Below are 56,342 nucleotides of genomic sequence, written 5' to 3'. Positions count from 1 at the left end.
TCTCATGTAGCTGTTCCAGTAAAGCGCTTGTTTTGCAAAAAGCAAGCACTAAAGCTTCTTCTGGGCACATTCTTGTTCAAGGTCAAAGTCTAGTCTCACGATCTTTAATCTTTGCAGCTGCAGAATTCCCCAGATCGGCTCTAACAACAGTTTCACAAGCTCCCTCTAGAGGAAGCAATTTCTAATTGTATCCGTCTTTTTAAAAGCATATCTAGCAACAAAGTTTCCATCATTTTTCAGATATTTTGATCCTTTTGAGTGCAAAAGGGGACATTGGAATCAATATGTTTCTTTTTTTTAACTGTCAAAAACATTTTGTCCACAGTTGGTGAACTACCCCAAAGCGTCTGTCTCTGACACCCTGCTCCCAGGTTCAAGACGGTGGAAATTTATCTTTCTTTACTCTATCTTCTGCAGGTTTGAACAGTCTAAAGAGATTCCCCCCTCTTCTCCTGCTTCCAAGGGGAGTTTAGTAATTTTAAACTGATGGAAATTTGGTCTTTTACAAACGACTTTCCAGACTCTAGCTTGCAATGTCTTTGCTTCAATCTATTTACAAAAGTGGAAGGCGGACTTACTGTTTAGACCTTCCCGCTTTGGTGCCAAATTAAGAAGTTTCATAATCCAATTTTCCGTTCTACTCATGGGCAGTTGTTTAAAATCCAATTGTCCACAGGAAAAAGTCAGCGCTCTCCGGCAACAGCAATGCGGCTTCACTCCGTGAAAAAAGCAATCGATTCGAAGCACCGCGCCATTCACCCCACGTCGCTCCGGATCCCTGAAACCGGGTTTCCCCGCGAGTAGGGGAGGCGCAAAAGGTGCCAGCCGAATCCCACGTCCACAGGCTTCTCCCGCCTGTGGTTTTTAATGGGTCTCCGCCTCACCGTGGCGGTCCAGACCCTAGTTCTCACGAAGCGGATTCCTCCCGATCAGAGGAAATCCGCCATTGCCGGAGGCACTAACCCGGAAGTCTGAGAGGCGGGAAAGCTTTGGTTGCTCTCAGCAGCCTGGATGTGTCAATGTTTTATTTAATTATATTTTATGCTCTTCTGCTGAGTCCAGACATCTGTGGGTGTTGCTTGTAGGAATGAAAAATCACGGGAGACGAGAGAGGCAGGTGCAACATGAGGCGTCTGTCTGGGCGGACCCTGAGAGCCTCTTTTATTGAATATTACAAGCATTGCCAAAGTGTGCCTGTGGCTGATTGGTTGATACATACACACAGAAACTTGTGATTGGTTAACATAAGTACTAAGGCGGGAATTACATGTGAAAGGTGGGGATTACATGTGATCATTTATCATTGATGGAGAGAAGGCTGAGAAATGAAGCCTCCTAATTGAATTGTAACTAGGGATTAATTGGCACAAACAATATAACAATCAGGTTCTGTAGATATGGTCAGCTAGGCATGGAGAGCAAGTACAGTTTGTTTTCCATGAGCTTGGGATGTCTGTTACTTAATGATTGATCATAGCATGTTAACAATGTAATCAGGTTCTGTAGTCAGCTAGGCGTGAAGAGCAGGTTCGCACAGTGTATGCAAAAGCCGGGAAAAACCTAGAGCAAGACTTCTCAGAAAGCAAGAGAAAAAGAGGAGCAAAACTTCCCCAAAATGGAGCAGTTTTATGCAGAAAGAGACTAACAGTTATGTGTAGAAAGAAGACTTCCCTTTAGTTGCTATTGAATGTCATGTTGGCTCGGGGGGCCACTAGGGGGCGCATTGGAAGGTGGCCGACAATACCATCTCTCCGACCCACACGGGGTAATTATGAGGCTGTTATGGGAGTAGGCAGCCTCCCTTGTTGCCCCAAGGAAATGGGGAACACTGCCCTTGCCTGCTGTGCCCATAAATCACCCCCTAATTCGAAATAAGGGGGTGAGGGCCCTAGGCAGAATGCCCCCGTGTGGACCTTGGCTCTCCTGGACGCTGTCTCTGATCGCGCACTAGTTGCAGCAATTTGGAATAATTAATTACAAAAGAAGCAAATGCACATATTTCAAGTGAAGAAGGGGAGTGAAGTCTGCTAATTTAAGTGACCTCTGCAAAAGAAGGCGACGGGTTGGAGAAACAAGAATATTTTACGATGAAGGTACACCAAAGGCTGGGTATGTCGACAACTTGACTGAATGGGGGGACGGACCTTTTTTACTTTCCTTCTATGTGATTTACAAGAACCCCTCCTCATTAGAATCGTCGGTTGAACTGACCTAAGCAGGATGATTAAGGTCTGTGTGGAGATAAACTTTAACCAAAAGTATGCTTTATGGAGATCGAGAAGCAATAAGAGCTTTTGGGAATAGCGTAGCAATTAATTCAGAGTCGCCATCTTGCCAAAGGATTTATAGCCGGGAGGAAGAACGGACTTGTTTTCAGACTGCATTCCTAGTGAATCTCCTCAGAGGTTTTCAAAAAGGAGGCAGATTGGTGAAGATTAATGACGCTAAGACTGTTTTGATGTATGGAAGTGATGTTATATAGAAAACGTCTGGTTATGGCTACTGGATAAAATAATAATATCCACGCAGGATTACAAACTGTTCTAACCAGCTTGCGGAGATTATCAGAGGTCACAAAGAGAAAGGAAAAATATGTGAAAATAACAACAAGAGATGTGGAAAAACAATAAGAAAGGACTGGATAGTACTGTGAACATCATAAGCTTAGATTTATGGACATTAAAACAGCAGTAAGAAGCAAGAAGTTGATTGGATCCCCTTCGAAACTTGAAATATGGGTACCCCCAACAAAAATTTAAAATTCGGCTGTGTAATTTGGAATTTATGTAATTTGGTTTGATTTGATGTGATTGGTCGGTTAATAAAAAATTATTCTTAAACGAATGTCATGTTGGCTCACAACAAGACCTTCCTCACCCACGACCTGATTATGGATGAGGAGGCTTATCTGGTCTATATAAATGAGACTTGGGCTGGTGAGCAGGGTGCAGTTGGTGTCACTCAGTTGTACCCACCAGGTACTTGACCCACCAGGCACACTTGAGGATTGGGGAGCCGGAGTTGCTGTGGTCTATAGAGATTTGAGGGAGCGGGTGGCACTGAGGTCTAAACCACTGAGCCTCTTGGGTTTGCCGATCAGAAGGTCAGCAGTTCAAATCTGTGCAACAGGGTGAGTTCCTGTTGCTCTGTCCCAGCTCCTGCCAACCTAGCAGTTCGAAAGTGTACCAGTGCAAGTAGATAAATAGGTACTGCTGCTGCGGGAAGCTTAACAGCATTTCCATGCGCTCTGGCTTCCGTCACAGTGTTCCGTTGCACCAGAAGCGGTTTAGTCATTCTGGCCACATGACCCGGAAAGCTGTCTGTGGAAAAACGTCGGCTGAAAAGTGAGATGAGCACCGCAACCCCATAGTTGCCTTTGACTGGACTTAACTGCATAGGGGACTTTGACATTTATCTTTTTAAAAATAGAGACTCTCTCTCTCCAGGCTCTTTGTCCAGCTGGCAGGGATCTAGTGTGTGTTGGGACAGATTTGGGATTCTGTTGGTTTACCACCCACCTCGCTGTCCAGCAGTCTGCCTGCCTGAGCTCAGAGGCGGAGCTAGCTGCTCTGGCACCCGGAGTGGCACACATGCTGTGTATCTGGGGGCAGGGCCATGGGGGAGGGGCACGCGTCCCAGGGGGGCGGAGTGAGACGCCCATGGGGTGTGTGTGGAGCAAGATGCTCATGGCAGGCTGCTTCCGGGGGGGGGGGGGGTAGGGAGCTGCGCCCCTTTGCCAGCAGCCTTCCTCCCTTCCCTCTTCCTTTTGACAGCTCTGGGGAGGCTTCCCCTCCCCCAGGAAGCAGTCCGGGAGCATGGGGCAATGGTGCGCCGCTCACCCGTGACTTCCAAGCCTCCCCGAGCTGTCAAAACGAAGGGGGAAGGGGCAAAGGCCACTGGCAAGGCGGCGCAGCTCCATCCCTTCCCCGACGGCTTGGGGTAGGCTTGGGAGTCACAGGCGGGCTCACAATTTCATGACTGCCTCTTAACACTGGCGGAGGAACAGTATTGAGGAGGGAGTAGGGTGCCATCGCTGCACCCCCCTGGATATGTGCCGCACACCACCCCACGTGTGACCGGGCGACAGGCCCCCACAGGTGGCACGTCATGCCCCCAGAACGCACGCCACACCCCTGCAGGTGGCATGCCACGTCTCTGGGGGCACCAGCCACGCCGGCTCTCCGCCCCCGATATCGGAGCATGCAGCTTTGCCATGGCCTCTTAAGATAGTTCAGAAATTTCAGCTGGTGCAGAATTTGGTGACTTGAATGCTCACTGGGGCAAGATGGTTGAGCATATTGTACCAATCTGGGCCCGACTGCACTGGCTGCCAATTATTTTCTGAGGCAGACGTGTGGCTCATCATTACATGCTGAAGGCTAAGGTGAAACTGACTTTGGTTTGACTCTCTTCTTGTTGTCTGAATTGATCAAAAATATTTTCAGAGGTTTAGGAATGGGAAGTCCTTCACTGTGCAGAACTGGTTATGCTACTGTCCAATTCTTTCGCCCTGTGATCCCTGCGAGGCTTTGCTTTACACTAATGAGCACATCATCTTACGTCAGAGATAATAAAGCCAAGATGTCCCGACTCAACTGCATGCCATCGGTCCTGGGGTTGGTGTGTATGATGCGATATGGCACCATATGGTGCAATCAGGAGTTTGAAATGCAACGTTGCCAAATGAAATCATGTACACAATGTGGACTGGGTCGTTTATACATGACCATCTTTGTATCTCCTCAACAGGAGCCAGTCAACAAATTTTATTATGATTATTGGGTTCAGCACCTTGAAATTAGAAAAAGAGAGAGGCTGTTTTCATTTCAGAGGCATTTTGTGTCTTGTGAAATTTAGGAAGTTCCACTACTTTCTAACTAAGACAGGTTTTACTGCCTATGCAATTTTCTGAAGTCCATGAACATGACCTTTAGTGAGTTTATAAGTAAACTATGTTTTATTTTCCAAGCTTGTGGTCTGCTTGGGGAAGAAGGAAACTTTAGAAAGGTTTTTTCCCCCCAATGGGGACATTTTGGAATTCACTTTAGAGAGCATATTTTAAAGGTCCAACAACCTATATTTCCATGCTTTACTTTGCTGCGCATTTTGTGATCTCGACTGGAGTTCTCTCACCAAAGAGTGCTTGCCCCAAGCCTGGATCTCAGAATCCAGGAATTTTCCTTTTTATATAGTGCTATGAATTTGTGGTGTACACATAATAGTTTTCTTTCTCTTAAGGCCAACTGACAAGAAAACAGTACCACTTATGTGATTAGAATACCATTTTTATATATATCTGATCCAAATGATTCAAGTTTTCTTTCCAAATGGAATGGTTCACAATGGTGGTTGGTATTTGCAATGCAGGAGGCAGAATCCAGGACGATTCCTCCATCCCCATCCTCACGCAGACATCTTTCCCATGTTATTTTTGGCTTTCTGCATGGAATTGCAAAAGACAAGAGATCCCGTTATCACAGCAAGAGGTGGGGGCCTTGGCCCATGGAGAAAACCCACAAAAGGTTGCAGTTGTATTCCTCTGGACCCTGCTCCTGGTCATTTAACAAAAGCCTGATTTGCCGATGTTTTCAAATGATAATGTTCCTACTCTCCAGGCCATAGGTGATAACTGCCCTGGGACCTCTGGGTAGAGGGTAGTACATAAAATCCTTATAATCTTAGTAATAATATCAGCAAATCAGCAGGAAGATGTCAATGTCAGATTCAGTTGGATGCTGGAGGGGTCTCAGGTCTGAACTAGCTAAAATTATCAGTGTTCATGGAGACTTCTGCCTGAGGCCTGGGGCTACCTTTGAAGGTGTCCCAGAAACTACAACTAATCCAGAATGTGGCAGCTAGAATGGTGACTGGGAGTGGCCGCTGAGACCATATAACACTGGTCCTGAAAATCTTCATTGGCTCCCAGTATGTTTCCGAGCACAATTCAAAGTGTTGGTGCTGACCTTTAAAGCCCCTGGGACACGAGCCAGCCCCACCCCTGCCTGCTCTCTGTCCCCTGAAGCTGGAGCGTGAAGCTCCGCCACTGCCTTAGATGTGTCTACTCATGAGTAAACACCACTGAATTCAATAAAGCTTATGACCTCCCAGGTAAGTGTGCAGAGGACTAATTATCTTACCTTTTCCATATCTTCTTATATACAGAGATCTGTGGATGAAAAGAAATGCTGTCAGTGAATGAGCAAGATGTGGGATTGGGTCCAGGGAACAGAACAAGTTAAGGATGTTGATGATGATGATGATTATGTTCCTTATGGGCCATGCTCCATAGCCAACAATAGACTGGCTCTCAGATATCAGTAGGGTTTCTCTTTTTTAAAGGATCCATAATGCTTATCTACATGTGGAGAAAACCTTCTCTTGATAAAACCTCAAGGGCCGCTTTTCTCCACATGAACCAACCTGGATCCTGCAATCATCATGTGAGGCCTTTCTTCATGTGCTTCTTCCACAAAAGGTCTGGAAGGTGGCAACACAAGAACGGACCTTTTCTGCAGTGGCTCCCCATTTTGCGGGCATTCTCCCCAGGGAGGATTGGCTGAAACCACCCTTATATCTATTTAGGCACTGGGCAAAAAACGTTCCCCTTCAGCCAGGCCTTGGCCTGATGAACAGTCTATGATGCCCTTTTACATGTGTTTGTGGGAGGGATGGCTTATGGCAGGGGTCAGCAAGGTTTATCTTGCCTGGGCCGGATCGGTCCCATGGAGATCTATCTGTGGGTTGGATTCTGCATGCACGTGAGCGGGCACACCCATGATTTTCAGCGTCTTTCAGATGTGATTTCCGGCATCTATGTCCTTTTACATGTGTTTGTGGGAGGGGTGGCTTATGGGTGGGTTTGTTTTGTTATTTTTCTCCTTTTCATTATGTATTTCTGTGTTTTTATATTGTATTTTTATACTGTGAACTGTCCCGAGATCTTCAAATTTAATAAATCCTAATAATGTAAGAAAGTACTTCCTGATGTTTAGTTGGAATCCCCTGTCTTGTAATTGGAATCCACTAGTTCAAAAGCTAGCCTCCAGAGTAGGAGAAATAATAATAATAATAATAATAATAATAATAATAATAATAATCATAATCATAATCATAATCATAATAATAATTTATTTGTAACCTCGCCCATCTGGTGGCTTCAACAAATACCAAAAATACACTAATATGTCATACATTAAAATCTTTCCTGAACAGGGAAGAAAAGAAGCTAACTCCATCTTCTGTGTGACAGCCCAGGAGACATTTGAAGAGGACTATCCCATCCTCTCTCAATCTCCTCTGCTCCAGGCTAAACACCACCCAATTCCCTCAACTGTTCCTTATCAGGATTCATATCCAAATTCTAATAATACCTGGTGATCTCTAGAGTCCAAGCGGCTAGCATCATCATCACCATACCTTCAAACCAGGACGAAGAAAATCTTAAGCATTAATTGCCCTTACTATTTTCGGATACATAGGCGATTGCTTCTGGATCGAATTGCAAATCTGTGGCCAAAGTTTTGAATTTTTCTTTCACTTCATCTGACACAGTCTGTTCCCTGCCTTAAGACACAAACAAGGAGTTGGTATTGAGAATCAGCATCATAGTGCAGGAGGATAGATCATAGAATGGTACAGTGGGGGTCATCTAGTCCCCTGCAATGCAGGAATCTCAGATAAAGGATCCATGACAGGTGGCCATCCAACCTCTGCTTAAGAACTTCTAAGGAAGTAGAGTCCACAACCTCCTGAGGGAGTCCATTCCACTGCCGAACAGCTCTCACTGTCAGAAAATACTTCCGGATGTTTAGTCCGAATCTCCTTCCTTGTAACTTGAATCTATTGGATTGAGTCCTACCCAAAGGAGAAAACAAGCTTGCTCCCTCTTCCATGTGACAGTCCTTTCAATATTTGAATATGACTATCATATATTCTCTCAGTCTCTTTTGCAAGCAAAAATAAACACTCCCTCAACCATTCCTCATAAGGCTTGGTTTTCAAACCCTTGGCTTGGTTTTCAAACCCTTGATCATCTTGTTTGCCCTCCTCTGCACACATTCCAGCTTGTCAACATCCTCCTTAAATTGTGGCACCCAGAACTGGACGCTGTATTCCAGGTGTGGTTGGACCAAGGCAGAATAAAAAACCAGAAGTGTAGGGCAAAGTTCCTTCTCCATTCTGAATTGTCCCCTCCTGATGCAACCCTCAGGGGCTTGTGAGGCACATTTGCACAGAGCATGCCAACCAGCGCCTGAAGCTCCACTGCCTCGCAGGGTTGGCGTGGGGACGAAAATTTGAATTGCCAGTAGAATACGGCAAATTTGTTGTTGACGTTTTATCGTGATGCTCCAATTTTTCTGACAAATCTAGCTGTGGGGTGGTGGTGGATTACTCTATTGGCAATTAGTGGTGGTGTTTACATATCCCTAGACCAGGCATAGGAAACCTTCGGCCCTCCAGATGTTTAGGCCTACAACTCCCACGATCCCTAGCTAACAGGACCTGTGGTCAGGGATGATGGGAACTGTAGTCCAAAACATCTGGAGGGCAGAAGGTTGCCTATGCCTACCTTATACAAACTGGGAGGATGGGTGAGATTTTCAAAAGCTGACAGGTGTGCCCATTGTAGCCAAGGGCACCCAAAGAAGCTCCAGACATACCATAGAGCTGTAGCATGCCCATATGCTCCATTAGGAAGTGGATGATATGGTAAGTCTCATAATCTGTATCCACAATGTGTACTGTAGTTTTCTCATCTGTTGAAAAAAGAGCCGCCAAAGATCCATTAACAGTCATGAGAGTCACTTACACAGATGCAAAAGAAATGCCGTGCATGTGTTGATGGAGATAATGGAGAAATCTATTAAACTTACCTTCAGTATCAAATTCGGCCCGCTTTATAGGGTACAGAACAACTCTTTTACGCTTACAATCTCCTTTTCTGGAAAGAAAAGCAGGGTTGTCAAGTTGCTTCCCCACCCAATCAGCACTCCCCCCTCCCCCAATCTTTGCACGAGATTTCACAGGGGTTCCAGGTGCTCAGCCAGGGTCATGTTTCCTCTGAGAATCAAGTTGTAGTGCCTTTAGGAAATATGGTTTCCTCTGTCCCAGCCTGCCAAGATGGTCCTGACCTTTGCACCCCTTCCCTGCACCCCCCCAAAAAAGAACAAATTTTGCTGTGACATCATCTCCATCAGCAGCTTGGAGCTGGCCAGTCCTGGAGTTCTGTGAGGGCCATTGCCCAGTTTCAGAAGAAGAAGGAGCAACTGGAAGCTGCCCAATAGACATTCAGAATCTCAGCTGATGTAATTGACTTTTGGGGATCAGGGATGCAGTTTAGGTGGACCCCTGGGTGTACGACCTAGCCTCCCTGCTGAAAGAGGCAGGGGTAGGTAGGCAACAGGCCAAGCCTCAGGACCCTTCCCTTTATACTGTGAAGGTAGATAATGATCATAGCAGTGGATGCAGACTTACTTAGGAACATCAATTTTGAGGACCAGTTCTCCATTCTTTTGGGGCTCCATTAAATAGCCATAGACTTCTCTCGTCTGTCTGTCATACTGTACTGTTGCAATAGGAAACCACTTACCAGTGAGCTACAAAGAAGAGGTTTGTTTGTGTGTTATTGAGAAAGACATTTTAATATATATTGTAGACTGGTAGCTAAAGTAGCATAGTGGTCTCAGACTTCCCACTCTGGGCCCCTCTTTCAGAATGGAATTTTTTTAAAGCCACATCAAGTTGTTTATTATTATTATTATTATTATTATTGATAAGAAATACATTGCAAAATGAAAAGAAGCAACTCCTAGCAGTGCTTGATTAATAACACAGAACACAACTACTTTATAAGTACAGTAGCACCTTGGTTCTCAAACTTAATCAGTTCCTGGAGTCCGTTCGCCTCCCGAAACTGATTGAAAACCAAGGAGCGGCTTCTGATTGGCTGCAGGAGCTTCCTGCAGTCGAGCAGAAGCTGCATCAGATGTTCGGCTTCCGAAAAACGTTCGCAAACTGGAACACTTATTTCCGGGTTTGCAGCGTTCAGGAGCCAAAACGTATGAGTACCAAGGCGTTCGAGAACTAAGGTACAGCTGTATAAAACAATGCTATATATACATACTACACTGAAATGTTTAAATGTTTCTTTATTGGTCCTTGATTCTTCCTGCTAAATTTGCCATCCTCTCCTGCCACACCAGTGTAGCACAACACAGCCTTGGAGAACCACTGGGTTAGGGCATGGGAGAGACCAGGATTCGAATTCCTGTTCAGCCATGAAGCTCACAGTCACTGCCTCTCAGCCCAATCTACCTCATAGGGTTGTTGTGGGGATTAAATGAGGAAGGGGAGAACCAGGTACATCACCTTGCGCTCCGTGGAGAAACAGGTGGGTTATAAAGAGTGCACAGTCAGCTTGCAAAGTCTGTAAGCAGGTGAACAAGGCTGTGCAAGCTCAATTATTGATAAATTTGTCACCATCCCTAGTTATAAGTGAGGGAGAAAAATGTTGCTGTTTACCTTCATTAGATCCAAGTCTGGCATCATCGGAATGGGTACAGGAACCTCGTACTTAGGAACTGCTGAGCAGGTGCCAGCAAACACAATAAGAATCAGCACAATGTGCATCCTTGCAAGGCTTTGCAGCAGTTCAGGAACGTTTGAGACTTCTGCAGAGACCTTGGCTCTTCAAGCGATGCCTGGATTTATATCCCTCTGCTTATGTCCCCAAATTTCATCTAATGCAGTACAGCCCTGCCATTAAAAGAGGTCGTGGGGTGTTTGAGAGAGGGAACCAGGTGATTTTCAGAACTAATTGTTATCCGTGGTGAGCACATTTTCTAAAAACCCGGGAACACTCTGCCCCTCAATGCTTGTTCTGAAGGACTCCAAGGCCTGTGGCCTCCCCTGTTAGTTGTGGGTGGTGGTTTATGGTGAACTTCACCACCAACGGAGGCCTGGGCTGTGATCAAAAGGAGCTGAGAGCCAGTTGTAACTAATGTTAGAATAAGGTTTGCACCTGCAGACCACATTCCTCACCTGGAACATCCCTGGGGCAGGTGTTGTGGGAACAATGGAAATTCAAGTTGCGTTGGCCTCTCCTTTTGGAGATAGCAGGGGTCCATCTGCTCCAAACCCCCAGGACTAATCTTTTGTTGTTGAAATCATGTCTTGTTATGGGCATAGAGACCCATCCAAGTTAAAATACAGTACAGTGGTACCTTGTTTCTCAAACGCCTTGGTACTCAAACAACTTGGAACCCAAACACTGCAAATCCGGAAGTAAGTGTCCCATTTTGCAAACTTTCTTCGGAAGGCAAACGTGCTCCATTTTGAGTGTTATGCTTCTGATTTGAGTGCCACACTTCCGTTTTGAGTGTTATGCTGAGGTCTGTCTGTCTTTGTTATTTATTTTGTGTTTTTGTTTTTGCGACTCTTTTTTTGTTTTTGTGACTGTGTGGAACCCAGTTCAGCTACTGATTGATTGATTGTGTGACTGCAGTACATTGTTTATTGCTTTCATTTTATGGATCAGTGGTCTCGTTAGACAGTAAAATCCATGTTAAATTGCTGTTTTAGGGCTTGTTTTTAAAAGTCTGGAATGGATTAATCCATTTTGCATTACTTTCTATGGGAAAGTGTGCCTTGGTTTTGGAACGTTTTGGTTTTGGAACGGACTTCCGGAACGGATTAAGTTTGAGAACCAAGGTACCACTGTATGGAGTAAAAATTACAGTACCTGAAACTATAGTGTTTTTCTAATTTTACTATTACAGTCAAGCCAGTTGATCTCTTACATTCAAGGAAATTAGGAAACAGCTAGATTCCTGCTCAGTGGTCCTCACAGTGCACCCTGAGTCATGTGGGGAAGGGGAGCGATGTGGAATTTAGGTTGGTCACATTACCAGTGGGACATCAATCTGGTAAGAGCCGGTTAAGGAGGAACCTAACGACTCTCCAGTTGGTAGAGCATGAGACTCTTAATCTCAAATTAGCAAAAATGTATTAATTTAAATCAAATACATGTTGGAAATATCAAGAGAAGGAAGGTTCTTTTTATCATATGTAGTGGTCTTGTAGTAAGGTTAAAGCTTATTGGGAAATGATATATACTGAATTGGAAAAGATGTTTAAAATAACGTTTGTAAACAACAACAACAACAACCCAGAAGCTTTCCTTTTGGGAATTACAAGGACAGAACTACCTAAATTGTATAGAAATGTATTTATGTATGCTATTACAGCAGCAAGAACGTTACTTGCCCAAACGTGGAAAGAAGCAGAAGTCCGAGTAAAGGAAGAATGGATACAAAAACTCATGGAATATGCACAAATGGCAAAACTTACCAGGAAAATAAGAAATCAAGATAACAGACTTTTTATAAAAGAATGGAAAGGGTTTATTGAATATTTCCAGATAAATTATAAACAGATAAAAACATTAGCGGGATTAATGTAATAACCTGCAATTTTATAAGAGTATATATCTACAGTAGATGAAGAAATGAGTAAGTTAAATGAATTTGGATATGCAGAAGACAGAAAAAATGAATTTAAGGAACTGCAGAAAGAGGGGGAAGGAAGTCAAATTTTGAAATGTTAAATTGATTGTAAAACTAATCAAATGTATAAATTTGAAAATATAACTAAAAAAATAAATAAAAATAGACTTTTAATCTCAGGGTTGTGGGTTCGAGCCTCATGTTGGGCAAGTTTCCTGCACTGCAGGGGATTAGATTAGATGACCCTTGCGGTCCCTTCCAACTCTAAACCTCTATGATTTTATGACTGTATGCTAAAACAAAGAACAGCCCCATATTAGCTACAAGGAGGGTTCTAGTATGCACAGTGAAAAATGGGTAGTGAAAGTCTTTCCAAGGACTATGGTTGGATGAGAGATGTCAAGGTGCTGGACAGCAGGTGGTTGGGTAAACCATGAACAGCTAGGATGATGTACATTTGGCCATATAGGTATGCAACCCTGGAGGTTTGGCAGGGCAGAGGCCCATTCCTCTGGGCGGTCTTGTCTGAATTGCTCCCCTATGTCAGTCACTACTCCTGGCCAACGTTTGTTATTGCTGCTGATCTGTGCACCAGTCAGGGTCAGTCTTCTTCTTCAAGCAGGTCTGACAGACCGTTTTTGTTTATTTTCTGAGAGCATTTGTTCCAGGCTTTGCAACAAGAACAACAAAAATGGTTCCCAGAGCAGCTTGCATACTGCACTGGCTGCCAATTATTTTCTGAGGCAGACGTGTGACTCATCCTTACATGCTGAAGGCTGAGAAGAACCTGACTTCGGTTTGCCTCCCTTCTCGTTGTCTGAATTCATCAAAAATACAGTGCTACTTCTGGATGCAAACGGGATCCGTTCCGGAGCCCCGTTCGCATCCTGAAGAGAACTCAATCCGTGTCTGCGTGTGCGCAGGTCGCAATTTGCCACTTCTGCGCATGACGTCATTTTGAGTGTCTGCACATGTGCGAGTGGCAAAACCCAGAAGTAACACGTTCCGTTACTTCCAGGTAGCCGTGGACCACAACCTGAAAATGCTCAACCTGAAGCAATTTTAACCCAAGGTATGACTATACTTTCAGAGGTTTGGGAATGGGCAGGGGTGGAGAAAGGGGGGTGGTGGGGGCAGGACAACCCGGGTGTCACTACTGGGGGGTGACAAAATGGCAGGCAGCACTCATTGTAGGGCCTGCAGCGTGCCTGAGCCGCGCGTCTCTCTTGGGAGGGATGGATTGGCTTGACTGCCCGCAGGTTCCTCACTGCCCCAAACAGTCTGCCATCTGCCTCCCCCTCAGCTGTAGATAACTGAGTGGGAGGAGGCAGGCAGGCTTCTTGGAGGCCCAGCGGAGCGTCCTGCCCTGGCTGGCCCCGCCCTGCCCTGTGGGTGAATGGCCCCAGCACTGGGCGCAGGGCATGTACGCTGCCCCAGGTGCCCGATCGGCTTGCTCCGCCACTGGGAATGGGAAGTCCTTCACTGTGCAGAACTGGTTATACTACTGTCCAATTCTTTCACCCTGTGATCCCTTCGAGGCTTTGCTTTACACTAATGAGCACATCATCTTACGTCAGAGATAATAAAACCGGGATGTCACGACTCAACTGCATGCCATCGGTCCTGGGGTTGGTGCGTATGATGCGATATGGCACCATATGGTGCAATCAGGAGTATGAAATGCAACGTTGCCAAATGAAATCATGTACACAATGTGTACTGGGTCATTTATACATGACCATCTTTGTATCTCCTCAACAGGAGCCAGTCAACAAATTTTATTATCATTATTGGGTTCAGCACCTTGAAATTAGAAAAAGAGAGAGGCTGTTTCATTTCAGAGGCATTTTGTGAATTGTGAAATTTAGGAAGTTCCACTAGTTTCTAACTAAGACAGGTTTTACTGCCTATGCAATTTTCTGAAGTCCATGAACCTGGCCTTTGAAGAGTTTATAAGTAAACTATGTTTTATTTTCCAAGCTTGTGGTCTCCTTGGGGAAGAAGGAAACTTTAGAAAGGTTTCCCTCCCCCCCAATGGGGACATTTTGGCAATCACTGTAGAGAGCATATTTTAAAGGTCCAACAACCTATATTTCCATGCTTTACTTTGCTGCATATTTTTTGATCTCAACTGGAGTTCTCTCACCAAAGAGTGCTTGCCCCAAGCCTGGATCTCAGAATCCAGGAATTTTCCTTTTTATATAGTGCTATGAATTTGGGGTGTACACATAATAGTTTTTTTCCTCTTAGGCCAACAGAAGAGAAAACAGTACCACTTATGTGATTAGAATACCATTTATGAATATGTATCTAATCCACATGATTCAATTTTTCTTTCTAAATGGAATGGTTCACGATGGTGGTTGGTATTTGCAATGCAGGAGGCAGATTCCAGGACGATTCCTCCATCCCCATCCTCATGCAGACATGTTTCCCATGTTATTTTTGGCTTTCTGCATGGAATTGCAAAAGACAAGAGATCCCGTTATCACAGCAAGAGGTGTGGGCCTCGGCCCATGGAGAAAACCCACAAAAGTTTGCAGTTGTATTCCTCTGGACCCTGCTCCTGGTCATTTATCAAAAGCCTGATCTGCCAATGTTTTCAAATGATAATGTACCTACTCTCCAGGCCATAGGTGATAACCGCCCTGTGACCTCCGGGTATAGGGTGGTATATAAAATATAATAATAATAATAATAATAATAATAATATCAGCAAATCAGCAGGAAGGTGTCAATATTGGAATCACTTGGATGCTGGAGGGGTCTCAGGTCTGAACTAGCTAAAATTATCTGTGTTTATGGAGCCTTCTGGAGCTACCTTTGAAGGTGTCCCAGAAACTACAACTAATCCAGAAAGCGGCAGCTAGACTGGTGACTGGGAGTGACCATGGAGACCATATAACGCCGGTCCTGAAAATCTTCATTGGCTCCCAGTGCATTTCTGAGCACAATTCAAAGTGTTGGTGCTGACCTTTAAAGCCCTAAATGGCCTCAGTCCAGTATACCTGAAGGAGCATCTCCACCTCCATCGTTCAGCCTGGACACTGAGGTCCAGCGCCAAGGGCTGGTTTCCTAACCACAAGAAGCGAGATTACAGGGAACCAGGCAGAGGGCCTTCTTGGTAGTGGCACCCTCCCTGTGGAACACCCTCCCATCAGATGTGCCGGCTTCCATTCCCCTGTGGAAACACAAGCAAGCTTGCTGAGAGGTGATGATGGGCAGAACCGGTGCTTTTTTTCTGGGGGGACACAGGGGTATGCACACCCCTAAACATTTTGTGAATCTAACGGGACAAGCGACTAAACATTTTAAGGAAGCACCAGGGCTCTGGCAGGATGCTGGAGCCATCCTGCCTCCCTCGGAAACCCAGGTGGTGTTTGGGAAGGTGGCAGGAGGGCTCTTGGACCTACCAGAGCACCATAACGCCTCCCTCCCTAAGCTGGGCAGAGGTTTCCTGGGCTTTGGGAAGGAGGTGCCAGGGGAACATTTAGGGGACCAACCTTGTTCCCCTAATCCACTGCCCATACACCACGGCCAAGATCATTTCGTATGAAGCAAACACCCTTTCTTGGACACTCGCCAGGGTGGGGTGGGTGGTTTATCTCCCTGGCAGAGAACACGTTCAGCATATACAAGGTCCCAGGTCTGAACCAGCTAAAATGATCAGTGTTCATGGAGGCTTCTGCCTGAGGCCTGGGGCTACCTTTGAAGATGACCTGGAAACTACAACTAATGCAGAACCAAAGAGTGCTTGCCCCAAGCCTGGATCTCAGAATCCAGGAATTTTCCTTTTTATATAGTGCTATGAATTTGGGGTGTACACATAATAGTTTTCTTTGTCTTAGGCCAACAGAAGAGAAAACAGTACCACTTATGTGATTAGAATACCATTTATGAATATATATCTGATCCAAATGATTCAATTTTTCTTTCCAAATGGAATGGTTCACGATGGTGGTTGGTATTTGCAATGCAGGAGGCAGATTCCAGGACGATTCCTCCGTCCCCATCCTCATGCAGACATCTTTCCCATGTTATTTTTGGCTTTCTGTATGGAATTGCAAAAGACAAGAGATCCCGTTATCACAGCAAGAGGTGGGGACCTTGGCCCATGGAGAAAACCCACACAAGGTTGCAGTTGTATTGCTCTGGACCCTGCTCCTGGTCATTTAACAAAAGCCTGATCTGCCAATGTTTTCAAATGATAATGTTCCTACTCTCCAGGCCATAGGTGACAACTGCCCTGGGACCTCTGGGTAGAGGGTAGTACATAAAATCCTTATAATCTTAATAATGATATCAGCAAATCAGCAGGAAGATGTCAGTGTCAGATTCAGTTGGATGCTGGAGGGGTCTCAGGTCTGAACTAGCTAAAATTATCAGTGTTCTTGGAGACTTCTGCCTGAGGCCTGGGGCTACCTTTGAAGGTGTCCCAGAAACTACAACTAATCCAGAATGTGGCAGCTAGACTGGTGACTGGGAGTGGCCGCTGAGACCATACAACACTGGTCCTGAAAATCTTCCTTGGCTCCCAGTATGTTTCTGAGCACAATTCAAAGTGTTGGTGCTGACCTTTAAAGCCCCTGGGACACAAGCCAGCCCCATCCCTGCCTGCTCTCTGTCCCCCGGAGCTGGAGCATGAAGCTCCGCCACTGCCTTAGATGTGGCTACTCATGAGTAAACACCACTGAGTTCAATAAAGCTTATGACCTCCCAGGTAAGTGTGCAGAGGACTAATTATCTTACCTTTTCCATATCTTCTTATATACAGAGATCTGTGGATGAAAAGAAATGCTGTCAGTGAATGAGCAAGATGTGGGATTGGGTCCAGGGAACAGAACAAGTTAAAGATGATGATGATGATGATGATGATGATGATTATGTTCCTTATGGGCCATGCTCCAGAGCCAACAATAGACTGGCTCTCAGATATCAGTAGGGTTTCTCTTTTTTAAAGGATCCATAATGCTTATCTACATGTGGAGAAAACCTTCTCTTGATAAAACCTCAAGGGCCGCTTTTCTCCACATGAACCAACCTGGATCCTGCAATCATCATGCGAGGCCTTTCTTCATGTGCTTCTTCCACAAAAGGTCAGGAAGGTGGCAACACAAGAACGGACTTTTTCTGCAGTGGCTCCCCATTTTGCGGGCATTCTCCCCAGGGAGGATTGGCTGGAACCACAGTTAGATCTATTTAGGCACTGGGCAAAAACATTCCCCTTCAGCCAGGCCTTGGGCTGATGAACAGTCTATGTCCTTTTACATGTGTTTGTGGGAGGGATGGCTTATGGGTGGGTTTTTTTGGTTATTTTTCTCCTTTTTATTATGTATTTTATTATGTGTTATGTATTTTTGTGTTTTTATACTGTGAACTGTCCCCAAGATCTTCAAATTTAATAAATCCTAATAATGTAAGAAAGTACTTCCTGATGTTTAGTTGGAATCCCCTTTCTTGTAATTGGAATCCACTAGTTCAAAAGCTAGCCTCCAGAGGAGAAATAATAATAATAATAATAATAATAATAATAATAATAATAATAATAATAATAATAATTTATTATTTGTAACCTCGCCCATCTGGCGGCTTCAACAAATACCAAAAATACACTAATATGTCATACATTAAAAACTTCCCTGAACAGGGAAGAAAAGAAGCTAACTCCATCTTCTGTGTGACAGCCCAGGAGACATTTGAAGAGGACTATCCCATCCTCTCTCAATCTCCTCTGCTCCAGGCTAAACACCACCCAATTCCCTCAACTGTTCCTTATCAGGATTCATATCCAAATTCTAATAATACCTGGTGATCTCTAGAGTCCAAGCGGCTAGCATCATCATCACCATACCTTCAAACCAGGACGAAGAAAATCTTAAGCATTAATTGCCCTTACTATTTTCGGATACATAGGCGATTGCTTCTGGATCGAATTGCAAATCTGTGGCCAAAGTTTTGAATTTTTCTTTCACTTCATCTGACACAGTCAGTTCCCTGCCTTAAGACACAAACAAGGAGTTGGCATTGAGAATCAGCATCATAGTGCAGGAGGATAGATCATAGAATGGTACAGTTGGGGTCATCTAGTCCCCTGCAATGCAGGAATCTCAGATAAAGGATCCATGACAGAGGGCCATCCAATCTCTGCTTAAGAACTTCTAAGGAAGGAGAGTCCACAACCTCCTGAGGGAGTCCATTCCACTGTTGGACAGTCAGAAAATACTTCCGGATGTTTAGTCCGCATCTCCTTCCTTGTAACTTGAATCTATTGGATTGAGTCCTACCCTCCGGAGGAGAAAACAAGCTTGCTCCCTCTTCCATGTGACAGTCCTTTCGATATTTGAATATGACTATCATATATTCTCTCAGTCTCTTTTGCAAGCAAAAATAAACACTCCCTCAACCATTCCTCATAAGGCTTGGTTTGCATTCCTTTGATCACCTTGGTTGCCCACCTCTGCACACATTCCAGCTTGTCAATATCCTCCTTAAATTGTGGCACCCAGAACTGGACGCTGTATTCCAGGTGTGGTTGGACCAAGGCAGAATAGAGTGGTCCTGTGACTTCTTTGGATCTGGACACAATACTTCTGCTGATGCAGCTTAGATTAGCATTAGATCTTTTTTGCTGCTTCATCACGCTGTTAAGTATCTTAACAAATACCTCTTGTGTGACTTCTTCCCTCCCCGCCCACTGTTTAAGAACAGTTTCAGAAGGAGGAGGTTTGAAATCAAAAACCAGAAGCCTGGGCAGTGTTCCTTCTCCATTCTGAATTGTCCCATCCTGATGCAACCCTCAGGGGCTTGTGAGGCACATTTGTTGTTGACGTTTTATCGTGATGGTCCAATTATTCTGACAAATCTAGCTGTGGGGTGGTGGTGGATTACTCTATTGGCAATTAGTGGTGGTGTTTACATATCCCTAGACCAGGCATAGGAAACCTTCGACCCTCCAGATGTTTTGGCCTACAACTCCCACGATCCCTAGCTAACAGGACCTGTGGTCAGGGATGATGGGAACTGTAGTCCAAAACATCTGGAGGGCAGAAGGTTGCCTATGCCTACCTTATACAAACTGGGAGGATGGGTGAGATTTTCAAAAGCTGACAGGTGCGCCCATTGTAGCCAAGGGCACCCAAAGAAGCTCCAGACATACCATAGAGCTGTAGCATGCCCATATGCTCCATTAGGAAGTGGATGATATGGTAAGTCTCATAATCTGTATCCACAATGTGTACTGTAGTTTTCTCATCTGTTGAAAAAAGAGCCACAAAAGATCCATTAACAGTCATGAGAGTCACACAGATGCAAAATGAAGGATGTGTGTGTTTTGATGGAGATAATGGAGAAATCTATTAAACTTACCTTCAGTATCAAATTTGGCCTGGTTTATAGGGTATAGAACAACTCTTCTACGCCGACAATCTCCATTTCTGGAAAGAAAGGCAGGGTTGTCAAGTTGCTTCCCCACCCAGCCAGCATGCCCCCTCCCCCAATCTCTGCACAAGATTTCACTGGGGTTCCAGGTTCTCAGCCAGGGCCATGTTTCCTCTGAGAATCAAGTTGTAGTGCCTTTAGGAAATATGGTTTCCTCTGTCCCAGCCTGCCAAGATGGCCCTGACTTTTCCACTCCTTCTCCTTCCCAGCACCCCCCCCCCAAAAGAACAAATTTTCCTGTGACATCATCTCCATCAGCAGCTTGTAGTTCTGTGGGGCCCATTGCCCAGTTTCAGAAGAAGAGGGAGTAATGGGAAGCTGCCCAATAGACATTCAGAATCTCAGCTGATGTAATTGTCAGGGATCAGGGAGGCAGCTAAGGCTGGACCCCTGGGTGTACGACCTAGCCTCCCTGCTGAAAGAGACAGGGGTAGGTAGGCAACAGGCCAAGCCTCGGGACCCTTCCCTTTATACTGTGAAGGTAGATAATGATCATAGCAGTGGATGCAGACTTACTTAGGAACATCAATTTTGAGGACCAGTTCTCCATTCTTTTGGGGCGCCATTAAATAGCCATAGACTTCTCTCGTCTGTTTGTCATACTGTACTGTTGCAATAGGAAACCACTTACCAGTGAGCTACAAAGAAGAGGTTTGTTTGTGTGTTATTGAGAAAGACATTTTAATATATATTGTAGACTGGTAGCTAAAGTAGCATAGTGGTCTCTGACTTCCCACTCTGGGCCCCTCTTTCAGAATGGAATTTTTTTCAAGCCACATCAAGTTGTTTATTATTATTATTATTATTATTATTATTATTATTATTAATAAGGAGAAGGAGAAGAAATACATTGCAAAATGAAAAGAAGCAACTCCTAGCAGTGCTTAATTAATAACACAGAACACAGCTACTTTATAAGTACAGTAGCACTTTGGTTCTCAAACTTAATCAGTTCCTGGAGTCCGTTCGCCTCCCGAAACTGTTTGAAAACCAAGGAGCGGCTTCTGATTGGCTGCAGGAGCTTCCTGCAGTCGAGCAGAAGCTGCATGAGATGTTCGGCTTCCGAAAAATGTTCGCAAACTGGAACACTTATTTCCGGGTTTGCAGCGTTCAGGAGCCAAAACGTATGAGTACCAAGGTGTTTGAGAACTAAGGTACAGCTGTATAAAACAATGCTATATATACATACTACACTGAAATGTTTAAATGTTTCTTTATTGGTCCTTGATTCTTCCTGCTAAACTTGCCATCCTCTCCTGCCCCACCAGTGTAGCACAACACAGCCTTGGAGAACCACTGGGTTAGGGCATGGGAGAGACCAGGATTCGAATTCCTGTTCAGCCATGAAGCTCACAGTCACTGCCTCTCAGCCCAATCTACCTCATAGGGTTGTTGTGGGGATTAAATGAGGAAGGGGAGAACCAGGTACATCACCTTGCGCTCCATGGAGAAACAGGTGGGTTATAAAGGGGGCACAGTCAGCTTGCAAAGTCTGTAATCAGGTGAACAAGGCTGTGCAAGCTCGATTATTGCTAAATTTGTCACCATCCCTAGTTATAAGTGAAGGAGAAAAATGTTGCTGTTTACCTTCTTTATATTCAAGTCTGGCACCATCGGAATGGGTACAGGAACCTTGTACTTAGGAACTGCTGAGCAGGTGCCAGCAAACACAATAAGTATCAGCACAATGTTCATCCTTGCAAGGCTTTGCAGCAGTTCAGGCACGTTTGAGACTTCTGCAGAGACCTTGGCTCTTCAAGCGATGCCTGGATTTATATCCCTCTGCTTATGTCCCCAAATTTCATCTAATGCAGTACAGCCCTGCCATTAAAAGAGGTCGTGGGGTGTTTGAGAGAGAGAACCAGGTGATTTTCAGAACTAATTGTTATCCGTGGTGAGCACATTTTCTAAAAACCCTGGAACACTCTGCCCATCGATGCTTGTCCTGAAGGACTCCAAGGCCTGTGGCCTCCCCTGTTAGTTGTGGGTGGTGGTTTATGGTGAACTTCACCACCAACAGAGGCCTGGGCTGTGATCAAAAGGAGCCGAGATCCAGTTTTAACTAATGTTAGAATAAGGTTTGCATCACCAGACCACATTCCTCACCTGGAACATCCCTGGGGCAGGTGTTGTGGGAACAAAGGAAATTCAAGTTGCGTTGGCTTCTCCTTTTGGAGATAGCAGGGGTCCATCTGCTCCAAACCCCCAGGACTAATCTTTTGTTGTTGAAATCATGTCTTGTTATGGGCATAGAGACCCATCCAAGTCAAAATACAGTACAGTGGTACCTTGTTTCTCAGACGCCTTGGTACTCAAACAACTTGGAACCCGGGGGGCCACCAGGTGGCGCGTTGGAAGATGGCCGACAATAACATCTCTCTGACCCATACGAGGTAATTAAGGGGCTGCTATGGGAAGTATGCAGTCTTCCTACCCCCCCCCCCAGGAGACGGGGGGCACTGCCTTTGCCAGCAGTGTTCACAATGCACCCCCTGATCCGAGAGATGGGGGTGCCGAACACTTGGCACGAGCCCTCGGTGAAGTCAGATCTTCCTGACGCCGATTCCAATTAGCACATGCTGGTTAGCTTCAGCTCGGAATTATAATTGGAAACATATGATTGGAATGAAGCTGAAGCACATACATCAAGTAATGTTCGAGGATAAGACTGCTGATTTATGGATCTCTGTGACCGGGAGTGACGGATGGATAAGTAAATCTTCTGATGAATCACCACTGGGAGACTGTATGTTTGGAATGAAGGGGGGGGTGGAGGAAAAAACTTTTTTTTTCTTTGCACGATGTGATATTAATAACCCTTCACCCCAGATAGAAGATTGTTGCGTTTTTATTAATCACAATCAGGATTTCAAGAACTGTGTGGGATGGATTATAACAGGAGAGAGGATTGGTGAACGGTGAGAAAGAAGAAAATCTTTATGACGCAGTTAAAAAATGGCGTCTCGCCAAGACAGGCTTGCCGGAGAAAGAAGGACAGGGGGAGGAGAATCAGGATCGTTCGAAAGAGAAGGAATGTTGGAACGCAAGCTTGATCTGACAGAGCCTCCTGATTCATTTGATTTATTTGGCAAGCCTGAGAAAAGTAAAGGACAGACCGAAGATTAACTTTTTTATGGAAGCATTGAACAGAGGCTGTCCCTGAGCGATATGATCTTTGAAGAGTACAAAACCCACACAGAGGATGCCTGTTTTCAATCTGCTTGTGAAAATTATCAGAGATCGCAAAGAAAGGAATATACGATAACAACAAGAAGAGAAAGAAAGTAATAAAGAACTATCTGGATTGAACTGGATAGAACTGTCTAATTAAAGCAGTAATATAAGTGATGTTTGGACTCGTTCGGAGTTTTGGACTCGCGCGGAGCTTGATGTATGGGCACCCCCAACAAAATTTAAAATTTGGCTGTATAATTTGGAACTAATGTGATTTGGATAATGTGATGTGATTGGCCTGTTAATAAAAATTATTTTAAAAAAACAAAACAAACAACTTGGAACCCAAACACCGCAAACCTGGAAGTAAGTGTCCCAGTTTGCAAACTTTTTTCAGAAGGCGAACGTGCTCCATTTTGAGTGTTATGCTTCTGTTTTGAGTGCCACACTTCCGTTTTGAGTGTTATGCTGAGGTCTGTTTGTCTTTGTTATTTATTTTGCTTTTTTGTTTTTTTAGGCTCTTTTTTGGTTTTTGTGACTGTGTGGAACCCAGTTCAGCTACTGATTGATTGATTGATTGATTGATTGTGTGACTGCAGTACATTGTTTATTGCTTTCATTTTATGGATCAATGGTCTCGTTAGATAGTAAAATCCATGTTAAATTGCTGTTTTAGGGCTTGTTTTTAAAAGTCTGGAACGGATTAATCCATTTTGCATTACTTTCTATGGGAAAGTGTGCCTTGGTTTTGGAACGTTTTGGTTTTGGAACGGACTTCCGGAACGGATTAAGTTTGAGAACCAAGGTACCACTGTATGGAGTAAAAATTACAGTACCTGAAACGATAGTGTTTTTCTAATTTTACTATTACAGTCAAGCCAGTTGATCTCTTACATGCAAGGCAATTAGGAAACAGTGAGATTCCTGCTCAGTGGTCCTCACAGCACACCTTGAGTCTGAATTGCTCCCCTATGTCAGTCACCACTCCTGGCCAACTTTTGTTATTGCTGCTGATCTGTGCACCAGTCAGGGTCAGTCTTCTTCTTCAAGCAGGTCTGACAGACTGTTTTTGTTTATTTTCTGAGAGCATTTGTTCCAGGCTTTTCAACAAGAACAACAAAAATGGTTCCCAGAGCAGCTTGCATACTATCAGTTAAGATAAGGCAGCCCTGGTCCCTGCAGGCTTACAATCTAAAAAAAAGAATGTGATGCACAAGAGGAAAGGCGCAGGGGCAGAAAAGGAGGGTAGTAATACTTTGGCACCAATTTGGAGGCCTTCTGCCTGGTTCCCTGTAAACTCGCTTTTCGCAATTAGGGAACCAGCAGAAGACCCTCAGAGGGGGACCTCAGTGTCCGGTCTGAACAATGGAGGTGGAGACGCTCCTTCAGGTATCCTGAGCCAAGGCATTTAGGGCTTTAAAAATCAGCACCAACACTTTGAATTGTGCTCGGAAAGGTACTGGGAACCAATGAAGATGCTTTATGACCGGTTTTATATAGTCTCGGCTGTCACTCCCGGCCACCAGTCTAGCTGCAGCATTCTGGATTAGTTGTAGTTTCCGGGTCACCTTCAAAGGTAGTCCCATGTCAAGAGCATTGCAGTAGTCCAAGTGGGAGATAACCAGAGCATGTACCACTTCTGGTGAAACAGTGTGCAGGCAGGGAGGGTCTCAGCCAGCATACCAGGTGGAGCTGGTAGACAGTTGCCCTGGACACAGAATTGACCTGCACTTCCATGGACAGCTGTGAGTCCAAAATTACTCCCAGGTTGTAAACCTGGTCCTTCAGGGGCACAGTTACCCCATTCAGGACCAGGGAGTCCCCCACACCCCTGTCCCCCCAAAACAGTACTTCTGTCTTATCTTGTCAGGATTCAACCTCAATATGGCTTGGGGTAGGCTTTCCGTTACTTCCAGGTAGGCGTGGACCACAACCTGAAAATGCTCAACCTGAAGCAATTTCAACCCGAGGTATGACTATACTTTCAGAGGTTTGGGAATGGGCAGGGGCGGAGAAAGGGGGGCAGTGGGGGCAGGACACCCAGGGTGTCACTACTGGCGGGTGACAAAATGGCAGGCAGCACTCATTGTGGGGCCTGCAGCGTGCCTGAGCCGCGCGTCTCTCTTGGGAGTGATGGATTGGCTTGACTGCCCGCAGGTTCCTCACTGCCCCAAACAGTCTGCCATCTGCCTCCCCCTCAGCTGTAGATCGCTGAGTGGGAGGAGGCAGGCAGGCAGGCTTCTCGGAGGCCCAGTGGAGCGTCCTGCCCTGGCTGGCCCCGCCCTGCCCTGTGGGTGACTGGCCCCACCACTGGGCGCAGGGCATGTACGCTGCCCCAGGTGCCTGATTGGCTTGCTCCGCCGCTGGGAATGGGAAGTCCTTCACTGTGCAGAACTGGTTATGCTACTGTCCATTTCTTTTGCCCTGTCTTTTGCCCTATCTCTTATGTCAGAGATAATAAAGCCAAGATGTCATGACTCAACTGCATGCCATCGGTCCTGGGGTTGGTGTGTATGATGCGATATGGCACCATATGGTGCAATCAGGAGTTTGAAATGCAACGTTGCCAAATGAAATCATGTACACAATGTGGACTGGGTCGTTTATACATGACCATCTTTGTATCTCCTCAACAGGAGCCAGTCAACAAAGTTTATTATCATTATTGGGTTCAGCATCTTGAAATTAGAAAAAGAGAGAGGCTGTTTCATTTCAGAGGCATTTTGTGAATTGTGAAATTTAGGAAGTTCCACTACTTTCTAACTAAGACAGGTTTTACTGCCTATGCAATTTTCTGAAGTCCATGAACCTGGCCTTTGAAGAGTTTATAAGTAAACTATGTTTTATTTTCCAAGCTTGTGGTTTCCTTGGGGAAGAAGGAAACTTTAGAAAGGTTCCCCCCCAATGGGGACATTTTGGCAATCACTGTAGAGAGCATATTTTAAAGGTCCAACAACCTATATTTCCATGATTTACTTTGCTGCGCATTTTGTGATCTCGACTGGAGTTCTCTCACCAAAGAGTGCTTGCCCCAAGCCTGGATCTCAGAATCCAGGAATTTTCCTTTTTATATAGTGCTATGAATTTGGGGTGTACACATAATAGTTTTTTTCCTCTTAGGCCAACAGACAAGAAAACAGTACCACTTATGTGATTAGAATACCATTTATGAATATTTATCTGATGCAAATGATTCAAGTTTTCTTTCCAAATGGAGTGGTTCACAATGGTAGTTGGTATTTGCAATGCAGGAGGCAGATTCCAGGACGATTCCTCCATCCCCATCCTCACGCAGACATCTTTCCCATGTTATTTTTGGCTTTCTGCATGGAATTGCAAAAGACAAGAGATCCCGTTATCACAGCAAGAGGTGGGGGCCTCGGCCCATGGAGAAAACCCACAAAGGTTGCAGTTGTATTCCTCTGGACCCTCCGGGTATAGGGTGGTATATAAAATCAATTAATAATAATAATATCAGCAAATCAGCAGGAAGGTGTCAATGTCGGAATGAGTTGGATGCTGGAGGGGTCTGTGCCGCCTTCCATTCCCCTGTAGAAGCACAAACAAGCATGCTGAGAGGTGATGATGGGCAAAGCCAGTGCTTTTTTCTGGGGGGATGCACAGCTCTAAACATTTTGTGAATCTAACGGGACAAGCGACTAAACATTTTAAGGAAGCACCAGGGCTCTGGCAAGATGCTGGAGCCTTCCTCGGAAACCCAGGTGGTGTTTGGGAAGGTGGCAGGATGGCTCTTGGACCTACCAGAGCACCATAACGCCTCCCTCCCTAAGCTGGGCAGAGGTTTCCTGGGCTTTGGGAAGGAGGCGCCAGGGGAACATTTAGGGGACCAACCTTGTTCCCCTAATCCATTGCCCATACACCACAGCCAAGATCATTTCGTATGAAGCAAACACCCTTTCTTGGACACTCGCCAGGGTGGGGTGGGTGGTTTAGCTCCAAGGCAGAGAACACGTTCTGCATATACAAGGTACCAGGTCTAAACCAGCTAAAATTATCAGTGTTCATGGAGACTTCTGCCTGAGGCCTGGGGCTACCTTTGAAGGTGACCCGGAAATTACAACTAATCCAGAATGCGGCAGCTAGACTGATGACTGGAAGTGGCTGCCAAGACCATATAACACCGGTCCTGAAATACCTACATTGGATCCCAGTACGTTTCCGAGCACAATTCAAAGTGTTGGTGCTGACCTTTAAAGCCCTAAATGGCCTCGGCCCAGTATTCCTGAAGGAGACGTCTCCACCTCCATCATTCTGCCTGGACACTGAGGCCCAGCTCTGAGGGCCTTCTGGCAGTTCCCTCACTGCGAGAAGTGAAGTTACAGGGAACCAGGCAGAGGGCCTTCTCAGTAGTGGTGCCCGCCCTGTGGAACGCCCTCCCTTCAGATGTCAAGGAAATAAACAACTAACTAACTTTTAGAAGACATCTGAAGGCAGCCCTGTTTAGGAAACTTTCTAATGTCTGATTTTTTATCATTTTTTATCATTTTTATCATCATTTTTTAATATTCTGTTGGGAGCTGCCCAGAGTGGCTAGGGAGACCTGGCCAGACGGGCGGGGTATAAGTACTATTATTATTATTATTATTATTATTATTATTATTATTATTATTATTACTACACATCTTGTATTTCAAGGATATTTAAAGCACGCTAAAGAATCCTGGGAACTGAGGTTTGTTCAGAGTGCGTGGAGTTGTAGCTCTGAGAGGAGACCACAATTCCCAGGATCCTTTGGGGTGGGTTACGCAGCTGGGATTTCCCCAAGGGAGGGGTATCGCCTTTCAGTTGTGACCTGAAACCCTTTTAAATGTGCTTTAAGGTATGGTGTCCTGTATATGATCCTGCAGAGCTGGAGTCAAATCAGAGTAGGGTGCTTCTTCCTTGGGGACTCACAGCACAACCTTAGATGTGTCTACTCATGAGTAAACACCACCAAATTCAATAAAGCTTATGACCTCCCAGGTAAGTGTGCAGAGGACTAATTATCATACCTTTTTCAGATCTTCTTATGCACAGAGCTCTGTGGATGAAAAGAAATGTGGTTAATGAGTGAGCAAGATGTGGGATTGGGTCCAGCGCACAGAACAAGATCAGGATTATTATTATTTTGTTCCATAGCCAACAATAGACTGGCTGTCAGATATCAGTAGGGTTTTCTCTTTTTTAAAGTCTCCATAATGCTTATCTACATTTGGGGAAAACCTTCTCTTGATAAAACCTCAAGGGCCGCTTTTCTCCACATGAACCAACCTGGATCCTGCAATCATCATGTGAGGCCTTTCTTCATGTGCTTCTTCCACAAAAGGTCTGGAAGGTGGCAACACAAGAACGGACCTTTTCTGCAGTGGCTCCCCATTCTGTGGGCATTCTCCCCAGGGAGGATTGGCTGGAACCACCCTTATATCTATTTAGGCACTGGGCAAAAATGTTCCCCTTCAGCCAGGCCTTGGGCTGATGAACAGTCTATGTCCTTTTACATGTGTTTGTGGGAGGGATGGCTTATGGCAGGGGTCAGCAAGGTTTATCTTGCCTGGGCCGGATCGGTCCCATGGAGATCTATCTGTGGGTTGGATTCTGCATGCACGTGAGCGGGCACACCCATGATTTTCAGCGTCTTTCAGATGTGATTTCCGGCATCTGTACATGCGCAGACGCGATTTACAGCACCCTGGAAGTGAGTCCCTGCGCTGCGCCGGTTTAGTGAGCGGGCAGCTTGGTTCGGGGGTGGGTCGTGGGCCGGTCAAACAACCTCCACGGGCTGCTTCTGGCCCATGGGCCTTAGGTTTCTTAGGGTATGTTTTGTTATTGTTCTCCTTTTTATTATGTATTTTTATCTTTTTATATTGTATTTTTATACAGTGGTACCTTGGGTTAAGAACTTAATTCGTTCTGGAGGTCCATTCTTAACCTGAAACTGTTCTTAACCTGAAGCACCACTTTAGCTAATGCGGCCTCCCGCTGCTGCCGTGTGATTTCTGTTCTCATCCTGAAGCAAAGTTCTTAACCCGAGGTACTATTTCTGGGTTAGCGGAGTCTGTAACCTGAAGCGTCTATAACCTTAGGTACCACTGTACTGCGAACTGTCCCGAGATCTTCAAATTTAATAAATCATAATAATGTAAGAAAGTAGTTCCTGATGTTTAGCTGGAACCCCCTGTCTTGTAATTGAAATCCACTGGTTCAGAAGCTAGCCTCCAGAGCAGGAGAAAACAAGCTAGCTCCATCTTCCATGTGACAGCCCAGGAGACATTTGAAGAGGACTATCCCATCCTCTCTCGATCTCTTCTGCTCCAGGCTAAACACACCCAACTCCCTCAACTGTTCCTTATCAGGCTTCATATCCAGATTCTAATAATACCTGCTGATCTCTAGAGTCCAAGCGGCTAGCATCATCATCACCATACCTTCAAACCAGGGCGGAGAAAATCTTAAGCATTAATTGCCCTTACCAGTTTCGGATACATAGATGATTGCATCTGGATCGAATTGCATATCTTTGGCCAAAGTTTTAAATTTTTCTTTCACTTCATCTGACACAGTCAGTTCCCTGCCTTAAGACACAAACAAGGAGTTGGCATTGAGAATCAGCATCATAGTGCAGGAGGATAGATCATAGAATGGTACAGTTGGGGTCATCTAGTCCCCTGCAATGCAGGAATCTCAGATAAAGGATCCATGACAGAGGGCCATCCTACCTCTGCTTAAAAACCTCTAAGGAAGGAGAGTCCACAACCTCCTGAGGGAGTCTGTTCCACTGCCGAACAGCTCTCACTGCCAGAAAATACCGTATTTTTCGCTCTATAAGACGCACCAGACCACAAGATGCACCTAGTTTTGGGAGGAGGAAAACAAGAAAAAAAATAGTCTGAATCTCTGAAGCCAGAACAGCAAGAGGGATCGCTGCGCAGTGAAAGCAGCAATCCCTCTTGCTGTTCTGGTTTCTGGGATAGCTGCGCAGCCTGCATTCGCTCCATAAGCCCCAGACACATTTCCCCTTACTTTTTAGGAGGGGAAAAGTGAGTCTTATAGAGCGAAAAATACGGTGCTTCCGGATGTTTAGTCCGAATCTCTTTTCTTGTAACTTGAAGCCATTGTTTTTGAGAACTACCTTCCAGAGCAGGACAAAACAAGCGTGCTCCCTCTTCCATGTGACAGCCCTTAAGATATTTGAATATGACTATCATCTCTCAGTCTCTTCTTTACCAGGCTAAAGATACACAGCTCCCTCAACCATTCCTCGTAAGGCTTGGTTTGCATTCCTTTGATCACCTTGGTTGCCCTCCTCTGCACACATTCCAGCTTGTCAATATCCTCCTTAAATTGAGGCACCCAGAACTGGACGCTGTATTCCAGGTGTGTTTGGACCAAGCCAGAATGGAGTGGTCCTGTGACTTCTTTGGATCTGGACACAATACATCTGCTGATGCAGCTGAGATTTGCATTAGATCTTTTTTGCTGCTGCATCACGCTGTTAAGTATCTTAACAAATACCTCTTGCCTGACTCCTTCCCTTCCCCCTTTTTTAAAGAACAGCTTCAGAAGGAGGAGGTTTGAAATGAAAAACCAGAAGCCTGGGCAGTGTTCCTTCTCCATTCTGAATTGTCCCATCCTGATGCAACCTTCAGGGGTTTGTGAGGCACATTTGCACAGAGCATGCCAACCAGCACTTTTAGCTACTCTGCCTCGCAGGGTTGCCGTGGGGACGAAAATTTGAATTGCCAGTAAAGGTAAAGGGACCCCTGACCATTAGGTCCAGTCACAGACGACTCTGGGGTTGCATCGCTCATTTCGTTTTAATGGCCTAAGGAGCCGGCGTACAGCTTCTGGGTCAAGTGGCCAGTATGACTAAGCCGCTTCTGGTGAACCAGAGCAGCGCACAGAAATGCTGTTTACCTTCCCGCTGGAGCGGTACCTATTTATCTGAACTGCTAGGTTGGCAGGAGCTGGGACTGAGCAACAGGAGTTCAGCCTGTCGCAGGGATTCGAACCACTGACCTTCTGATCGGCAAGCCGTAGGCTCTGTGGTTTAAATTGCCAGTAGATAGTGGCAAATTTGTTGCTGACATTTTATCAAGATGCTCAAAGTATTCTGACAAATCTAGTGGCGGGGGTGGGGGTGGATTACTCTATTGGCAATTAGTGGTGGTATTTACATCTCCTTAGACAAACTGGGAGGAAGGGCAAAATTTTCAAAAGATGGGCACAACAGGTGTGCCCATCATAACCTATGGCACCCAAACAAGCTCCCACGGGCCAGTCTCCAGACATACCAAAGAGCTGTAGAATGCCTGAACGCACTGTTCTGAAGAGGATGGTATGGTAAGTCTCATAATCTGTATCCACGAAGTGTACTGTTGTCCACCCATCTATTGAAAAAGAGCCGCAAAAGATCCATTAACAGGCATGGGAGTCACTTCCACAGATGCAAAAGAAAGGTGGGGGGGTAGAGAAAGCACTTTTTCACTCAGCCCATAGTTAAACTATGGAACTCACTGCCCCAAGAGAGATTTGTGGAGGAGGAGAGGGCTATCAATGGCTCTGCCTCCACAGTTGGAGGAAGAAATGCTTCTGAATACCAGTTGCAGGAAACCACAGGAGGGGAGAGTTAATTAAGGAAACATTACTGCAGTTTGGAGACAGAGGAAATACCTACATTGGCTCCCAGTACGTTTCCAAGCACAATTCAAAGTGTTGGTGCTGACCTTTAAAGCCCTAAACGACCTCAGTCCAGTATATCTGAAGGAGCATCTCCACCCCCATCGTTCAGCCCGGACACTGAGATCCAGCTCTGAGGGCCTTCTGGCGGTTCCCTCACTGCGAGAGGCCAAGTTACAGGGAACCAGGCAGAGGGCCTTCTCGGTAGTGGCACCCGCCCTGTGGAATGCCCTCCCATCAGATGTCAAGGAAATAAACAACTCTCTGACTTTTAGAAGGCATCTGAAGGCAGCCTTGTTTAGGGAAGTTTTTCATATTTGATGTTGCCGCTTTTTTACTATTAATATTCTGTTGGGAGCCGCCCAGAGTGGTTGGGGAAACCCGACCAGATGGGCGGGGTATACATAATTGAGAGAAGCCAAATATTCCATTCAGGCCCTTCTAACTCTCAGGAGAAATCCATCTAACTCAATCCAGAAAGGAAGAGAAATCTGCTTCTGTTTCTGGTAGCGAACTTGGAAAGTTGCTCTCCCAGGTTCGCTGGAGCTTGAGGGCAGGGGGTGGGGGGGTGGCTTGGATGGAGATAATGGAGAAATCTATTATACTTACCTGCACTATCGAATTTGGCCTGCTTTACAGGGCGTACAACAACTGTTTTACTCAGACATTGTCCATCCCTGGAAAGAAAGGCAGGGTTGTGAAGTTGCTACCCCCCCAATCTCAGCACAAGATTTCAAAGGGGTTCCAGGTGCTCAGCCAGGGCCGTGTTTCCTCTGAGAATCACGCTGTATTGCCTTTAAGAAATATGGTTTAATTACACATATTTACACCTGAGTGTAAATTTACACCTGAGCTTGAATGAACTTTATTACGGTCACAGACCAGGATTAAAAAAGCATATAGATAAAATAGCAGTTAGGATTTTTTCACCGATAATTGTTAGGGCAAATGAGGACAAGGAAACAGGCATAAAACATCCTAATAAAATACAAGATTAAACACAGATAATGGATGGATAAAAAACTAATAATTAAAACAGATAAGAGCTAAAAAACCAACAAAGACACACAGTTAAAACAACTGTAAGAGCATAAGAGCTAAAAGATTCGCAGATAAAACAACTATAAGAGGCTGCAGAGTAGAAGCCTTTTAAATAGAGTTTAGATGGAGTTAAAATGAGTTTAGATGGAGGAGTTGCAAATCTGACCACACCGTCATCTCAGGAGGAGGCTTGTTCCCCACAGTGGGGCAACATTGGAATCCAAGGCATCCTCCCAGCCATCCCTAGGCCTCTGTCCCAGCCTGCCAACATGGCCCTGACCTTTGCACTCCTTCCCCTTCCCAGCATCCCCCCCCCAAAAGAACAATTTTTTCTGTGACATTATCCCCATCAGCAGCTTGGAGTTGGCCAGTCCTGGAGTTGGGGGGGGGCATTGCCCAGTTTCAGAAGAAGAGGGAGCAACTGGAAGCTGCCCAATAGACATTCAGAATCTCAGCTGATGTAACTGACTTTCGGGGACCAGGGATACAGCTAAGGCTGGACCTCAGACAAAATGACCGCTCCCCACATTAACTGGGGGGTGGCTTTTGCGTGGTTGGGCACAGTGCCCCCCCCCGGACTACAGTGGTACCTCAGGTTACATACCCTTCAGGTTACATACGCTTCAGGTTACAGACTCCATTAAACCAGAAATAGTGCTTCAGGTTAAGAACTTTGCTTCAGGATGAGAACAGAAATTGTGTGGCAGCGGCGCAACAGCAGCAGGAGGTCCCATTAGTTAAAGTGGTGCTTCAGGTTAAGAACAGTTTCAGGTTAAGAACGGACCTCTGGAACGAATTAAGTACGTAACCAGAGGTACCACTGTACTAGACCCCCCGGCAAGGTAGTTGGCTTCACCACTCCCCCCCCCCCAAGCTGGATACCTGGAGGTTCCCGCCTAGCCTCGTCAATCAGCCAATCCTGGCTGGGGGGGGGCACGTTGCCAAGGGAATTGCCCAGGTATAGTTAGGACCGCCCACACTCACAATAGACGGTGTAACTTACCTGTTGGTCCTCCTGAACTTCTCCCACCCTGCCCTCCCTCAATTTATGCCTTCTTTCGCAGTTTAATCTTCTTCTTTACAGCTATGCAGGCGCCGCTGCGGTCCTAGATGGCCACCGTTGAGGGACCGGGAAGGAATTCCCCTGCATTGGCAGGTTTCGCCTTCCCCGTAGCAAAACGTCACAACTGTGTATGCCTTGGGCGGAATCCTTTAGTCTATCTTCCCTCAATTGGGGGTGGAGGCGTGAAGCGGTGACCCACGCCCCCCCTGCGCCGGAAATTCCAGGGTTCCCCGTTAAAGGAGTTATTTTGAGGGGAGGCACTGGCCATAGGCCAATGGGTTGTCAGTGCTCTCCCCTACGACGCGGCGAAATGGGGGGTGGGCTCTCTGCTTGAACAGACGTTCTCCAGAGTCTGCCCAATCCCCACACACTTTGGATAACCCTGATGTTCCCCAGATCCCCGGCTGGGGACTGGGAGGGATAAACGCCCAATGCCTAAGCCAAGGTCTTCCTACATCTGAGAATTTAATAAAATTGTAGCCAATTTTAATCCCATAACATGTTGTCAGGTGTCATTATTCCTCCCGGGGGATGCCTAGGGCTTGGGGGGGGGGTCTCTGCCTGTCCAGGTAAAGTCCTGGGTATACGACCTAGCCTCCCTGCTGAAAGCCTCAGGACCCTTCCCCTTATTCTGTGCTGCGTGAAGGGAGATCATGATCACAGCAACGGAAGCAGACTTACCATGGATAATAAATGTTGAAGACCAGTCCTCCATCCTCTTGGGGCTCCATTGAATAGCCAAAGAATGGTCTCTTTTGTTTGCTATACTGTACCATTGCAATAGGAAACCACTTACCGGCGAGCTACAAAGAAGATGTTTGTTTGTGTGTTACTGTTTTTGTGTTGTTGAGAAAGACATTTCTATATATATTGTAGGCTGGTAGCTAAAGTGGCATAGTGGTCTCAGGCTTTCCACTCTGGGCCACACTTTCAGAATGAAAATTTGCTCAAGTCACATCAAGTTTTTTTTTTTAATTGATAAGAAATACATCGCAAAACAAAAAGAGGCAACTCCTAGCAGTGCTTGATTACTAACACAGAACACAACTACTTTATAAGTACAGTAGCACCTTGGTTCTTGAACTTAATCCGTTCCTGGAGTCCGTTCAAGTCCCAAAACCGTTCGGAAACCAAGGAGAGGCTTCTGATTGGCTGCAGGAGCTTCCTGCAGTCAAGTGGAAGCCACGCCAGACATTCGGCTTCCAAAAAACGTTCACAAACCGGAACACTTATTTCCAGGTTTGCAGCATTCAGGAGCCAAAACCTATGAGTACCAAGGCGTTTGAGAACTAAGGTATGGCCATATAAAACAATGCTACATAGGAACATGACTCGTTCCCAAAATATTCTTAGAGTAGTTGGGTGCCACCCCACACTCTGCCAAGCAGGTTCCAGGCACTCACCTAGGGTTTGTGCTCCTTAAGAGAACTGAAGATGCTGTGAAAATATGATTTATTCACATATTTACTCCTTCAGTCTGCATGGAGGGAGTCCAGATCTTACAGCATGATCATTTCAAGAGGGGCTTGTGCCCCACAGGGGCGCAGCCCTAGAGTCCAAGGCATCTCCCCAAGCCAGCCTTCCCAAGATGGATACCACTCTTTCTTCTTCCTTCTTCTTCCCAGAAAACCCTGCTAAAAACTCTCTTTCCTTGTCACCTCACACCCAGTTACCCTGGCAAACCCTCCAAACGCCCAGTCTCTGTTCACACCTCAGGGCAAGGCAGGAGGACATTGCTTTTGCATCGCCAATGACTCTCAATGGCCCTGATATGCTTCTTAACGGCCTTGGCTTGGCCAGGTCATTTTGCATAGGCTAGCTCAGGAATCTCTTTACAGCTTGTAGTTCTCCCTTCACATCCCAAATAATCAAAATCCCACCATTTATTAGTTTCTAGGGTTTGGGGGGTGTCCCCCCCAATCTATAACAATATAATTATAAACGAGCCTCTTACATATGTACCTTACATATGTTTACAAACTCAGTGAGAGGTGTGAGCTTGCATTTGTTTGGTAATCTCATTTTTATTAGGTGTAACATGAGACAAACAAACTCTTATTCTGTCAACACAAAGAAGCACTTCTCTTTTCTGAACTTTCGTATTTGTCAGAGTTGAAAATGTCAATGTTTCTTAGTACAGAAAGTATTGATCTGATGTGTAGAGATCTTTCCTATTCTGATTAGTTCAAGAGGGTTCTAGAAGGTTCCTTCTCTTTGTGAAAGAAAGCGGCAGAAGGTTTTTGTTTGGCTTATTCCTTCAGAGAAGCTGAGCACAGCTGGTTGAAACTGGTTCTGTTATCCTTTTGTCAAGATAATACTGACCATAATAGTAAGACCAGGAGGAGCCTGCGCTTCACTCGTTTTCTCTTTTCTATCTGTTTAGTACAGTATGGTGTTCTGTATGCTGTAGTGTTAAGGTTTAGACTTATTATAAGTTTGTAAGTTTTAAGTGCCGCAACTGGATTTTTTTAATGGACTGTGCCAATCCTGAATGTTCTGGATTTGTGACCGTTATGCTTATTTTCCTTCAGCACCAGTAAAGCTCTGCTGGATGAAGTACAATTGCCTCCAGTCTATTTTTTGGAAACTCTGCTATGTTTAAATAAAAAAATTCCTTCCAGTAGCACCTTAAAGACCAACTAAGTTAGTACTTGGTATGAGCTTTCGTGTGCATGCACACTTCTTCAGATACACTGAAACAGAAGTTGCCAGATCCTTCTATATAGTGAGAAGGTGGGGAGGGGTATTACTCAGAAGGGTGGTGAGAATGGGAGATTGGCAGATAGCCATGGTTTTAAGTTTGGTAATGAGTTGCAATTCAGCAGCTTCTCTTTCCAGTCTTACGACAAAGAATAAACGGACATAAATCAGACATCAAGAATCACAAAACAGAGAAACCAGTAGGAGAACACTTCAATCTCCCAGGACATTCTTACAAGATCTCAAAGTAGCTGTTTTACTACAAAGGAATTTCAGAAATAGACTGGAAAGAGAAGCTGCTGAATTGCAACTCATTACCAAACTTAAAACCATGGAGAGACCTGGTTTGAACAAAGACATTGGATTCTTATCTCATTATACATGACTAAGCCATTTTTCACCTTCTCACCCCATGCCTTTTCCTGTAGGACCTATTGCAGTCGTTAAGAGTCGTTAACAGGCTCATCTCAGCTATCTGCCAATCTCCCATTCCCACCACCCTTCTGAGTAATACCCCTCCCCACCTTCTCACTATATAGCTCAGCTAGACTGGTGACTGGGGGCGGCCGCCGAGACCACATAACACCGGTCTTGAAAGACCTACATTGGCTCCCAGTACGTTTCCGAGCACAATTCAAAGTGTTGGTGTTGACCTTTAAAGCCCTAAACGGCTTCGGCCCAGTATACCTGAAGGAGCGTCTCCACCCCCATCGTTCTGCCCGGACACTGAGGTCCAGCGCCGAGGGCCTTCTGGCGGTTCCCTCATTGCGAGAAGCGAAGCTACAGGGAACCAGGCAGAGGGCCTTTTCGGTGGTGGCGCCCGCCCTGTGGAATGCCCTCCCATCGGATGTCAAGGTGATGGACAACTACCTGACATTCAGAAAACATCTTAAGGCGGCCCTATTCAGGGAAGCTTTTAATGTATGATATTTTAGTGTTTCTTGGTTTCTGTGGAAGCCGCCCAGAGTGGCTGGGGAAACCCAGCCAGATGGGCGGGGTACAAATAATAAATTATTATTATTATTATTATTATTATTATTATTATTATTATTATTATATAGAAGGATCTGGCAACTTCTGTTTCAGTGTATCTGAAGAAGTGTGCATGCACACGAAAGCTCATACCAAGAACTAACTTAGTTGGTCTTTAAGGTGCTACTGGAAGGAATTTTTTTATTTTGACTATGGCAGACCAACACGGCTACCTATCTGTAACTTTGCTATGTTTCTAAGTGTTTTCCTCCTCCGGTGCTGGCGCAACAGAAAAAAAATATTTTGGAGATCTATAGAGTAGCCAAAACTCTTGAAGAGAGGTGTGGATACTGTTTTTGGTTTTATATTCTCTCTCTCTCTCACTCTCTCCCCCCCACACAAACACTACACTGAAATGTTTCTTTATTGGTCCTTGATTCTTCCTGCTAAACTTGCCATCCTCTCCTGCCACACCAGTGTGGCACAACACAGCCTTGGAGAACCACTGGGTTAGGGCATGAGAGAGACCAGGGTTTGAATTCCTGTTCAGCCATGAAGCTCACAGTCACTGCCTCTCAGCCCAATCTACCTCATAGGGTTGTTGTGGGGATTAAATGAGGAAGGGGAGAACCATGTACATCACCTTGCGCTCCATGGAGAAACAGGTGGGTTATAAAGGGGGCACAGTCAGCTTGCAAAGTCTGTAAGCAGGTGAACAAGGCTGTGCAAGCTCGATTATTGATAAATTTGTCACCATCCCTAGTTATAAGTGAAGGAGAAAAATGTTGCTGTTTACCTTCTTTAGATCCAAGTCTGGCACCACCGGAATGGGTACAGGAATCTTGTACTTAGAATATGCTGAGCAGGTGCCAGCAAACATAATAAGAATCAGCACAATTTTCATCCTTGCAAGGCTTTGCAGCAGTTCAGGAATGTCTGCGACTTCTGCAGAGACCTTGGCTCTTCAAGCGATGCCTGGATTTATATCCCTCTGCTTATGTCCCCAAATTTCATCTAATGCAGTACAGCCCTGCCATTAAAAGACGTCGTGGGGTGTTTGAGAGAAGGAACCAGGTGATTTTCAGAACTAATTGTTATCCGTGGTGAGCACATTTTCTAAAAACCCTGGAACACTCTGCCCATCGATGCTTGTTCTGAAGGACTCCAAGGCCTGTGGCCTCCCCTGTTAGTTGTGGGTGGTGGTTTATGGTGAACTTCACCACCAACGGAGGCCTGGGCTGTGATCAAAAGGAGCCAAGAGCCAGTTGTAACTAATGTTGGAATAAGGTGGAACATCCCTGGAGGAAGCATTGTGGGAACAAAGGAAATTCAAATTGTGTTGGCCTTTCTATTGCCTTTCTTCCCCCCCCCCCCCCGCCTCTGCTGCTCCTTGTCCTCTTCATGGAGTAAAAATGACCAACACCTGAAACGATAGTGTTTTTCTAATTTTACTATTAAAGTCAAGCCAGTTGATCTCTTACATTCAAGGCAATTAGGAAACAGCTAGATTCCTGATCAGTGGTCCTCACAGTGCACCCTGAGTCATGTGGGGAAGGGGAGCGATGTGGAATTTAGATTAGGCACATTACCAATGAGACCATCAAACTGGTAAGAGCTAGTTAAGGAGGAACCTAACGACTCTCCAGTTGGTAGAGCATGAGACTCTTAATCTCAAATTGGCAAAAATGTATAAATTTAAATCAAATACATGTTGCAAATGTCAAGTGAAATAAGATTCTTTTTATCATATGTGGTGGTCTTGTAGTAAGGTTAAAGCTTACAGTGCTACCTCAGGTTAAGAACTTAATTTGTTCCGGAGGTCTGTTCTTAACCTGAAACTGTTCTTAACCTGAAGCACCACTTTAGCTAATGGGGCCTCACGCTGCTGCTGCTGCCGCGCCGCCAGAGCACGATTTCTGTTCTCATCCTGAAGCAAAGTTCTTAACCCAAGGTACTATTTCTGGGTTAGCAGAGTCTGTAACCTGAAGTGTCTGTAACCTGAAGTGTATGTAACCCAAGGTACCACTGTATTGGGAAATGATATACAGTCATACCTCGTGTTGCGTCCGCTTCATGTTGCGTCTTTTCGTGTTACGTCCCACGGCAACCCGGTAGTACCATAGAATCATAGAATCATAGAGTTGGAAGAGACCACAAGGGCCATCGAGTCCAACCCCCTGCCAAGCAGGAAACACCATCAGAGCACTCCTGACATATGGTTGTCAAGCCTCTGCTTAAAGACCTCCAAAGTAGGAGACTCCACCACACTCCTTGGCAGCAAATTCCACTGTCGAACAGCTCTTACTGTCAGGAAGTTCTTCCGAATGTTTAGGTGGAATCTTCTTTCTTGTAGTTTGGATCCATTGCTCCGTGTCCGCTTCTCTGGAGCAGCAGAAAACAACCTTTCTCCCTCCTCTATGTGACATCCTTTTATATATTTGAACATGGCTATCATATCACCCCTTAACCTCCTCTTCTCCAGGCTAAACATGCCCAGCTCCCTTAGCCGTTCCTCATAAGGCATCGTTTCCAGGCCTTTGACCATTTTGGTTGCCCTCTTCTGGACACGTTCCAGTTTGTCAGTGTCCTTCTTGAATTGTGGTGCCCAGAACTGGACACAGTACTCCAGTTACTCCAGGTACAACCAGAACTCCAGATACAACCAGAATGGGTTGCTTCTGGGTTTCACCGCTCACACATGCACAGAAGTGCCAAATCGCGCCTTGCGCCTGTGCAGATGCGGCGCTTCAAGTTGCGGGCTTTTCATGTTACGGACGGGCCTCCGGAACGGATCCCGTCCGTACCATGAGGTACACCTGTATAATGAATTGGAAAAGATGTTTAAACTAATGTCTGTAAAAAACAACAACCAAGAACCCAGAAGCTTTCCTTATGTGAATTATAGAGAGAGAACTGCTCAAATTGTATAGAAATTTATTTTTGTATGCTACTACAGCAGCAAGAACGTTACTTGCCCAAAAGCGGAAAGAGGCAGAAGTCCCAATAAAGGAAGAATGGATACGAAAACCCATGGAATATGCACAAATGGCGAAAATTACCAGAGGATTAAGAAATAAAGATAACAAACTTTTTATAAAAGAATGGAAATGGTTTATTGAATATTTACAGATAAATTATAAACAGATAAAAACATTAGCAAGATTAATATAACAACCTGCCATTTTATAAGAGTATATATCTATAGCTGATAAAGAAATGAGTAAGTTAAATGAATTTGGATATACAGAAGACAGAAAAAATGAATTTAATGAACCGCATAAAGAGGGGGAAGGAAGTCAAAATTTGAAATCTTAAATTGAAAGGGAGGATAGTAATACTTCGACACCAATTTTGTGACAGTTTTCTTATAATGTCCAGCTGGCATTATAAGTGCGTTCATGGGTTGGAGGTGCATGATGGAGGTGGTCTTTTGGCAAAGCTGATGCTTCCTCTCTCTTCCACCAAGGCACTTGAGGGAGAGGAAACTTGATGGAGGGTGTCTGTCACAACAAGAGCCAGCCCACCCATAAGGCAATGCAAAGCAAGCGCCTCAGGCAGCCGGATCCAGATTGGCAGCAGATCCTGTGTCCAGGGCAGCTGTCTACCAGTTCCATCTGGTACGCAGGCTGAGACCCTACTTGCCTGCAGACTGTCTCACAGGGGTGGTGCATGCTCTAATTATCTCCCGCTTGGACTACTCACAGGGATGTCCAACAGGTCGATCGCGATCTACTGGTAGTTCCCATGGAGGTTAAGGTTGATCGCAGTTTCTTGGGAGTTGGCCACCCCTGGACTATTGCAATGCGCTCTGTGTGGGGTTACCTTTGAAGGTGGCTTGGAAACGACAATTAATCCAGAATGCCGCAGCTTGAGTGGTGACTGGGAGTGGTCGCCAAGATATAACACTGGTCCTAAAGGATCTATACTGGCTCCCAGTATGTTTCCGAGCATAATTCAAATTGTTAGCACTGATCTTTGAAGCCCTAAACAGCCTTGGCCCTGTATACCTAAAGGAGTGTCTCCACCCCCATTGTTCTGCCTGGACACTGAGGTCCACTTCCAAGGGCCTTCTGCTGGTTCCGTCAGTGCGAGAAGCAAAGTTACAGGGAACCAGGCAGAGGGCCTTCTCAGTAGTGGCACCCTCCTTGTGGAATGCCCTCCCATCATATGTCAAGGACTATACAACTTTTAGAAGACATCTATCTGAAGGCAGCCCTGTATCGGGAAGTTTTTAATGTTTGATGTTTTGTTATGCTTGTATATGTGTTGTGAGCTGCCCAGAGTGGCTGGGGCAACGCAGCCAGATGGGCGGGGTATAAAAAAATTAAAATATTATTATTATTATCCAGCCTCTAAGGAATGCAGCACCTGCTGCTGCCACCATGGTAGCAGCAATGGCTCTGGCATGAAGAACAATAAGAACAATATTATAAAATAATTTTTCTTTGCCTTTGTTTGTGCATGTTCAGTAGTAAATATGGATAAACTGTCAAACTCAAAAGAACCCCCCCCATTTCCCCCTCCCCATTCATTCCATGTGTACCCAAGAAATAACAAAAACCAAGTTATACAAAAATACATACGTACATTGCAAAAAGGGTCAACTGTGAGCAATTATGGCTTTTAAAGCGGCAGCTTCTACCAACCGCATGACTTCATACCGAAAACAAGGAAGGCCTGAAACATGAGAAAAGAGGCCCCGTGGAAGGGGAGGAAAGAGAGGAAGCAAATGCATTTTTCCAGCTGTTGGGCTTAGGAATTTCATGTTTGGGTGTGTAATAGCAGTCAGTAATCACCACCACCCCACAGACGTACATTGATCTGGAGGTTAAATCAGCAGATTTTGATATGGCCAGAGGTTTTCTGTGAAAATCTTTTGGCTACAGCTCAGCTTAGGAAACAGAACTTAATGGAATTCCAGGAAGTTTTATACACCTCTACTGAAGGCATGGATGCGGGTGGCGCTGTGGGTTAAACCACAGAGCTTAGGACTTGCCGATCAGAAGGTCAGCAGTTTGAATCCCCATGACCGGGTGAGCTCCCGTTCCTCGGTCCCTGCTCCTGCCAACCTAGCAGTTCGAAAGCACGTCAAGTGCAAGTAGATAAATAGGTATTGCTCCGGCAGGAAGGTAAACACCGTTTCCGTGTGCTGCTCTGGTTCGCCAGAAGCGGCTTAGTCATGCTGTACACCGGCTCCCTCGGCCCATAAAGCGAGATGAGCACTGCAACCCCAGAGTCGGCCACGACTGGACCTAATGGTCAGGGGTCCCTTTACCTTTACTGAAGGCACCTCAGAAACAAAGGTGTCACATGGACTCTAGTCCTAGCTCTACCTGACTATACAACTCTAACTGCCCATTTGGCCAGGTAGCCCTCTTCCCCGAAGACCTAGAACGGCTGGCTGAAGAAGACTTCTTCAGAGCCTCAGGACAAGGTGCAATCCGGTGACAGCAGCTTCACCGCTACCCAAGTCAATGAGGGGGCTTTAAAAGAGAGATAGACAAATTCATGGCTCATAAGGCTATCAGTGGTGGCCAGGTTCTGCCGCCGCAGTCTCTGAATGCCTGTTGCTGCAAACTACAGGAGAAGCTCTCAGGTCCTGTTTTCAGACTTTTTGTGGCCATCTAGTTGGCCATTGTGGAAACAGGATGCTGGACTAGATGGGCCATTGGCCTGATCCTGCAGAGCTTTCCTTATGTCTTTATGAGAGCTAAACAAACCAATCCCTGTGTTGCAAAATATGAGTCAGCAATATTAAAAGCAACACGATGGCCAGAAGCAATAACAATGTGAAAAGTTTTATGGAAGAATTCAAAACATCAAAACTAAAAAGTCTCTGAAAATCCTTAAATGAATCACGGTGCCAGACTTTGCCTGGCAGAGAGCACTCTGTGAAGCTTTGTATAATCAGCAAATGTCCAATTCTGATGTCCAACTCTGAACTCTGCTGAACAGTATTTCCGGATAACAACTACTGTTTCGTTGAATTCTTCATCAGCCAATTAGTTCAACACTTGTAAGTGAACATGAGCACTGTTCCAGAGTATTTTTCATTATATCTGTTCAAAAAAAGATTGGTTAATGAAGAAATTACATATCTTTTCACTTTCCAGTTTGAATTATACCATAAAGTTTTTCAACTTGTTATTGTTTCTGGACACCATGTTGCTTTATGAGAGCTAAAACTGACCCATGTTGCTGGCCTCTTGTTTCATGCTGTAACTGTGGGACTGAATTTTAAACGTTTCCCAACAAACAAACAAGGCCAGAAAAGCATTAGCCCAGACTTCTCCCTGACATGCTAGATTGTGGTTTTCTTTTCTTTTTTTAACGTGTAGGAAAAATATTATAAGGGAACCAAGTCAAATCTTTCCCAATTTGCAGTGTTAAACAACACAGATTGGGGATTGCCATATCTGTCAGTTTCAGTTTCTCAGCTTCCAGATTTTTTTGTTTGCTATATTTCTGCATCAGTTCTTATGATTTCCCTCCAAGCATTTCTTGTGCATTTCTCCTAAGACAATTTTTTGCAGGTGATATTTCCTAACACAATGCATTTTTATATGTTATTTTCACTTACTACTAATAATAACAATAACAACAACAATATTTTTCTATTTATTGTGTCCAGGCAGAATGATGGGGGTGGAGATGCTCCCTCAGGTATACTGGGCCGAGGTCGTTGAGGGCTTTAAAGGCCTCACTTTGCTTTTTATACACATTTTCACTTGGTATATGTATTTTTGTAAACATTTTTTGCTTTAAGAACTGGTCTGAAAAAAATTGGATAACTGACAGTTTGATACAGTGATACTTCTGGATGCGAACAGGATCCGTTCCAGAGGTCCGCTCGCATCCTGAAGCGAACATAACATGTGACTGTGCATGTGCACGTGTGCGGGTCGCGTTTCGCTACTTCCGCATATGCGTGTGACATCATTATGAGCGTCTGCGCATGAGCGAGCAGCAAAACCCAGAAGTAATGCGTCCCGTTACTTCTGGGTAGCCACGGAGCGCAACCCGAAAATGCTTAACCTGAAGCATATTCATCCGGAGGTATGACTGTATTTCAGTCCGTTTGTTAAAATGCCCACCAAGCTGAATCTATCTCACGCCCCTTGTACAGACAGAGACCACATTGGGGTTTTCTGCTCTTCTGTTTGTGTCTAGTCTCATGGGAGTCATTTCTGAAATTCTTCACATTCCCTTTTTCCTATGTGACAGGAAGTCTTCCACGTAGCTGTAACTTAGCTGTTGTCCAGATGAGCAGATAAACCAGTTGGAGAAAGCGAGGAAGTGAATGGGTTTCACTCCACTGAGGCAATGATAGCCAGTTCAACCAGCAGCTGTGGTTATCAAACTATTGGCTCGGGGAGGCCTGGAACCTTGGAAATACTGTGAGGTGGGGCGACTGCTGTCCCATTTGTGAAGCAAACAGGCCAAAATGCTTCCATCTCCTCCTACCTTTCGGCACATCTCTGTGGGCAACCTTTCTAGGTTCCCTCAGGCAACAAAACAGGTTGTGGATGTGTTTCTTTGCTTCTCCGAAATTGGCAAATGGTCCTTGTTTTGTTTCCCCATGGATGAGTTTTGGTTTTGCTGCCTGAAGTAGTTGCTGCTGTCTATATGATCGTTTAAAGTGTAGATTTGTGTAAGTCTACCTAGAACTTGCCGATAATTCCCAGGAAGTGGAGTTTTCCAAGGCCCAGCCCACAAACCTGACACAATAATTCCATCAGCTCTGCTGAGGGTCAAGCTCCACTAGGAATCCTCTTCCTCAAATGCCAGCTGGGAGCAGCCATTCCGTCAAGTCAAGGTCTGATTAAGTTGGGCAGGGGGCCCTGGTGTGGTTCCCAAAATAAGTTTGTCCCTGCTTCCCTCCTGCAAAAGGAGCAGGCAAGGTCTACACTCAGCGGCATGCTAAACTGCTGGGTGAAGTAGGGTTGCAATATGTCCTGAATTTCCTGGACATATCCAGAATATTGTAGTTGGAAGCAGTGTCTGGGCAAAAATTGCAATAACGTCTGGGAAAATCTGGATGTATGGCAACCCATGTCGGCAGTGTTGTTGGTTTTTTTGCGATTTTCAAAGAAAATACCTCAGAAACTTTTTTGTTGTTGTTTCAAAAAAAAAGCTCAACATCGTTTCTGTCTGGATTTTCACTGTTTGAAATATTGCAACCTTAAGGTGAAGGGCCTCTCCCCTCCATTAAACCTTACTGCAGGCATGCTTAATAGGGGAGAACTCCATTACATGGCTGTTGTAAAGATTTGAAAAGTGCTATAAGATGGCTGCAAAAGGGAACTTAGGACATGTACAATGGACATCAAATTCAAGTTTCTTTAAGCAGATTGATGCATCTTTGTTTTATAAAAGGCTTGTGTTTTCTGCAGTCCATTGCCCCCCAAAGGGGTACAGTTCCAAGGCATCAACCAATCTTAATCTGGTCTGATTAGTGTGTGTTTTAGATCCCCAAACTCCCTGTAACACTCCCCCCTAAAAAAACACCCTGCTCCCATTTTCCACTGTTCTGCTCTGGAAATCAACTGCATTTCCATCCAAGGACATTCAAAACCCACATTCAGGGATGAGTTTTAATGGATGAATACTAGTCTATTCCTTTTCAACTGAACAACCAGATACCAGTTTCTGTCCTTGGGGGGGGGGGAGTGGGTTGGCTTTAATTATGGATTTAATTTCATTATTGTTATTTTCACTTTCCTTTTCTCATTTCTTTCATTTCATTTTTAATGGCAGCATTTTGTTACAAAGCAAGTATGAGTGGGAATGCATAATTCAAGTTCCTTGCAGGAACGGAACTGTGTGAGTAAACACTATAGGGACATTCTTGGGATGCTTCCAGATTATGGCTTCATAGCGCATTTATCTGGATTTGTTTACAGGGAAAGTAGACAGAGCTGGCAACTTACTTAGTATTCCTTCTCATTTGTATGTGGGGAGGTCAGTGGCGTAGCGTGGGTTGTCAGCACCCAGGGCAAGGCAAGTAATTTGCGCCCCCTAACCTGTGGATTTGCGCCCCCTAACCCTAACCCCCCGATGTTGCACCCGGTGCAGCCGGCCCCCCTGCACCCCCCACGCTAGGCCACTGGCGAGCGCCTCCTAAGCATGTGCAGAGCGCCTCCCTCCGCCCCTGCCACGTGGAGCTCAGCCTGCGCGTGGGCAGGCCCTTTGCGTCACGCGCGCTTGGCAATCCCCGGCACCTCTCCTCTCCTCTCTCTCTCCCTGGAGAAATGAAGCAGTGACCCGACAAGGAGTAGCGAAGGATGGGCGTGTTTCGTCCCTGATCCGGATGAGATCAAGGCGCCGGCAACGGGAAGGAGGCGGGGGAGAAGCAGGAGCAGGCCAGCTGGGGCTGCTCCAGACCCCCCCCCAAATCTCTCCCATCGCCGCTGGAGGGGTCATGGAGGCACTGAGCCCAGGAGGCAGGTAGCCAGCCAGGGCGCACCTACCCAACCTCGCCGCGCCCAGGCGCGCTGCTCTCTCCAGCTTCCTCCCGGCCGGGCCAGCGGCTCCACCTCTTCCTTTGCCTCTTTGAGCCGCTTAATTCCCAGCAAGCGATTAGCAGGCTCGGATCGGATCCTGCGGCAGGTGGCGCCTCCACCTCCTCCTCCTCCCGGCTTTGCTGCTGCTGCTGCACGGCTCTTTTCCCTCCACCGACAGCGCGCTGCGCCTTGGAGAGGTTCCCACTTCCTCGAGGGGGGCCGGCCAAATGGAGACGACGACCCCCCACCCCAAACAAGCCTCGATTGCTTGTCCCTTCCCTCTGGACTCGCGCCCCCCCAGATGTTGCGCCCGGTGAGGCCAGCACCCCTGGCACCCCCCACGCTATGCCACTGGGGGAGGTTACATGCTGTTGCATCGGAGCAAGTGTTACCTCACACTTCCAAGCACATTTCCCCATCACGTTCCTTATTGTAACAAGCCCAGTTGTGGGTTGTGCAATACCTCCATATCAGCCTTAATTGCATGACCAGAATTTGCCGGCTTGTGATGGAACCCCATTCCAAAATAGCCACAGTCTAGAAGAGACCTCGGTCATGGAGAAGAAGATTGCTGAGAAAATGCAACACTATTTGGAACGTATATGGAAGTTGCATTTTAATTCTGGTTCCAGGTACTGTACTTGCGAAATAGCAACATCTTAGCAGTGCTTTAGGGTTCTAGTGTGGAAGTAACTATAGTCAAGCCCTTATTACCAGGGGTCAGCAAACCTTTTCAGCAGGGGGCCAGTCTACTGTCCCTCAGACCTTGTGGGGGGCCGGACTATATTTTTTTGGGGGAAATATGAACAAATTCCTATGCCCCACAAATAACCCAGAGGTGCATTTTAAATAAAAGCACACATTCTACTCATGTAAAAACACCAGGCAGGCCCCACAAATAACCCAGAGATGCATTTTAAATAAAAGGACACACACTACACATGTAAAAACACGCTGATTCCTGGACTGTCTGTGGACCGGCTTTAGAAGGTGATTGGGCCGGATCCAGCCCCTGGGCCTCAGTTTGCCTGCCCATGCCTTATTACAGTCCAGCTGTGAATGTTCAGTCCCCATAGAGCTCTCCTTCGTTTTGCATCCAAAAGCACAATTCCAAAAGTCACGTCTTCACATCTGTGAAAGGACTGAGCAAAACAGAGGCTTGACTGCCACATCTGCACTCATGCTAAATATAGTCTGGGCATGGTGCCAATTTCTGTGCTCTCCCATCAGAGACAATTTTGAGCAAATATCTTCAGCGTAAATATTGTTCCAGGTGTTTTCTGAGGTTCTCTCGCCCCCTGGTGATAAATTGTTAAAACTGTGCTGCCCCCATTTTTTTCTCTCTTGTTGCACTTTCTATAGACATTTCCTCCTGCTTGTCCAGGCTTTAAGATGTAATATTTGCCTTCCCAAAATGAAAAGAGTTGCTGATTCTTTTGAATCCAAAGTGAATGTATTTGGATAAGTAAATTCATATATCCCCAAATAACAAATTGTATATAAATATTTCCAGGTACCTCGGGTTAAGTACTTAATTCGTTCTGGAGGTCCATTCTTAACCTGAAAATATTCTTGACCTGAGGTACCACTTTAGCTAACGGGGTCTCTGCTGCTGCCACACCGCCGGAGCACAATTTCTGTTCTCATCCTGAAGCAAAGTTCTTAACCCGAGGTACTATTTCTGGGTTAGCGGAGTCTGTAACCTGAAGTGTATGTAACCTGAGGTACCACTTGTACTACTTTTCCCAAAAAAAGCAGCCCCAAGAAGCTGTAAGAGAGATTGTCTGTTTGCAAAAGCATCATTGGAATCCTCGCTGCTTAGGTTAAGGAAAAGAAAGAGTTTGGTTCATGTCTCAGAGATTTGCAGAGATTGTGTATTTGCAGGTAGTGAGGCAGAAGATGCTGGTGATGGTGAGATTTTTTAAGGACACAGCTGTACGCACTATCAACTTGCTATTAAGCGCTCCCAAGTTTGGCCCAGCCGCTACTGGAAAACTGAAAAGTTGACATCCCTTTATGTCTGCAGTGTGAAATAAATAGTCACTGCACAAGCACCTTTCAATGAGAGTTGCACAGGAGAACTTCTTGTTGGATTATGACCCACTTGGGAGTATGGAACTATCAGCATTTTTCTGGCACCAAAGTGTCAATGGACAGCTCTGTCACCTAGTGAACCGATAGAGGGAATTTTATGCTGAGTATTAATGCTTCCGAAGTATGTGGAAGCTAGTTGCTGTAGCAGCACAACATTAAATATTGAAACAGTGGCTATATTGGGTCTGATTTGACCAAAAATAAGCTGGCATGCACGAGGGAAACAGATGCTTTGCCGCCCCCCTCCTTTCCCCTTTTTAGAGTACACATACTTTTAAAGCAACAGATCAGCATTTTACAGCTGCTTAATGTTTCACATTATAAAGCTCTTTCGGAATCGGTGCATTGAGAGAGGCTGAGAGTGCAGTTCTGCTAATGCAACCACAATAACAGGTTGAGGCCTTCAGTGAAAGTGCTGCAGTGCAAGTCTGTGGAGAGTCTTCCAAACAGGGTGGATCCATTGGACCGTGGGTAAGCTGCTTGCAAAGCAATTTCTTCACAAGGATGAATAAGTCAGCTGTGAAACCGCTTCTGCTTTTAGCGATCTGTGCCCTCATTCCTGAAGACATGTGCCTCTTTCCCTTGCCCACTCCATATCTTTGAAGGTCCCACATCTCTCTACTTTCTCCTCTTGAATCAGCTTACTGCTGCTGCTGGAGAAGAATAATCAGGAATGGGAGGAAATAGACTATGTGTATTGGAAATGTGGACTTTTTCAACTGGGAAAAGGAACTCATGGCCGTTGTTGCTTTTAGGAGCTGTGTCCAGTCCTCTTTTATTTCCTCAAGCATTTTACCATTTGCTCTGTTCAGTCCTCATAGGCATACTCACACAACATTCAGAGCCAAAGTGTCCATTATAATTCCATTTTGGCACCATAAACATGTTATCTAGGACCTTTCAAGCGCTCTGATGGAAGGATTCAATTGAGCTAATATTAAAACTCATCATCACTCCATAGTACATATTCTTTAAAGTGCTATCTATACTATTTGCTGCCCTCCCAAATCCACACTCCACACACACCTTTGCTTGAATTCCTCATGCTGTGATTCCTTCTAAGGGTAAAGGGACCCCTGACCATAAGGTCCAGTTGTGGCCGACTCTGCGGTTGTGGTGCTCATCTCACTTTATTGGCTGAGGGAGCCGGCGTACAGCTTCCGGGTCATGTGGCCAGCATGACTAAGCTGCTTCTGGTGAACCAGAGCAGCGCACGGAAATGCTGTTTACCTTCCCGCCGGAGTGGTACCTTTTTATCTACTTGCACTTTGACGTGCTTTCGAACTGCTAGGTTGGCAGGAGCAGGGACCGAGCAACGGGAGCTCACCCCGTCGCGGGGATTCGAACCGCCGACCTTCTGATCGGCAAGTCCTAGGCTCTGTGGTTTAACTCACAGCGCCACCCGCATCCCACGTGATTCCTTCTAGGACCTACCCAAAACAGATTCTGGCAGGAATCTGTTTCTACTAATGAAGACTGGCACTAGTGTAGGCAGCATTTTGGATCATAGGCCTTTCTTAATCACAGGCCATTGGAGAACTTTTGTAGATGGAGCTTTGAGCAGAGAATATCTGGCTAAGATCTGCGCCAGCTTTCTCTTTCTAAAAAAGCAAGCTTCTAGCCCTATGGTCGTGAAGGCAAGCTTGCAGTTTTGTGACCGTAGCCTTGTAAAAGCTCAGAAGCCAGAGGATTTTACAGATGGAGATTTTCAGTGACTTTGCTACCCTAGATAGCTCCTTGCTCTTCCTCAACACTAGAAGAAGCAAAAGTAATTATGCTGAATATGTGAAAAATTGCACAAGTTTTACTCTTGCATAAGGCAGCTTTTTGTGACCTAGAATGTGGGTTGCAGTGGGCAAGTCCACTCCTCTTTTCCTTTAGCTTAAAGTACACACAGTCCCTCATTATAAACCATCATTTTAACTGATACAACAAGGGGCTACTAGTTGTTATCAGCTTGGGAAGCTATTATCACCTTGTCCCAATTGAGGGACCCTCCGTATGTAAGCTTTCTTGAGAACTAGAAGGATGTACCTCAGCTTTTGGTGGACCTAGGTAAAGGTAAAGGGACCCCTAACCATCAAGTCCAGTCGCGGACGACTCTGGGGTTGTGGCACTCATCTCGCTTTAATGGCCGAGGGAGCTGGTGTTTGTCCGCAGACAGCTTCCTGGTCATGTGGCCAGCATGACTAAGCTTCTGGCAAACTAGAGCAGCGCACAGAAATGCCATTTACCTTCCTGCTGGAGCAGTACCTATTTACACTTGCACTTTGATGTGCATTCGAACTGCTAGGTTGGCAGGAGCAGGGACCGATCAACGAGAGCTCACCCCGCTGCAGAGATTCGAACCACCGACCTTCTGATCGGCAAGCCCTAGGCTCTAATTTGCAGACAAATTTGCAGGCAACCTCCGCGTTGGTTTGCAGACTCTCTTAAAAGGCAGCAAGGAGATCTTCTCCCTTGGACACTTCTCAGAAAGTTTTCTGAAGCTCCGTAAGGTATTGCTTGCATCACTTTGTAAATCTAAAGAGACAGAAATAACCAGTTTAGCTATGATGATGTCCTAGCAACCTTTTTCTAAAACTGGTGTAACCTGTCCAGGATGCCAGAACTTCAGCTTTGATGGGACCCTTCAAGGTTAATTATCACCCCAAGGACATTGCAAGGGAAGAGGAATGGGACTGGCAGAAGCCTTGCTTCAGCCAATGAGAGGGGCTGGCTGGATTAGGAATAGTAGTGGGAGCTGCCTACCCAAGAGTCCCCCAGGGAAGGCACAGAAGAAGAAGACTTAAATCCTGGATCCTGGTAGTGGGAAATTGGCCACACCTCAGAGAAGGGGACAAGCTGGGAGGTAGTAGAAGCAGGAAGAATGAGGGGTCACAGAGAGGCAGAAGTAGGCAGGTGGCCCAGCCCAGGGAAGGGTGATGAGGTTTCCAGTTTGGATTCAGACTCTGACAGAGACAATAGAGGGGAAACAGATCCTTCATCTCTCCCACAGCTCCCACAGGACAGCCTCTCTTGCCCCACTGATCCCCAGAACACAAAGGATATTACATGCTGCTGAGGAACAGGCCAGGCAGGTACATAGAGAGGCTTCTGGGGTTCATCGTAGAAGACTATTACAGAGGAGGAGCCCTCGCTAAGGAGCAAAGGAGGGGCTGGACGCCAATTTGAGCAACTTCTTCACTGGGAGGGTTGCCTTTATGAGACTCCTTGTCTTTTTTCTGTTAGCCTCACATCTCCTCTCTTACCCTCTCTGAAGGACCTGATCATCCTGTCAGCGCCTTGACAGCCAAGCGAAGAGAAAGGTCCTAAGAGTACCGATTTCATAGTTCTACAAGAAGGAAGGGATTTACAAATGTACTTACTATGCCAAAGATGTTTATTTTTAAGGGTTGGCTAATAGGTTCATCGCTTGATGAATGAAGAATCAAATGTGCATGGGCGAATGCACCACCACAGATCTAATACAACATTGTTGTTGTTGTTGGTTTCTATTGATTTATTGGTTTGTTTGTTGCTTGTATAGAATATTTTGTTTTTTAATATTTGATGTTTTGTTGTGTTTTTATATATGTTGGAAGTCTCCCACAGTGGCTGGGGAAACCCAGCCAGATGGGCAGGATATAAATTTAAAAACTATTATTATTATTATTATTATTATTATTATTATTATTATTATTAACAGAGATCTGGCTTTTGTGTAAGCCCAAACACAAGGATTTTCAGTGGAGTCAGCTTACCTATTTGCCTATTAATCATATAAAACAGGTTGACTTGTGTTACATGCATCACTTGCTTTCTTGATCCTTGATCACTGTACCCTTGAAGATGGGCATCAGAATGTGTGAGCTAACTAGTTGAGAAAAATAACTACACAACTTTTAGAAGACGTCTTCAGGCAGCCCTGTATAGAGAAGTTTTTAATGTTTGATGTTATATTATGTTTTTATATGTGTTGAAAGTCACCCAGAGTGGCTGGGGCAACCCAGCCAAATGGGCAGGGTATAAATAATAAAAATTATTTTTATTAAAATTGTTATTATTATTAGGGTTTACTCCATAGCCTTTTCTTCTTCCAAAGATATGCTGTAAGGCAGGCATGGCCAAACCTGGCCTTCCAGATGTTTGGGAACTACAGCTCCCATCTGTTGAATGGTTTCTTTAAATTTTAGGTTTCATTATTGTTTCACAAGATGTGTTTGTCTTTAAGGGCCAGAGCAAATAATGTGACCTAGTTTTACAGCTGTGAAGCAGTATAGCAGATGCTGTTAAGTTGTGTTAATTAAGCTGTTGGGTATGGTATATAAAAAGCAGCATGTAGCTCTCTCAGTACCCTGGTGAATGGGTTTCCCAGCCACTCTGGACGGCTTTCCGGGTGACTCACAGCATATATCAAGACATAATAAAACATCAAACATTAAAAGCATCCTGATAGGGCTGCCTTCAGATGTCTTCTAAAAGTCATATACAGTGGTACCTCAGGTTACAAACACTTCGGGTTACAAACGCTTCAGGTTACAGACTCCGCTAACCCAGAAGTAGTACCTCAGGTTAAGAACTTTACCTCAGGATGAGAACAGAAATTGTGTGGCGGTGGCGGTGCAGTTGCAGCAGGAGGCCCCATTAGCTGAAGTGGTACCTCAGGTTAAGAACAGTTTCAGGTTAAGAACGGACCTCCGGAACAAATTAAGTTCTTAACCAGAGGTACCACTGTAGCTGTTTATTTCCTATTGGTCTCATCCACTCAATCTGCCAAAGCCTGTCTTCTCATGCAGGGGAAGTCCCTAAGTCACCAAGGGTTTGACACCCGTTGGCTCCCCTCACCTGGCTTCGACAGGAACGTGTAATTGGGCTGAGAGAATTAATTGGCACTTGAGTGTTGTCTGTGAAGGGTTTTCATTCAAAAACAACCACGGAATGCTAAAGTCTTTGTTAACAGAACATAAAGGTTTCAGCAGATTGCATAAGACGTTATCGGGTTGGCATTTCTGCAAATGATGCCCATTGAAGCAACCAAAAGCATCTACAAAGAAGGAATTGTGCCTGACCTATTGAACATGCAAGCAGCTTAAGTTGCATACTGAAATGTGAATTGGAAGCCTTCAGCCGCTGGGTGACTTTGGCTAATTTTAATGCAGCAGAAATGATTGGACCTAAATGCCAAAGCACAGACCACACAAACACCTGATCCTCATCTAAAAGTAAACAAACAATGGCTCAGTCACTAACCCCCTGAAATAATAGCCTGCAGAAACAAGTCCTCGGTGATAAGTGAAAATGCTGTTGGTCAATAACCCTATGCAAATTCTTTCACATCCCACCTATTAATGTAACCTATCATTTTCTCTTTGAGGGAGAGAGAAAACACTGGCCTCTGTTTTCTATGGTGTCATTGGTGCAATCAGAAAGGTCATTCATTCATTGAATTCCCTCATGCATAACATGCGCTGCTCACTACATCTATTTAGGAGAGAAACCAGCCCAGGACCCAAACAGGAAGGCTAGGGAGAACGAGTTATGCTTTGCCAAACTAAAGAACCACGATCTGCATATCATAATACAGTATATAGGCACCAATTTAGAAATAAATACTATAATTTGAATAGTGGGGAAGGCACCAGGAGATTTCTGTGCCTGCTTAGTCTGTTGACCAGACCTGGACTGAGCAAATAGAGAACACCTTCAAATAGAGGACCGCCCTCTGTTAAGTGGGACACTTGGCAGCCACATTAAAAGACCTCGTGACCTTCGATCTTAGCCACAGGCTGTTGGAAAGTACAAGTCATTTTATTCAGTAGAAATAAGGTGTGTGGTTTTTTAATACATAAATTTATTTAATTTTCGAATTTTCGAATGTACAAACCATCATCAAGCAACCAAAACAAAAAGAGAATTCCATAAATTCCCATGGACTCTCTTCTTCCCCTTTGTGGGTCCTTATGTTAACTTTTTGCTCCTACATCTTCTCTGTTGATCCAATTCTCTTAAGTCTCCCTTATAACCATAGTCCAACATCCAACCACAAAGGTCATTTCAATCCTACTAATAATTTTAATTGTTTACAGTGAGTTTTAAGATCAATTATATCTTTCCCCATTCCTTATTAAAATTTTGATCTCCCTGATTCCTAATTCTTCTGGTCATTTTTGCCATTTCTGCATAGTCCATCAGTTTAATCTGCCATTCATCTCTGATAGGGACTCTGTCTTTTTTCCATCTCTGGGCCAGTAACATCCAGGCAGCAGTGGCCGCATACATAAGAAGTCTCTTCTGGTCCCTTAGTATTTCCTAGAAGAAATGCTTTGGGGTTTTTTTAGAAAAGGTTATTTTAAACATTTTTTCCCCAGTTCTTTATATAAGGTAAAGGGACCCCTGACCATTAGGTCCAGTCGTGACCGACTCTGGGGCTGCGGCACTCATCTCGCTTTATTGGCCTAGGGAGCCGGTGTGCAGATTCTGGGTCATGTGGCCAGCATGACTAAGTCGCTTCTGGCGAACCAGAGCAGCGCACGAAAGCGCCGTTTACCTTCCCGCCGGAGCGGTACCTATTTATCTACTTGTACTTTGATGTGCTTTCGAACTGCTAGGAGCTGGGACTGAGCAACGGAAGCTCACCCCGTCGCGGGGATTCGAACTGCCGACCTTCTGATCGGCAAGTCCTAGGCTCTGTGGTTTAACCCACAGCGCCACCCGTGTCCCCTAGTTCTTTATATATCATCTCCCAAAATTCTTTTACTACTTTACAGGTCCAGCACTTGTGGTAAAAGGTGCCCTCTTTTTCCTTACATTTCCAGCATGTATTTGACCCAGTAGAAATAGGGTGTTAACAGGTGTGTGTCTGAACCCACACATGTGTCCTGCACTCATGTGCATTCCTGCATGCACAACTAAGATGTTTAGGACCTTTCGCTAAGGGTTATAAAATACGTTTGTTTTGGATATGTGCTTGCCCTTAACCTTATGCCCAGAAGAAGTTCACTCACAAGAGGAATAAAGAAAGGTTGGCTTATTACGAGAAATGAGTGTGACAGAATACAGTCATACCTTGGATCCTGAACGCTGCAAGCCCAGAAGTGAGTGTCCTGGTTTGCAAACATTCTTTGGTACCCGAACGTCCGATGTGGCTTCCGTGGCTTCCGATTGGCTACAGGAGCTTCCTGCAGCCAATCAGAAGCT

At 45.3% G+C, this 56,342-nt stretch overlaps 2 protein-coding genes across 5 annotated transcripts; both read right to left on the bottom strand.

Moving 5' to 3' along the window:
* Positions 1 to 5,297: 5,297 nt before the first annotated feature.
* LOC310697121 (major urinary protein 3-like) lies at positions 5,298 to 10,707 on the bottom strand. Of its 2 annotated transcripts, none has more exons than XM_083483457.1 (7): positions 10,522 to 10,705; positions 9,475 to 9,596; positions 8,874 to 8,941; positions 8,661 to 8,756; positions 7,462 to 7,563; positions 6,138 to 6,166; positions 5,298 to 5,439 (listed from the first exon to the last, which is right to left on the bottom strand). In XM_083483457.1, the coding sequence occupies exons 1-6, from the start codon at positions 10,627 to 10,629 to the stop codon at positions 6,153 to 6,155; spliced, it is 510 nt and encodes a 169-aa protein (XP_083339583.1). In that variant the 5' UTR covers positions 10,630 to 10,705; the 3' UTR covers positions 5,298 to 5,439; positions 6,138 to 6,152. The 2 variants fall into 2 exon arrangements, with proteins under 2 accessions (XP_083339583.1, XP_083339584.1); XM_083483458.1 differs by lacking the exon at positions 5,298 to 5,439 and adding an exon at positions 5,529 to 5,643 and having other exon boundaries at positions 10,522 to 10,707.
* A 5,670-nt stretch (positions 10,708 to 16,377) lies between these two features.
* LOC310697122 (prostaglandin-H2 D-isomerase-like) lies at positions 16,378 to 38,572 on the bottom strand. 3 transcript variants are annotated; one of them, XM_083483460.1, is made up of 7 exons: positions 38,363 to 38,572; positions 34,576 to 34,697; positions 32,400 to 32,467; positions 31,406 to 31,501; positions 29,585 to 29,686; positions 17,253 to 17,281; positions 16,378 to 16,554 (listed from the first exon to the last, which is right to left on the bottom strand). In XM_083483460.1, the coding sequence occupies exons 1-6, from the start codon at positions 38,468 to 38,470 to the stop codon at positions 17,268 to 17,270; spliced, it is 510 nt and encodes a 169-aa protein (XP_083339586.1). In that variant the 5' UTR covers positions 38,471 to 38,572; the 3' UTR covers positions 16,378 to 16,554; positions 17,253 to 17,267. The 3 variants fall into 3 exon arrangements, with proteins under 3 accessions (XP_083339586.1, XP_083339585.1, XP_083339587.1); XM_083483459.1 differs by lacking the exons at positions 29,585 to 29,686; positions 31,406 to 31,501; positions 32,400 to 32,467; positions 34,576 to 34,697; positions 38,363 to 38,572 and adding exons at positions 18,400 to 18,501; positions 19,660 to 19,755; positions 19,869 to 19,936; positions 20,457 to 20,578; positions 21,528 to 21,826; XM_083483461.1 differs by lacking the exons at positions 29,585 to 29,686; positions 31,406 to 31,501; positions 32,400 to 32,467; positions 34,576 to 34,697; positions 38,363 to 38,572 and adding exons at positions 19,660 to 19,755; positions 19,869 to 19,936; positions 20,457 to 20,578; positions 21,528 to 21,836.
* Between the last annotated feature and the right edge of the window lie 17,770 nt (positions 38,573 to 56,342).

This window comes from Podarcis liolepis (assembly GCF_965112155.1).
Source record: "Podarcis liolepis genome assembly, chromosome: 17".
Classification (NCBI taxonomy): domain Eukaryota; kingdom Metazoa; phylum Chordata; class Lepidosauria; order Squamata; family Lacertidae; genus Podarcis; species Podarcis liolepis.
The sequence above is the reverse complement of the archived record's forward strand: the minus strand, read 5'-3'. Positions and strand labels throughout refer to the sequence as shown.

What these genes read in the sequence shown, in the direction of transcription:
- LOC310697121 (XM_083483458.1), bottom strand. Translation starts at nt 10,629, where the DNA reads ATGCACATTGTGCTGATTCTTATTGTGTTTGCTGGCACCTGCTCAGCA. An exon ending in CAGACTTGGATCTAATGAAG is followed by an intron (nt 9,597 to 10,521) that starts GTAAACAGCAAC and finishes TCTTCTTTGTAG; the next exon opens with CTCACTGGTAAGTGGTTTCC. An exon ending in CTCAAAATTGATGTTCCTAA is followed by an intron (nt 8,942 to 9,474) that starts GTAAGTCTGCAT and finishes TTTTCTTTCCAG; the next exon opens with AAAAGGAGATTGTAAGCGTA.
- LOC310697122 (XM_083483460.1), bottom strand. Translation starts at nt 38,470, where the DNA reads ATGAAAATTGTGCTGATTCTTATTATGTTTGCTGGCACCTGCTCAGCA. An exon ending in CAGACTTGGATCTAAAGAAG is followed by an intron (nt 34,698 to 38,362) that starts GTAAACAGCAAC and finishes TCTTCTTTGTAG; the next exon opens with CTCGCCGGTAAGTGGTTTCC. An exon ending in AGGCATTCTACAGCTCTTTG is followed by an intron (nt 29,687 to 31,405) that starts GTATGTCTGGAG and finishes TTGTGTCTTAAG; the next exon opens with GCAGGGAACTGACTGTGTCA.